The sequence below is a fragment of the Vanacampus margaritifer genome, chromosome 1 (genome assembly GCF_051991255.1).
Source record: "Vanacampus margaritifer isolate UIUO_Vmar chromosome 1, RoL_Vmar_1.0, whole genome shotgun sequence".
Taxonomy (NCBI): Eukaryota; Metazoa; Chordata; class Actinopteri; order Syngnathiformes; family Syngnathidae; genus Vanacampus; species Vanacampus margaritifer.
The window spans coordinates 4045632-4115427 of record NC_135432.1 but is presented as its reverse complement, the minus strand read 5'-3'; the positions used below and the strand labels follow the sequence as shown (position 1 = coordinate 4115427).

The window sequence follows — 69796 nt, the reverse complement described above, 5'->3', positions numbered from 1 at the left end:
CGATTGAAAGGATTGTGGACATGAAACTAGACATTGAAGGTTCGTGTGGTCCAGAAAATCCATCCCTAAATCCCATCATTAATCTGGTGTCCTTCTCAGCCGCAAGTAGTAGAATGAAGTTTGTCATTACATTCGCAGGCTTCTGTTTGTGTTGCGGGAGTGACAACGTAGAGATCTTCCACCCGCTCTTCAAAGGAGGTCTCTGCTTGAAATGCAAAGTAAGAAGGCTCACCCAATCTAGTTGCCAAATAATGGGCAGAGAAACTTTGTGTTTGTGTAGGGGCTGTTGTGATGTGCAGTAGATAATCCGTAGTTGAAATAGTCAGATATCAACTCTTGGTTGACACAGAAGTTCAGAACTATTTCATACCACACAAAAAGTCAGTCCTTCCGTCGTTTTTTCTTCATGATGCTTTTTTTGATTTATACTCCGGATTGATTTATAGTCCAAAAATACGTTATATGTTAACAAGCATTACATTCACAATGACGACTACATGCAATTTTTAGTCATCAATTAAAGGGATACTTCATTCATTGAGCCATTTTCAACAATAAGAAGATAACATTTTGTCTACAATTAATGTGAAAACTTTTTTTCATGAACAATTAATACCTTTAAAAACTATTTTTTCCACTTGGTGTCGACTGATGACGACATCACTTGTGCTGAGGAAACAGGTAACGACCAATCATGGCTCAGTTTGCTGACCAAACCCAGAAAACAGGTGAGCCGTGATTGGTCGTTACCTACTTCCTCAGCACAGGTGATGTCATCTTCAGTCGACATCAAGTGGAAAAAATGTGTTTTTAAAGTTATTAAAAGTACATGGAAAAATAATGAAGTTATCAGATTAATTATCGACAAAGTATTAACCTGTACTGCTGAAAATGGCGCAATGAGTCAAGTCTAATGCGGGATGAAAAAACATGACAATCTGCCTTCATTCTCCGTCACAATCCCACAATCCTTTGCTGCAGGAAAACTTCACAGAGACCTTGTATCGCTACGACGATGACGGCTATCAGTCTTACTGCACCATCTGCTGCTATGGTCTGGAGGTCATCCTCTGCGAGAATGGCGGCTGTTGCAGGTCCGTTTTCTCGTCGTCCCTCCCCGCATTTTAAGCCCACTCACCGGCAACTATTTTGTCTCTTGTTGAAGATCCTACTGCAACGACTGCCTCAACATCTTGGTGGGCCGCGGGACCTTTGACTCGCTCAAGCATCTGGACCCGTGGATCTGCTACATGTGTCAGGACCACAGAGCCCATCGCGCCCTCCTTCCCAGAGAGGACTGGAGCATTCGCGTTCAGCAGTTTTTTGCCAACAACAGCGCTATGGAGTTTGTGAGTGACATCCTTCGTAGCCCTTTTTGTTAGCCAGTTTGCAGGGCATAATTTGCACTTGCCTAAAACTTTCTCTAAGTCATCTGTGTCCTTAAAGTATCTCCTCATGCACACACACGGCTGACTACTACTATTAAGGTGTATATAGGATGTTGATGATGTATCTCTGTGTATTAGAGCATTTTTACAAGTACAGATACTGGTATCGGTGCATCCCTAAATATGATGTAATTGTGCTACATTCCAAGTGTATAGAATATTTTATATAGTGTAAATATGCTACATTAATAGGAAAGTCAAAAATGTCTTTACAAATTACAATGATATGTTCTATGCAGCCCTACTACTCTAATATATATATATGTGTGTGTATTTGTGTGTATATGTCTATATATGAGTGCACACGTTTATATCCATTTCAGGGGGCGGCCATTTTGCCATTTGTTTGCGACTGAAAAGGACATCACAGCTGTTCATGGATCAGGTAGACCAATCATGGCTCAGCGTGCAAATATCTCATGACCAAACTCAGAAAACAGGTGTGGCGGAATTGGTCGATAGCTGAGCCCTGAGCAACTGTGATGTCATTCTCGGTGGACAGGAAGTGGCAAAATGGCCGCCCCCCTAGGTTGGATAAAAACGTGTGGGTTTTGCTGCTTAATTCATAGATACGGCTATTCCAAAAATGAAATATTAATCATTAATACCGTGTTTAGACTATTGATGGCGCATACAACATATTATTCTAAAGAAAATTTTGGGGTTGACTTACCACTTAGTCATACCATTATGATTACATACAAATAGAATATAAATATACGATTAAATATGCTTAGCTCATTTGCTCCCAAAAACGTACAAAAACATTCTATTGTAAATATTGCCATGGTCCCAAAAACGTATTTATGCGTTTTTTTATTTTTTTTTATGCTAGAGTATGCAGGAGGCTTTGATGCAGCCTCTGAACTCAAAAGAACGCTTAAAACAATGGTAGTTATTAACTAAAACGGCCAGCAGTTGGCAGCAGAGTACAAGAGATCAACAAGGGCCATGTTGCAAAAAGGCTCTTAAAACCAGTGTTTTAAACAGATTTGTGAATAATGATGAAACTTAGCTATATTCTAATGCTAATTGCTGCAAAACAAAAACAAATAGAAATATACTTTTTTTCCTGATAAAAGAAAATAATTATTTTGTTTTTTGCATGTTTTTACAGCAATAGAACACAATATTCTGTGGGCCTTGCAAAATCAGTCAAAATCCAGTAAAACAGCGAAGGGGGTTGCTTCACTGAAAATGGCTGGGAGTGAATGAGTTAAGAAATCAAGAATTCTGAAAAGTGCAGTATTTAAAACATTTTTCCATTTTGTTGCTATCTGTCATCTTCCCCTATAGGAACCCCACCGCGTTTACCCGTCCATCCCCACTAACCTTCGAAGACCCATTCGAGTTCTCTCCCTTTTTGACGGCATTGCAACAGGTCAGCACACGCACACGCGTTTCAATATAAATCATCACCAAGGTGATAGCAGATGTCAATATGATCCAGTATCTCATGCAAATATGTTTTGGCCTAATTATCAGAGGTGAATATGCCGTAATATGAAATGCACTTTCACTTTTGCTATTTATGTTAATGCTCAGTGTGCAAACAGATATAGGACCAAATGTGAATGTATTACAGTAACAGCCGCTGAATTGCGAGTTGCCCACTAGCTTAACGTGGTCCCGTCCTGTTGCAGGATACCAAGTGTTGAAGGACCTCGGCTTTAAGATCCACACGTACATTGCCTCGGAGATTTGCGAAGATTCCATCGCCGTCGCGCTCGTCAACCACGACGGGAAGATCATCCATGTTGGTGACACCCGCTGCATCACCAAAGAACTTGTACGAGCAAGACCACGCACACACACACACATGTAACACACATGAACACACACAGGCCCTACCTTTAGGCTACAGACAAATTGAAAGATGCAAGGACTACTCGGAAATTAATTGACTGTCATTTATTTAAAAAAAGAAAGAAAACGTGAAAACAGTAGCATAGTTAATGGGATTGTATTTACTTTGTACAATAAAAGTAAATACAGGAAATTGTGTATGAAATGAACACCAGCAACAAACTACTACACCATAATATGCATAATTCATACTCCTCTTCATATATTGTGTACTATGTAAATAAGAGTAGTCAATTGTAGTGTTTTATCCGCCATTTTTAAATTTAGTGTCAGTTTTAGTCCAGTTTCAATCATGCTTGTAGTTAGTCAACCTCATCCCGTTTTTATTTAGTCCATTTTTAGTCGACTATAAATTTAACATTTTAGACTTTATTTTAGTCCAAGAAAAATAATTTCATTCATCTAGTTGTAATCAACAAAAACTGTCAACATTTTAATCATTTTACCCCTGTATTTTTTTGTGTGCCCGCGGATTATGTTGAACATTTCGGTTCTAAAACTATTTCACTTCAAATTTCCTCTCATCTTTTTTGATGAAAAGCAACTTCACACACAATTACAGTATATCAACAAGTGGCTACTATGGCTCCATGCTATGAGCTAGTAAGTTAGCTTAGCATTAGTTAGCGGTTAACATTATTGTTGGAACGTTATGGCCATTGGGTTAATGTTACGTCATAACTATAATTTACTTCTTCTTTTTTTTAACCTTCACCGTGAATCCATCTTCTGTCTGCCCCATGTGTTTGTGCATGTTGCACTTGCTAGCTGCAGATTTGAAAGGGGGCGTGTCACTGTGTGTCACATGACAGTGTCACAGTGACAGATTAGCAGAGACAAAATTTTTACAAAATCAAATAATTTTTGTCTCGTTTATGGTTCATAAACTAAAATGTCCACAGATTTTAGTCCAGTTTTTATTAAGTGAAGTACATTTTAGTCTCGTCTTCAGGAGTTGACGAAAATGCATACTACTTTAGTCTCAATTATTGTTTATTAACGAAGGGTTTTGTCTAGTCTAGTCTAGTTTTAGTCCAGTTATAAATGTGCATTGTCAAAATCAAATTTGTCGAAATTAACACTGGTCCACTGCAACTACACATAGCTAAACGATGCTACACATGAATAAAGCCATGTAATTGGATCCAATTATATCCAAATCTATGTTTTGTTTTTTTTTAGGTGAAGAAATGGGGTCCTTTTGACCTGCTGATTGGTGGAAGTCCCTGTAATGACCTCTCCATCGTTAACCCTATCAGAAAAGGACTCTATGGTTTGTGATTTATCGGCCACAGTTATTGTTTCTTTTGGAGACGAACAAGATCTCTAGCATTTGGACTGCGTACTCTTCCTTCCTCAGAGGGTTCGGGCAGGCTCTTCTTCGACTTCTACCGCATCCTGCAGCTGCTCAAGCCCAAAGAAGAAGACCAGCGGCCATTCTTCTGGCTCTTTGAGAACGTCGTGTTCATGAACACGCACGACAAAGTCAACATCTGCCGCTTCCTCGAGGTTTCTCTTCCCGCCCCGTCAGCCGTTCTCCCGCCGGGTGTTGGCTCACTGCCACTCTCTTGATTGACAGTGCAACCCGGTTCTGGTGGACGCCGTCAAAGTGAGCCCAGCCCACAGAGCGCGTTACTTCTGGGGGAACATCCCGGGGATGAGCAGGTGACTCGCGTGACTCACATACTCGGGTTGAGGAAACATATTGATCATCTTGTTTTCCCGAAAAGTTCATCTTTAGTCTTGTGATATAATCAACTTAAAATAATAATAATAAAAAAAAAAACATTATTCTTATTTCTTTTCAAAAACAATTAAACTTAAATCTCATTTTACAAGTTTATCTCGAAAAGTACAACTTTATTTTGTAGAATTACAACTTTTGTCTTGAAAATTACAACTTAATTTCTTAGTGCTTTTTTTTAAAATATAAAATTTATAAAAGCTTTATTCCCGATTGATTCAAACACTTTTCAAAAAAAAAAAGAGAGACCAATGTACCGGTAGAAATATATTCAAACAATATATTGACAGCCTATAATATTACAACTTTTTGGGGGGAAAATATTTCTAAAATATTTTATTTTTGGAAGAAAATGCATTCTATTCTGATACTTGTGACTTTCTGTCGAAGCAATCCAATAATAATCACATGATATTACCACTTCTTGAAAAAAATACAACTGTCATGATTTATTTTATTTTTTTTACTTTGAAACAAATACATCTTAATTTTGTATTTACCCAATATTTCCTTTAAAAATTTAACTTTTATCTAATATTGACATTTTTTTTTAAAAGATAGATACAACATAATGTAATATTGCTTATTGATATAACTTTTTCTCAAAAAATAAAAATATTGGTCTTTTTTTGGGCGGGGGAAAATTTGTAAAGCGCTTTTTATACAAGGATTGTAACTAAAGTGCTTTATAGAGGGGGCCTAAAATCGAACCCTTGGGTACAGCCCATGTGCAGCAGGTATCCAAACTTACCTTAAAAGTCCTGTCTGTGAGGTAAGATGGGAATCATTTGTGAACAGCATTTGAGAGTGTTTTAAATGACTCATGACTTCCCTCAAGAAAACTATGACTCAAGCTCAACTCATTTTCTTGAAAAATACAACTTTATTTTTGTAATATTATGATTTTCTTTCCACAAATCCCCCCCCCCCCTGCAGTCAGGTTATTACAACTTTTTCTTGTAATATTGTTTAAATAGAATTTGTATGCTATGATTTTTAAAAAATAATCAGATTTTTGGATGGAAAAATACTTAAACAAACAAACTTATTTAAGAACCTTGCTCTCGGACTGCATTTTTTAAAAGTACGGTTGGGATGAGCGTGTGCGCAAGCGTGTCCACTGGAAGAGCATCATAACATTTATACGTGTCATTTAATCTTTAGTCATTGCATTTGAGTGATGTTTTGTCTCTCAGGCCCATTGCAGCCTCCCAGAGTGACAAGTTGAGTCTGCAGGAATGTTTGGAGATCGACAGGGAAGCCAGGGTCAGTGACTTCACACACCGCGTTGCTTTACTACCACACGGGTGACTTTTTTGTTCCAATGTCTAATAAGTCACAGATAGTGAAAAGTTTAGAGAAAACTTTGTATAGGGGTGGCACTTGTCAGAGGAGGTAGAAAGTCACCTATGTTGTGCACCTAGTCTTAAATATGGTAAGTCTCATGTCTTCACCTTACAGTTTCAAACAAGTTCCAGATTACTGTGGCAAAAATCAAGCAAGTCGAGTCCCCAATAAATTGCAATCAAGTCGAGTTAAGTCATAACCCTGGTTTAACATGTGGATTTGACTGCTTAATTCATACTCCACAAATGCAATATTAATCAGAATGCCGTGCTTTATGGAGGACGAAAACTGACAAAATTAAAAATAAATAAATGACTAATAGGTTCAGCCCAACCCAAGACACGCTTAGGACCGCCCCCTCATTTGGATAACATTTCGACCTGACAGAGCGTCTGCAGCATGAAATAAATAAATGTTTTATTTCTTTGACATTTAATTCTATTTATATATTTATTTTTGTATAGGGTTTTATATATATATACTGTGTATATATATATATATATATATATACTGTGTATATATATATATATATATATATATATATATATATATATATATATATATATACAGTATATATATAAATCCCTATACAAAAATAAATATATAAATAGAATTAAATGTCAAAGAAATAAAACATTTATTTATTTCATGCTGCATATATATATATACATACAGTTGTTTTTAATTTCCATTTATATTTATTTTTTGTATTTTTTAAATTATATTTTTATATCTGTTTTTATTTTCACTTTGATTTATTTATTTATAGTTATTTACTTACTATTAATTTTGGCTGTTTTGGTCCTCCATTGTGTTTAGAGTAGTGGTGGAGTATATAACATACTGGTTTATTGTTAAAAAGATATTTGGGTTGACTTTGACCCTTTGAGTCCTACAATCTTGCCCAGTCACAAGTTCATATTTGCATATTCACCACTTGGTACTTGCATTAGTCAGCTGTACTAACATACAGTATTAACAATTCAAATGTTCCCGCTCTATTACTTAATCTTCTCATTGAAACGCATATATAATATTTGATTAGCTATCGGTCAGCAGCAGCCAAACTGAAGTTAACGTAGCTGTTGTTTTTGGGGTCCCTTCCAGTTCACCAAAGTAAGGACCATCACCACAAACCCAAACTCACTGAAGCAGGGCAAAAATGTCCGATTTCCAGTTCTCCACCAAGGCAAAGAAGACAACCTCTGGATCACCGAACTTGAAAAGTATGAACTTTGTGTGTGCGATTATGTGTGGTTATGTATGTATTTATTTATTTCGCTGACATTGTGACTATGTGACCTTTTGTCAGGATCTTTGGCTTCCCCAAACATTACACGGATGTGAGGAACATGAACCGGCAGCAGAGGCAGAAGGTGCTGGGCAAGGCGTGGTGCGTTCCCGTCATCCGACACCTCTTCGCCCCACTCAAGGACTACTTTGCCTGCGAGGAGCTCACCTCCTTCAGCACGCCCAGCCCAGCCACCGCCGCCGCCTACGTCCCTCCACCGTTGCAGCAGCTGAGCTAGGAAGATAATGTTTCTTAAAAAAAAAAGAACCATGTTGGTTCAAGTTTTTAAAGTATTCTTTACTGCAGTTTTGTCAATATGAACTTTGAAATAGACCTAAAACGACTAAAGTCGACTGCCAACAACTACCCCCCTTATGTCCCTAAACATTCTACAAAACCCCAATATCACACAGTGAAATGTAAAAGAAATGTCAATGTGTAACTTTTTAAATTGGGATATTTTGTGTGTGCAGAAGTCATTTTCATATGTCCAAAAAAATATTCGTATTCCTGTTTTGAACATGTTCGTATCCTCCCAACCCCACCCCAATTGTGTTTAACAATCCTGTAAATATGGGTCTGCTGGGTGATCTGTTCCCTAACAGACTCAAAAAAATGGAACAGCTTGAAATAATAATATTAATAATAATAATGCACATTCTGTATGCAAAAAGGGCGGCTGATAACTTTGGAGCAAAATTATTTTTTAAGATATGGAAATTATTAGTATTAAGTGTTAAAGGTGATGCTGCAGATCTGATTAATTACCTCTCAATGATAAGGATGCAAGAAATTAGAATACTATGTTAATGTTACAAAACGTGTCTATTTTATTCCGTTTATTATTTACAACTACAATACAACTTTAACAAGGTTAACAAAGGGAAGTGCTACATTTCACTATATGAAACGGAATTTATTTTAACAAATGTCTAGTCTGTATATTTGTATGCTGAACAAGTAGCAAAAATAAAAAGAGGAAAAAAGACATGAATCACGTTTTACACAAGCGCATATTTGTGTGTTTGGCCCACTTATCTGAATATATGACTGTCACTGGATAGCCGATAGCCCATACACGCCCGTGCAAGCCGTTGAGGTCACAGGGCGGCCATCTTGCTCCTCCCATCTCGCGAGCAGACTATTATTTAAACTATACGGTATACGTACAGATTAGACATACACAGTTTGTAGGCAGTTTGCAGGCCGGGGGGCGGAGTGTGGGGTTTGTGGCGGGATGGTCACTATTTTTTAACAAGTAAAAATAAATTAATTAACAAGTGGACGGTATGCACTGCTTTGAAGACCCCCTTTTTCGTTTATTGCTCAGTTCCTTAGACCCCATTATAAGATTTGGCAGAGGCATCTTTTGTTGAATTACAGTTATAATTATTTAATAAAAAATATTCAAGTTTTCTCCTCTAAACATCATTAAGCATGTAATGTATACTGTACATGTATTTATAGCAAGCTGTAACATATCTGAAGTCCTCCTGTTTATTTTTAACAAATGTAAAACATCATAAATCATGCTGTTTCTATTAAGTACTGTTTCAAATGTTCTCCCATTTCGATACTGTAAATGTATAGGATCCTATGCTGATTAACGTTTCTTGAGAGGAGAGATACGGCTTCGTGGCTTCAAAAGTCTTGGCCTATCGACTATCCAGTCGAACATTCAGAGCAGTGGTTTGGCCTCTCCGCGGCACTAGATGGCGGTAATGTGCAATCGCGCCGAGTCGCCCGTTGTCATTAACACTAAAAGAAGAAGACGGAGAAGAAAGTAGAAATAAAGGAGGAAGAGAAAAAACTCACCTCGATTTTTCCCCCCACTGCCGGTGGATTTGAGTTGGACTGAACCGCTTGTAACATAACAACAGAACTTTGGACATCGAGGTGGGTTCTTCATCGGTTATTGATCCGCTGTCAACCGCCGTTAAAGCCGACAGCGGCCGGCTTGAGACAGCAAAAAAAAAACACCGCGTCTGTTTCACTTCCCTGTTTTATTAAAAAAACAAAACAAAAATGACAACTCGCGACGCACGCACGTATTCAACGAATAATGCTTAGTTTTGGTGGAGAGGAATTCCGACCGTGTGAGTTCATTGCGGACAGAAAATGAAGTCCGCGTTACGTTTTCGGGCGGGGGAACGTCGTCTGTCTCGAAGGGGCTTAGCATAGCCGAGCTAACCGGCGAGCAACGCGGCCCTGTTCTCTCGCGTCAATCGAAATCGGTTACTACTTTGGCACATAGCCAAATGTGCAGCTATAAGTATAACCAGCAGTGAAACAGTCAACCCGCTAGTTAATAGTAGTTATTATGAATCATCTTATTGTACTGGGCATTTGTTGGAGAACGGGCCCTTAAACTGGACCTGAGTGTGGTAATTGTGGGAATTAAAAGATTATATGTTTTCCTCCATCAAAACAAAACACTTCAACCATCCTATTTTGTAATTTTGTATTGCGTGTATATGGGTGTTTTTTTTGTTGTTGTTGTTGTTTTTAAGAAAGGGAGTGTTATTGTAAATTAGGGCTGGGCGGTATGGTCTTAAAATATGCAGTTGTGCATTCACGTTTAGATACGGTGACAGTGAAATACTGGCAATTCTTGACTTTACAAAGCCCATCTCGTTTTCTTTATGTCTAATGATTGTGCTATTATTATGAGATACCGTGTACTCAGGTAGGTGGCAAAATTAATTAACGGTAAATTAATCAACTATTTAGATAATCGATTGATTTAGACGTGTGTTTTTTTTTTGGGCTTGAAAAAATTCCAAATCTCAGATTTCAGCCAAAAAATTCCAAATCTCAGATTTCAGCCTCTTAGAAGTGAGTGTTCTCTAATCACTGCAATTCTTTGTAAAAACAGGTTTTATTAAAATAAGACATTTGCAAACGTGCTTTTACTTAAGAGCAATGATCAACATTGTTCCACATTTTCTGACATATTACAGACCAGACCAGTAACTAAATAATGATCAACTTTGGGGGGAAATTATAGACGGTTTAATCTATTACCAAAATAACAAATGTGTGCAGTTAGTCTGCCACTGTCCTGTTCTGCTGAGATGACTAATATAAATTTTTTTGGAGGTAACTACTTCATGTGCAGTTAAAACAACCCATTTGTATTATTTCACCGATATTGTTCAATGTTTTTTTTTCCAATAAAACAAGATTGGAACACTGAAGGTATATCTTGCTTGTAATGAAAAAAATCAGTATCGGCAGGTCAGGCTTTTTAAAAGATCGGGGATCGGCCAGAAAATTGTGATCGGTGCACCCCTCATGCAAAATAAACAATAATAATTGGTTGATAAACTGTAATAGAAAAAAATGATTTTGCAATAACTCTTAATGCAAAATACATTTAAATGTAATGAATTCATGGACTAATCAACAGAATATCCAATCTATTCTAATAATAATTTTACTAGCAGTGTCTGTCACAAGTGGCAACCATCTTTGTGGAATTTCCTAAAAACGTGTATTGAACACTTCAAACATCTCGAAAATCGTTGATAACAAATACATTCACAAAAACAATTGTTTAGTTAACCTGCTATATTGCCCACAGTCCTCACGGCAAACGTGCCATTTGTGCTATTAAATTGGGGCAAATCATGCCACTTGAACCATCACAGAATTTTTTTTTTGTATTCAAAATAATTTCTAAGACAAATTTAAAATGTGATCATTTTCATCTGATCGGTAAAAATTATGTGATCAGCAAACGTCAGTGGAGGACAAACAGTGTTGTGAATTGTATTTTTGGAATCATTATTTTGAATGCTACTTTGCTTTCTCCTGGCCGTCTAGGAATCTGCTTACGGACAAACAATGGCTGTGAACGTCTACTCCACCTCGGTGACCAGCGAAAACTTGAGTCGCCACGACATGCTCGAGTGGATCAACGACTCTCTGCAGATGACCCTCACCAAGATCGAGATGTTGTGTTCGGGTGAGACTCGTTTTAAGCATTTGGAACGTTTGTCATACTGATAGCGGGTATGTACCACACATCTCATTCATACTCGTCCAGCATTTTCCAACTGGATTACAGTGGAGCCTCAATCGTATTGTGATACTACTGATATTCTGATCTTTCGTTTGAGATGAGATGTATCGACGTTGGTTTGCTTCATTGAATAGTCATTTTCAACTTTCAATTAATATCTGATCCTCTGGTATGGATACATTGACTCCTTATTGCTGCTAAACAAAAAAAAGTTTAACTCGTGTTTAACTTATGTTTTAGAGGTCATATGAGAGATTACATTTCATGAAAATTTTTGTAAAAGTCACGTGATCCAGTAGATCAATTTAAAGGTTAGAAAATAAATAAATAAGTTACTAAAATATGCACCAATCTCCTAAATGATTTGGAATCCTTGTTGAATTCGCTTCCCTACCCACTTCTTTTTCAGTCAGTAATTTGAGTATACCCACTGCACCCCTGATGCACACCTCTCCGCCATGGCCTACCCTCCTCTGCCTCTAATTGACTGGTGCCCCCTGCCTACGCTGATTAGATTGGCTAACTTTTGGCATGAGGACTGATGAGCCAATCGGAGGCAGAGTAGGGCGGGTCATGTCGAGGAAAACAATCCTTCAAACGCTCCCCCGAGCCACAATGGTGACCCAGAAATTTAGCTCAGGTGAACTGATGTGTCCTGTACACGGGCTACTTGATTGCGACGTGGGTTCGATTCCCAGGGTGGACGCTGCTGGTTACACACTAATGCTCTAGTTATGGTTTATAGTAGCTATAGGCTGGTACTTGAGTTTTAAGTACCGGTAAATTAAAACACAAGAATGGGGACAAATCGTTTAAGATTCAGCACAAAACAATACTGAGGTCTAAACAGACTGCTTTTCACTATTTTTGTTCATTTTTCACTAAATGTTGTACTTTTTTTTTTTTTTTTTTAATTTATATATATAACATATTTGTTTTCCTTATGATAAATACATTTCACATTATTTCAGACTGCTTGTATTACCAAACTGTTAACAAGTCATGATCATTTTATTATTGTGAACAAGTACAAATGACAGATTTTTAATTGTTACATGTTACCGTTTCTAAAGGAGGAAATTTTTCTGGACTACTTAAAAAAAAAAAAACTAGTGAAAATTGAGAGTATACCCACTTCTCCAGGGACCACAACACCACTGGTAAGGAATGACCCACCACTGTGTTTGTGTAGGTGCCGCCTACTGTCAGTTCATGGACATGTTGTTCCCGGGGTCTTTGATTCTGAAGAGAGTGAAATTTGGTGCCAAGCTGGAACACGAGTACATTCACAACTTCAAGCTCCTCCAGATTGCCTTCAAAAAGATGAGCATCGACAAAGTGAGTGACCCTTTCTTTGTTTCGTACGCCGTGGCAGCCAGTGTCATCACCACCGAGTCATCTGTTGGATACAATTTGGGTCAATGCGTCTATTTGAGGTGTGGTCAATATTTGAGGCGAGCCATGCTGTAAAAATACTCTTCTTGCAGATCATCCCAGTGGACAAGCTGGTGAAGGGCAAGTTCCAAGACAACTTTGAGTTTGTGCAGTGGTTCAAGAAATTCTTTGACGCCAACTACTGCGAGAGCGAGTACGACCCGGTGGAGGCCAGAAAGGGCCAAGACGCGGCACCTTCGGCCAGCGTCAACGTGTCTGCTCTTAACAAGCCCCCGAAGAAGGCCATCGGTCGGGGTGGGCGCGCCGCGCCGCTCGTCAAACACATCGGGAGGTTTTGACCCTCTCCCCCGCCGTCCTTCTCATTTCTCCTTGTTCTCTTCAGCTCCTCAGAGGCCGCCGGTGGCCAAAGTCGCCCCGAAGGTGGCGACTGTTACCGCCAGGAAGTCCGCAAGTTCCAGCGCCAGTCAGGAGGAGATTCAATCAGAGGTATAAGAAAAAAAAAATCAAAATCTTCTGTGTTGCCAATATGTGACTGATTGTGTGTGTTGGTGTGCAGCTGCAGGAATTAAGGTGCACCATTCAAGACATAGAGAGGGAGAGAGACTTTTACTTCGGTAAGCTGCGGAACATTGAGCTTATTTGCCAGGAGAATGAAGGGCAGGGCGATCCCGCACTGCAGAGGATTGTGGAAATCCTCTACGCCGTAGATGTAAGTTTTTTCATACAGTGCCTTGTGAGTTTAGACACCTTGAACTTTTTGACCTTTTATCACATTTCTGGCAGCCTTCAAACATAAAGATATGATTTTTATTTATTTTTTGGTGACGCGGCAACACCAAGTGGGACAATTGTGAAGTGAAATAAAATTTACTTTAAGTTACTTTTTTTAAATTTTTTTTAGAACCAGCTTTTGCTGTAATTTTTACCATTTAGACCTTTTTTTGGCGAGCAGCAAGTTGTGTAAAAAGTACTAAAATATGGCGCAGTTGGACATGCATGTAAAAGTTTAGAGAGGGTCAAATTAGGACGGTTATTCATTCTTGACTCTTTGGCTTTCTCCAGGAGGGTTTTGAGATCCCGGATGCCCAAGAACCGGAGGAGTTTTAGCACCAGTAGACCACAAGCTGTATTATTTTTTCCCCTCTCCCCCCCAAACGTCGACGCGTGACTGATCCTCGACGTCCTCGCTCGAGTCCTGTGCGAGCGGACCTCCGCCGCTGCCGCCTGACTCCAACTCTTCTGTTAACAAAATCTTCTTCCTCCACGCCAGGAAGTATCTGTTTCAATCGCAATTGAGTGTAAGAAAATTCTGTACGCGTGTGTTCTTGTATGTGCTGTACTTTTTGTTTTTTACACAATATACTCTAAATGATGTACTCGAAAGACTTCAGTTTACCAACCAGATTTTCATTCAATGACGCAGCCACCGTGTGCCTCTCTCTCTGTCCTTCTCTCTCTCTCGCTCTCTCTCTCTCTTTCTCTCTCTCTCTCTCTCTCTCTCTGTCTCTCTCATACTCTAACTCCCATTTTGACATTCCCATCTGGTCCAAATATTCCAAAAGAAGTTCACCAATTCACACTACTGTATGTTGGCGATTATATGATTGAATTTTTACTCACAGGCAAATTCATGTTTTCTCTTGCATGCGCTGATCCCTGTTGATGTGGGACCAAATGTCAGTTTGCGCTTGACTCACTCAAAAGAGTTACAAACTTACAGAGCGATGTCATTTGTCACAAGGAGTCCAACCAGGTTCAATTTTGTTGTTCTTGTACTGCGTGTGTGTGTGCGTGTGTAAAGGTATTTGTTTCATATGAGATCATCCTACGGGCGCCCGGTCGAGGACTGTCTTTGGCGTTTGGGTGCTGAAAAGGCGTAGAAGTTTGAACGCGTCGATCAGACGGTCCTGCCAAACCCTCGAGACATGCAGCAGTCTCATGTTTTGACGGCCTTTAACTGAGTGAATGTTGCACACAATCAGACGGTGCCTGCGTGTTTTATTGCCTTCTCGTTAATAAATAGACTGTTTGCGTATCAGTTTTTCCCATCATTTCATGATGTTGTTTTTTAAGTGGGGATTCTGCAACGTTAATGCGCATAACAATCTTAACTTGATACATTGCGTGAATGATACCTGGTGGTGGTAAAGTAACCCCTTTCCTATTCACGGTTCACAATTTCCGTCCCCCTTTTCTGTGGAATCAGTCCTTTATGGTTCCTTCTGTAATATCCAAAGATACCACAAGATGGCGCCAAAGCCGTGGCAAATGCAGGACATGGTAATTGGTGTCAAATCTAGTATGTATCTACACCCAAAGCACCCCTGGAAGGACACGGTTGACCGCCTTTTGAAGGTTGACAAAAGCACACGACCGGTTGGATGAACTCTCATGCACCTTCAAGAGCATGGACCTTCCGAAATCTGTTTCCCGACAGACCCTCCTCTCCAGAACACCTGAATTGACCTTACCAGGGATGCTAAGGAGTTATACCCCTGAAGCTGGAACACACCCTCCTGTCCTCCTTTCCAAGATACATTTTAATATGTTTATTTTATATTTTTACTCATTGAAAAATTGATTTGGGGTAAAAAATGTGCACAAGTGCCATGCAGACCAATTAGGATACAATGTTGTTGTTTTTTTTGGGGGGGGGGGTGGGGGTAAAGAGAAACAAATAGGAGGAGCAGGGCAGGACAAATTATCCATTTTTTTCTTATGTTTGGGATATAGCTTCCCTCCTTTAAAAAAAAAAACAATTACTTTTGAATTGGTGGGCTAAATTCAATGATGCATTCATCTTTTTGAACGTGTAGGAATATTTTTGCTCTGTAAATGTAATTATTGTTAAACTGCATGTGCACAAGTAATATGCTTACCAAAAACAGCACAGGACCGGGCAAATTTGGGATATTTTTGCTCTTCTATGGGGTAAAGGTCCCTTAAAATGTGGGTTTGTTTTCAATTTATATGAGTAAGATTTAAAATAAAAAATGAGAACCTAAATAAATGTTATATGCTTTTAATAAGCCGTTAATTCGAAGACTGAAAAACTCATAGGTTGGATGGAAATAAATTTTCCATTAATTTTATCTGGAGAGAACTAACATGAACACGTTTAATAGCTAGCTATTTTTACGACCCGAGATAGTCACATTGGATTTTGGCAAAAATCCACACATTACCAGTAAATGCTAGTAGAAGAGCGCCATAAAAAATGTCTTATCACGGTATCATGCGGAAACATGAAAAGAAACTTGAGATTTGTAAAGTCTGAGCCTTCAGATGCGCCATTGAACGCTCCACGCGTGTTGCTTGGCTTCTGACCGCTGAGAATTGTGTAAAGTCGGTGCTTCACCAAACGCACCACACCCCTGATTGGCTGCTGACCGGGGGTAAACGGAGGTCAATGCCACTCATTGTGCTTGTCAAAAGGAGGGGGGGAAAGTAGACTTTGCCACTGCCAAGGCTCACCCAAGGACTCGGTCACCACTCCTCCTCCCCTTGGCCCACAAGGAACCATAGGCCCATTTGGAATTTTTGTGCGTCTTTTAAAAACAAAGAGAACCAACTTGGTGACAAAAAGACGGAACTTCGTCGTCGTCGGCGGCGCGTAAACACGTCCCCGCTATTTTAGCTGGTTAGCTTAGCGCGACCTCGTCCTCCACGTAAAATTCTCCAGACGTCTTCGTCTATTTTCTTCAAGCATCACAATATTGAAAGGAACCCCAAATCAGCCCGAAAAAGACCCTTTTTTTGGTTAACCTAATACTCTGAAAGAACACACCAGTGGGAGTCTTGAGTGCAGCTAAACTAGCGCCTGCTCGCTGTAATTCATTGTGCTTGTTAGCATCTGACGCACCAATCGACTATGATTCCCGACAAGGCGCCCGAGGACGACGTCTTTCACGGGGCCGAGGAGATGCGGAAGGGGGCTCACGTCCCCACCTTTGAGAAGTTTAAGGAAATGTACATGCAGTCAATCGAGGACCCCGACAGTAAGTGTGACGCTTTCGCCAACCAATCGATCGATTGTGTGAAATGGATTACTCATGTCTTGAAGCACCACTGCAACGAAGCTCTAATTAGATTGAAAGGAGCATTGCACAATACAGATGTTTTAGAAAACGTCTAGATTGACATGATAGAGATTATGATATACTGAAATCTACATTTTAACGACCAAGAAACCATTAGTGAAGCAGCAGAAAAAAGCCTTTCCAAAAATCTAAAATCGATAAATTGCCTAGCCATTGCTTTTGTGACTTGTGTTTGTTGTTAACCCTTCATGCAATGCTAGCATCTGATTGTTCAAGGGGATTTATTATGGTTACATGTGACCGTATAGTTACATATTACCACCCCCTCGGCATGTGTAAGAATTGTCTTGTCCGCCCACAGAGTTCTGGGGGGACATGGCTAAGGACTTCTTCTGGAAGACCAAACACACAGGTCGCTTCTTGGACTACAACTTTGACGTGACCAAAGGAGAGATCTTCATCAAGTGCATGGAGGGAGCATCCACCAACGTCTGCTACAATGTCCTCGACCGCAACGTTCATGACCGGAAGCTGGGAGACAAAGTGGCCTTCTACTGGTCAGTATGATACTCACAGCCTGGCGAGTAAAATCTGTTCTACACACGAACAGTCATTAAGTATTAAAAAGTTGCATATTTAAGTGTAATAGTAGGGAACCTGATAATTAGACTTCCCACACATCTTAATAAATGCTCTCTGACTTCTTTTGTCAAAATCCACAACGTATAAAGAAATGCATCCCACCGTACGTAAGCACTAAGTTGTCACACACTACTTGAAGTCACTGTTTGTGGGGACGGTGGGCAGCGAGATTGTTATGTCTCGTGATTGCTGAGTATGTTTTTTTAAAAAAAAATATTACAATGACGATGGAGCTAAGCTCTTGTTACAAAGCAAGGAGTACTCGGTGATGTCGAACATGACGCCAAATAAGCCTAAACACAGATTTTCCTTTTCCCAAAAATTATACCCAATACAATATCAAGAAATTGCAATAAATATAGTTGTATGCTCAGCTCTTGTGTGGACCACCCCCCCCCCCCCCGCCCCCCCAGAGCTTCAAGTCTACTTATGTCTTTCTGTAGTTTGTAAATGAAGACACTCATCTCAGTTATTATTTACAGAGTACTTTAAGAAACTATACAGCTGATGGATGGATTTTTGTGTGTGCCATTTGTTTGCCAAGCAGCAGAACCTGAGAACATTTTGAAAATGACAAATTATGGTTCTTGTTTTCATATAAACAGTGGAAAAGCTTAGCCTTTGGAAAAAAAAAACATGTACTGTACATTTACATACTGTTGCAAGAAAAGGCATGTGAACCCTTTGGAGTGATCGTATTTCTGTAAAAAAAAAAGAAAAAAAAAAGTCATAGTATAGTCTGATCTTGTAAGTTATAATTAACGCGGACATATTCCTTAAAGCATAACTCAACACTTAATCAACTTTTTTTTGCTGATAAACTGTATAAACAGGTGTCTATAAATGCTGTCTACATGTCCTGGTCATTATTTTTTTACATTTTAGTACATGTTTGTTTAAAGATTTGGGGGCAAAAACCGTGTTTGGTGCCATCACCTGAAAAATTCTTAAATAATTACTGATAACCATTCGATGTATGTTTTCCATGAAAAAACAAGGCAACAAACAAAACAAACATATTTTAAAAATATTGAAATTTTAATATTTTATTTATATTTTATATGTGTCCCCTGTAAAGTTGGAGGGAAAATGAGCCTCAGACAAATTTTCACTTATCGACAAGACATTTTGTGGACATGTTTTTCATTTTATGACATGATACTGTAGTAGATAAGCAAATCTTCCCTACTCTTCCGGTCTGCTATCTTCTTTTCAGAAAGTTATACAGCCACAATATGGAATTCCAGAGGCCAAGGTCCTTCAATTGGGAGACAAGTCTAGGTGGAGTAATTGTGTTAAGGCACTGCTAAAACCAATGAACAACATTCTGACATATGTATTCTTACACACAAGATGTTTCAGCACAGTAGTTGTCGCCACGGACTGGTTTCACAACATTCAAGACATATTTTGACACATTCTGGATGTGTCTTTGTAATTGGTGGGTGTTCAGTGCTTGTTTCTATTCAACAAGCTAGTCTAATGTTGAAATTGTTGTTGTCGTTGTTGTTATTATTATACCCTATTCCCCTTTTCAAAGAAACTCTCCAAAGATTTTGTTTTTTTTTTTGTCTAATTTTTGCTGTCTTATGGGCTTACTTTTTTCCCCCCATAATCGAGAGGAGCATTTTGACAGAGGCACAGGCGGATGCACCTGATTGTCCTAATAACGTTTCTTTCACTTGCTGATCAATAAAATATTTTGTGTCCGGGAAGGGAGCCTCTTGGAGATTCAAGTGACCTTCTCAAGAGTTTCGGTAGCATTCTGTCCGACAAGCAGAGTTTAAAATCTGTGTGGCAGATGTGCTAACCACTCATCCAACTTTCTGCCTCTTGACTAAACCTACTACTACTACAAAAAAGTACACATTAGATCAAAGTTCATCCACCCGTGGGCAGTATTTTATTTTGAAATGGCTCGGTCAGAACCAACAAAAGAAATGTGAAAAGTTGCCACATCTTTTTGACGAACTAATAATTTTGGTTTGTTTTCTTTTGTGTGCGTTTTTGCAGGGAAGGCAACGAGCCCGGTGATGAGCTGACGGTGACATACAGAGAGCTACTAAACAGTGTCTGTCGCTTTGCTAACGTCCTCAAGTCACAGGGTACTTTTGTAGCTTCCACTTTTAACGAGCCCATCTGCAGCAAGTGAGTATAATGGTCATTTAAGTGTACATTTGTGTGCGGCAGGTGTGAAGAAAGGGGACCGCGTAGCCATTTACATGCCCATGGTGGTGGAGCTGGTGGTGGCCATGTTAGCCTGCGCTCGCATCGGCGCCGTTCACTCCATCGTGGTACGTCGGGAGCGGGAAGCGCAGGTGTGAGCGTGCGGATGGGAAATGAAGTTGAAACGCCCTCTGTCAGTTTGCAGGTTTCTCTGCGGAGTCGCTGTGTGACAGGATTGTGGACTCGCAGTGTTCATTGCTCATCACCGCAGGTGAGTTCACATGCCTTATTGTCAAGGCCAGATTAATACATGGCATAAAATAGAACAGAGTAAGCAAAGAAGCAAGAATAGGTATCACTTGAGAATATATTACAACAGCCGCTAATGAATGGATATAAATAAATAAATACCATTCAGGTCTCCAGACTGCTCTTGAAATAAAATAAGTAATGCCCTTTATTTTGCTTTGATTCATTTGCCAATAATGTGTGCCCTGCGATTGGCTGACAACCAGTTCAGGGTGTACCCCGCCTTCTGCCCGAAGCCAGTTGGGATAGGATCCAACACCCCCATGACCCTTGTGAAGAATAAGCCGTCACAAAAATGGATGGACGGATAATTTGCCAATGTGTACTAGTTACCACCAAGAACATAAGTAGCCCATGTTTTTTTTCTTTAAATAGCTCACCAGTGTTGGGACACTGTGCTTTAGAGTTAATTCAAACAGAAAAATAATCTTCACGTTTGTTTATTATTGAGACGTAACATGATACAGATTTCTTCTGTGCTAATTATTACATTTCTATATAAAGAAAAAATATTGTGTTAAATGGTGGAAAATGCAGCTTTTATTTACCCAAATATATATAAGATAGCTTATTAATTCATTCATTTTAGAGGTGTAGTTTTTATACCGTGATGCCGCGATATTTTTGCTCATGGCTACTGTAACTATCTGAATATAATATCACTCCATGCCTAGTCCTGACTAGGAAAGGCTAATAGGAGCTGTCGTTTGTTGCGCAAAAGTAATATAATCATTTTTAAAGTGTAAAGATGCAATTTTAATGACCACTTAGAATTTTGTTTAAATGTTGTATTTCCTAATTATTACAATACATACCGTATCTTCAGTCTGCGCACATAGCAATGTATTGAAACAAGACTACGTTTTTTCTAAATGCATTAGAAATGAGCCTTCCAGTTTCTCGTGGTCCCTTTTCAAAATTAATTGCCCACCCCTTATTTAGGGTCTACTGTGCTATTGGTAAAAAAATAATAAATAAATGTTAGACTGTGGAGCCATACTATGACTGTACTGTAGAGTTGTAAGCATAGGAAAGCCTGTTTATAACACTTTTAAAATTTAACTTGGAGGCTTTTTTTTGCTTTAGACGTACCCTCCCTTGTACCCTTAAAAAAAAAGACTATATAATTTAATTATTATTTTGTGTCATTTTTTTTCTCCCCTCTCATGTTTTTTCGTAATTCACATCCTCCTTCAGATGGCTTCTACCGAGGGGATAAGCTGATCAACCTGAAACTTTTAGCAGATGAAGCTCTGCAGAAATGCACAGACAAGTACTTCACACACATGCACATTTATGATGTCCGTTATTGTTTTGTCGTCTTCTTTTTTTTTTTTTTTTTTACCTTATGTGTATTTTTTTTCTGTGTACGTTCAGAGGATTCTCACTTGAGAGGTGCATTGTATTGAAACATTTATCCAAAGAAGCACAGGAGTCTTCCTTTAGCTCTCCTCCCGCCAAACGACCTTGTCCTGACCTCCAGGTGAGCTTCTTTTTCACACGTCTATTACTTTGATAAACAGCCAACTAGGGGTGCCAAGATTAGTCGACTAGTCACGACGACGTCGACGATCAAAACCGTCGACAATTAATAGCCTACGAGTCGTTTATTTATGTATTTATTTATTTGGTGCTCTGTTTTTGTCGAAAACTGCCTCGTCTTGCACTTCTCCCGGGGCTGTATGTGCGGTAGTGGTTATCCGGATAATCCGCAATGGAAAGAAAAGCATTATGGGTAGACAAGTGAAGTGTCATGGCTAACCCGTGTTAGCAACAGAACCTGAAACTTCAATACAAGTGAAAAAAGTACGATATTCATTTTAGTTGTGTTCAGCACAGTGTATTTTCCTAATTTTACTCATCTGATTTCACTACCTTCTCGGCCTACATTAAAAAAAAAAGAAGGCTTAGTCCCCAAGAAGAGTGATATATTATAAATAGTTGATAGTATTCGTGCTACTCTGTATATTTTTTGTTTCAATTTTAAAATACACTAAAGATTTACAACAACAAATTTTAAAGCCACAGTATCACCATCAATTTAGAAACATGTCAGAGATTATGGTACAAGGCAACTGCAAAATATAATCAAAGTTCAATGTACTATAATCTTAATTGTCTTTATTAATAAATTGTACATACTTTTAAAGAATCCAAAATGTAAACTAATGACAGGGATGTGATTTTTCCGCTAATTCGCGGAATTCCGCTTTTTTTATCTCCCCGCCCCAATTTTTTTTTTATTTTTTATTTTTTTATTTATTTATTTATTTTTAGTAGTTCATTGTGTATGCACATGACTCCGACAGATAACATCTTCTGCTATAACAAAGACATTTGTGGTATGCTCTAATATGAGTTACTTTTCATTTGGTCATGATACAATTATTTGTTCATGAAATTTGAACTCTTCAACATTATTTATGCGTTAACTTAGTAATCACATTAGTTAGATATGATGATATTCTCAGTGATAGTTTTTAAAAGCAAAGACAGTCCAATGTTTTTGAATGTGACTGATTTTGAGTTGACTAAAACTGCCATTTTACATGGGATAGTTCAATATACATTGAAAATTTATGCTGTTGTTTTGTCTATTTCTTTGTCATGTGAGTGCATTGAAAGTACTTAAAAACACGGAAAACCCATGAGCTCCGGACCTAGCTGGGTGCCGGCGGCCCCCAGACCCCCGGCTAAATTTTCAGATAATTTCACTTTGGTCAAATCACATCCCTGTAATGATGGTTTTAAAAAGAGCAACCGCTTATTGGTGCAAAATGCGGCTATTTACATATCGTGGCTGTCCTGTGAAAAACACTTATGTCCATTTTTGACATTTTTACGTTTAAAAAAAAAAAAAATTAGTCAACTAGCAAAATAATCCTTTGTGGCAGCACTACCGACAACCCTATTGGTTTTGGGAATTCAACCGGTCGGGAGTATGTTTCACCTAAGAAACATACTCCCGACCGGTTGAATTCCCAAAACCCCATATTGAAGGATGAACCCAATTTTATATTTCAGGTGTAACCAGTATTTTTCTCCTGCACAAGTAAAAAGCTAATGTTGCTAACAGGAGGGGGAGTCACTATCTGTAATTTAATAAGGTTTTGCCAGCTAAGTTAACAATGCTAGTTACGTTCTCCTGGTTCCAGTGTTTATTCAGTTGCTATGTATTGATTCTGTTGTCATAAATGTATAAAAATAAGTTCTGACTGTTAATACGAAAAGGTGCTAGTCACTGTAATTTTTTATTTTTCCCGCACTCTTTTTATCTCTAGTTTTGTGCCACTTGAGATTTGGATTTTGACTTTTACGACCTGACAGGCTTTGGACTTCTTTAGACATCTCCCACGTGGTGATATTGTTGTTTTCACTTTGATTTTGAAAAAAAACCCCCATCCCCCTCATGGTCATCCCGCGCTTGCTGTTTTCTCCTCCCTCCAGCAGGCGACAGAAACGGGCAGAGTAAGAAAAACTCGTCCTGTTCCACAGGTATTTGTCATCCTTCCAGCCAAAACCCTGCCACACATTGTTTTTGCTTCCCCTCCACCAGAGTTGACTCACACAAAAAAAAAACACTGCTGAGGGTAAAAACAATCAAGCTTGTGATTTTCATGCATACCTTTTGTATGTCACACTTTGCATTTACATAGAGATAAAATTACAATGAAAATATATATTTTTTGTTGCATATATATGTCCTTTTTGGGGGCCTCAACATGCATGAAAACTCACCAGTTGTTGCAAGTATCCTGGTGAAATGTCTGTATTTTAGGGGTCCCCAACATGACTTCTCAAGTCATTCAGTAGCACTACTTGAAAAGTTAGACACAGACACGAAATTTCATCATTAAACTTGCAGCATTAGTACTCAGCATAGACTCATACAACACATACAAGAAGAAGAAAAAAACAAGTAGCACTGACTTGTCATAATTGGATGCAAAAAAATACATAAAAAAATGATTTGTTGTTTTTACCCTGCCGAAGCAGTATGCTTTATTGTGTGGTCGATACGTGAAAACATCTGAGAACATGAAATTGTCTCTGCTCCTTATGTTTGTAAGACATGAAAAAAAAAACTTTTTTTTTTTTTTATTGAGACCTAAAATATGCAACAGTTTACATAAGAAAATTTATTTATTGCTTGTTCATTGGAGTCAATTGGCCACCCTTGATTCAAAGAAAAGGTTGTCTGTGTTCTCAGATGTTTGTTGACTTTTGGAATAAACTAACACTTTTTTTCTCTTTATGTTGTCAGTTAACGCACTCACTCTCTTCACACAGCCCAAATAGTTTTCATCAGCATGAAGAAAATGGTTAGAAACTTACTTTAGCTTTTATTTCCATCCTATTAAATGAAGTTCAAGCTGGTGTGATGATAACAATCACGTTGCACATTTCTATTTATTGGCTGTCTCACTTATCTTATTATTTATGGTTATAATTTCAAATATTAATCGTTCGGTTGTGTTTTTCATGCTGTGAATGGCAATCAACTACCCTCGATAATGCCAAAGTGAATAATAACATTACAGGGTTTTTCCTGGCTCGGAATGAGGCAGAGGTCGTATCATCCTGACTATGATGGGCGACTACCGATATCAGGTATTGGTGCCAATACCAGTCTTATTTTAAGGTATTGGTACTCGCGGCAGTAACCTGTACCGTTATCGGCCACCCTCCTACAGCCATTTTACAAGCAGGGACTAGAAATGAGAAATTATACGAATACAAACAAATTTTGCCTTTTTTTTTTTTTACTACAGTCATTACAAATTCATCGACTAGTACATATCATATTAAATTGTAAATATAGTTCAGCGTTGTAAAACATTTTATGTTTATTGCATATAGTGTGTTTTTATGACTTTGGTGATGGTTGGAGCACGCCACCTCTTCCTCACAACCAGGAAATAGGCGTCTGCAACAGTTTCTCCCTGATCTGTTTCTTCTTCGGTACATTAAAGAAAAAGTTACTTCAGGTCTTTCCGGTGCTCTGCGTTTGATATAGCGCCTCCATAATGGTGCAACACTGCAACTGCAGTTAAAATGCGTTGCTGCCGAACTCAAATCAACACAGCTGAAGCGCTGTGTTGCGCAATATCAGTGGCTTAGGCAGGAGGTGGTGAGCAAATTAGGTGGGAGTAGCCGCCTCTGAATTTTGTACACAGGAAAAACCCTGGACAAAAATATTCATTACTGATATAAAAAGATTGGTCAACGCACTGAAGCCTGAACAAATCAAGAACTCTAACTTGCCTGAGAATGACCTGTTAGCTCCTTTTAGCTGTAACATTATTTGTCTCTCTGACTTACTGTGTCCTCATTTACTTTTTTATTTTTTACTTAACTGTTGATTGAGATTAAACGATGAGATTCATCACAATGTCTCTATTATTGATATATTATTTTCACATGTATGCTAGACATAGATGTTGATTATTCCCCCCCAACAACATCCTTGTTTTTCTTTAGCTCATACTGATGAGCTGTTTCCTGCGGGTTTTGAGGCTTATTTGTCTGACTAACGTTCTCTCTTTACTTTTTGTTTTGAGGTTTGGATGGTAGACCCTATAACCAAGTAGGTTTCGTTGTTCAATATTTGTAACATTGGAATCCTCATAACCCTTGCAAGGTGCCGTGGAACCCGAAAGTGGACAAGTGTTGGCATGCTCTAATGGCTGACGCGTCAGACGAGTGTGAACCCGAGTGGTGTGCGTCTGAAGATCCTCTTTTTATCCTCTACACCAGCGGTTCCACTGGCAAGCCCAAGGTATAGTGAGCCATGTGAAATTGCTTGGAAACACTAAGGGTGGGAATGGAGTAACTCGCGTGAACGATAAGCGGCTAAACGATAATTGAAATGTTGGAAGTAAATAAGGTACGATACATTAGGAGATCTATGAAAGGTCTTTAAAAAAAAAAAAAGCGCATTTTTGTATGTTTTAGATGATGACAACTAGGGATAGATATTTGGCATTTTTACGAATCTAAAGTCTGATAAAGATGGTGTCTCACTGAGTGGTGAATGCTTGCGAGCGTAGTGAATATTAGGGTTTTCATCAGGATTTGTAAGATGCTCACAGACAGTTTTTACTTGTCACAAAGAAATTGCGAACCTTTTCAGACAATTTTTCACTATGTGCGAAGATATTTTGAAACTTTTACAAACCCCGACGAAAACCCCAAATTGGCTACATATGCATGCATTTGTCGCTCAGTGAGATACAGCGAACTTTTCATTTATGGATGTGTTTAAATTTCCACTTTATAAAAATGATGCTGACACTGGGAACTCCCTACACTTTATTTTTAAAAACAAAACTAAGAAATTATATTGAAAACTTTATTTACAGTAGAAAATGTTAGAGAATTATTTACTTGCTTAGTTTTTAATTTAGCTCATCACATGCTGATGACCCTGGAAGCTCCCTGCAATTTATTTGTATTTTTAAATAAAGCTATCAATTCTTTCTATGTTTTAAATTAAAAGAAAATGTTTATTTTATTTTTTTATTTTGATGCTTATATTTTCTCTTTTACTGCAAATGAATATGTTTGAAATATCAGTTATCATCTCCTTGACTACTAATAATCGGTATCAGTATCGGCGTTGGAAAAAAACATATCAGTCGATCACTAATCACAACCGTGGCTCAATCCACACCCCTAGTAAATAAACAAAACAAACTTCTGGAAATGTATTTGTCCTCTCTTGTGCAGGGCGTCCTTCACACTGTCAGCGGCTACATGCTCTACACCGCCGCCACCTTCAAGCTGGTGTTTGACCACAGGCCCGACGACGTTTTCTGGTGCACGGCTGACATTGGCTGGATCACCGGACACTCGTACATCACGTATGGGCCGCTGGCTAACGGCGCCACCAGCGTTTTGGTGAGCACAGCATGAGGGCTGCGGTCATGCTGCACTCGGGGGCACAGCTACTTTTCCACGATCTGAACACGAGTCGTTGACTCTGTTTTTGAATGCGTTTGTGTTTCAGTTTGAGGGTCTTCCCACATACCCGGACGTCAGCCGCATGTGGGAGATTGTAGACAAATACCACGTGAGCAAGTTCTACACGGCGCCCACCGCCATCAGGCTGCTGATGAAATACGGCAGCGAGCCGGTGCACAAGTGAGCAACTTTAATGCCCCTTCTGTCAAAATCGACATCATCTTGTCGCTACGTCAGTTTCACATTTGTGTGTGCGCACACTGTGCGCAGGTACAAGCGAGACTCTCTGAAGGTCTTGGGCACGGTCGGAGAGCCCATCAACCCTGAGGCCTGGCATTGGTACTTCAAGGTGGTGGGAGACAGCCGATGTGCCATTGTCGACACGTTCTGGCAGACAGAGACGGTGAGTTTGTTCTGGATTTACAGTGTATATGACTGGACTGTCAATGACTCTTACTTGCCGTTGGGAGAACTGAAGCCACCAGCGGTCATCTTACATTACCACTCACTAAGGCCGCCTAACTTAGATGCATTGATTTCTCTGTGCCGTTTTCACGTCATTTTCTGCCTCTGATATGGTGCTGAATTATTTTATAGAATTGTTACATTGAAAGTGTCTTGACCGCTCGCTGTCATATTTTTGTCTGTGTGTGTTTCTGTCCCCTTTCATTTTTTTATTTTAAAGAGTGAAATAAATGTTTGAATTTAATTAAATTGTAAAAATTGAAAATGGATCACAGCCACCATAAAAAGGGTGAACAACAAGACAGAGGATATGGGATCCTCCTCATTGCTAGTGTAGCGATCACTTCATATCAGGCGAGTCAATTACTGAATCAATTAGTTGAGTAGATGTAGCTTGTTTGTGTAGTTATTAAATGAAGGCCAAAGACGTGAACGGGCACTTTGTACATCAGCAGATGTTAACTTTTTGAAGCATGCTAGCTTCAGAAAAGTTACCGCATGCAAAATGTGGGGGAAATAATCCTTTTTGTTTGTTTGTGCTGCTACGGTTTACTGTGATAGATATTACACAGTTGACTATAATAACTAACTAACACCATAATGACTTTTTACAGCATAAATGACGGCGGTGTCAGCCCATTTTAGCAGATGCTAAGTTGTTAACGTACCTACCTAAATAACACCGCTAAGACTTGTATGAAACTGCTAACTTCGTTGGCATTTTGGCCACACATAAAGGGGAAATAGTTCAGAGAAATAGTCATGTGACCTCCGGATCTGTATTGACAGTGCAGTCATATAAATAAATCTGTGCTTGGCGCCCTCTGCTGGACATATCCATAACAGTGCTTTGTGTCTTCCAGGGCGGACACGTGATGACGCCTCTGCCGGCAGCCACACCCATGAAGCCAGGATCTGCTGTAAGTCAGAAATTACATGTGGAAAGCCACGTTCACACTGCCGGAAAATATGCGGCACTATAGCATGTAAATAAATAAAATTGGCCGACTGTAATATCTTCTCAATTTAGTGTTCTGCATACCTGCTTCTGATTGGGACCCATTTGGGTGAGTTTGCCAAAGTGCTGGTGTTGAACACTAAGAAACTTGTCTTTTTTCCAGACGTTTCCATTCTTTGGAGTCGTGCCAGCCATCTTGAACGAGTCGGGTGAGGAGTTGGAGGGTTCGAGTGAAGGTTACCTGGTAGGACGCACCGCCATTCACATTACTGCTAAGCTCGGCAGCGGAAGGAAACGCTTTCATGTCTGGCTCGTCAATTCAAACAGGTGTTCAAGCAGCCGTGGCCTGGCGTGATGAGGACGGTGTTCGGGAACCATGCCAGGTTTGAAAGCACCTACTTCAAGAAGTTCCCGGGATACTACGTGACGGGAGATGGTGAGAAGATGCAGCGGCAAGGCGGCTATGCAGTGCATTGCTGTTATCGTGGTGTGAATGTTTTGTTTTGTTTTCTCCCATTTGCAGGCTGCCGTAGAGACAAGGACGGATACTACTGGATCACTGGGAGGATAGATGACATGCTCAACGTCTCAGGTGAGATTACCGTGTGTGCGCCTTAGGCTGGGTACACACATAAAGACAATGAGGTGGTTTTTCAAATCAACTTCCATTTGGTCCCGATCTTGCCCTTTCTGACGACAGCTGCCAAACGCCCGTCTATCTTATGACTTAGAAGATTGTCCAATAAGGGTTATCCTTACGAGTGTGGTGTGTTAAGAGTGGATTTGTCCCAATAATTGGGTCCACAACGAGTCGGGACCACCAGGTTAGAATTGTAGGTTGTTTTTTTTTTTTTGCAACAGTAAAGTTGTATTTTTACCCCAAAAAGTCAGTTTTAGTGTTATGGGAATTAAATTGTATTTTTTTTTCTCACAAGGTTGAAGAACTCTTAGAGGTTAAAGAATATTTTTTTTAAACTTAATTTAACTAGAATAAATGTCCTTATCCAATAGAAACGTTATATTTTTATTCAAATAGTAATCTTATGCTTGTATTTTTTTTTTCTTTCTTTCTTTCTTTTTTCCCCCCACCCAAGACAAAACAAAATTACAAGGTTAGATGTCTTTGAGGGAAAACATATTACATAATATTTACTGCTTGCTGCCAGGTGTTAGCATTGCAAATGAGAATTTTATCTCAATTGCCTTTCCTGGTGAATTATTATTATTATTATTTTTTTAAGCAAATGACATTTCAAAGCAAAATTTCAGCAAAGGGGAAAACATCAAACATCCTATTTTTATTTGGGTGGCAGAGATGATTTTATTTGTAGGCCACTTTGCTCCGTCCTTGCCTGGCAGTAGTTTGATGCGTCTTTGCAGGTCACTTGCTGAGCACAGCGGAGGTGGAGTCGGCTTTGGTGGGGCATGAGGCCGTTGCCGAGGCCGCCGTGGTGGGTCGGCCTCATCCCGTCAAAGGAGAAAGTCTCTACTGCTTTGTGACGCTACGTGACGGTGTCACTTTGAATCGCATGCTGGAGGCCCAGCTCAAAAAACAAGGTGGCTTCAGTAAAATGTTTGTCTCAAATAGTGTTCTCAAATTTGTTCAAATCTGTGTTAGCGTGCACAAAACTGTATTTTGCAGAATTATCTTAGTTGCAAGTTAATTGTGTAAAATCTGAATATTTTAAGGTAAATAATAGTTCATTTTTGGGGGGCAAAATTGGCAGAATTGTGAGACATTTTTTTGGGTATTGTGTTTATTGGTCAACAGTGCGTGAAAAGATCGGGGCCATCGCTACACCCGACTTCATTCAGGATGCTCCAGCGCTCCCGAAGACCAGATCAGGTACAAACCGGGTTGCAAAATGGAAAATGTTTTCTTAGGTATTGATGGGAATAAAAATGAAAAAAATTATGAGCATCCCCAAAAACCTGTTAGAAATCATAAAGTTTCATTTGGAAGACCTAGCGTTAATATTTTGTCATTAAAAGTTTGAAAAATATTACTTTCGGTTTAGAATAATAATTTTTCTTAGAAACAATGTTTACATTTTGTATATTAATAATTCAAATACTCATTTCAATAAAATTAAATCATTTTCAAAAGGAAATTAAGTTTGCTATTTCTTGACAGTTATTGATCATATGTATAAAAATGACCTCTAACCTTCTACCAAGCGTCAGTACCTGAAAGTTTCCCAATAGAGCAGACTTTTTTTGTTGCCGCTTTTGAAACGGTGACTTTTGGAAAAACGCAATATAACTTGAATTTGGTTAACTGGGCCATGCCAGATTTGTGTCTCGTCGTGCTTATCCCAAAAGCGTATTCTCTTCCTAGGCAAGATTATGCGGCGTGTGCTGCGCAAGATCGCCGGCGGCGAGCGGGACATGGGCGATATCTCCACGCTGGCCGACTCGTCGGTGGTGGAGCAGCTTTTCCAGAACAGATGCTGCGCGGCCGTGTGACAACATCCTAGCGGGCCGGATCCGTTGACTGACTCATGACAACTGCCAACAAATGACAATAATAGAAGAACGGGGTGTGCTTTTGCGAGGCTTTATTCATGTTTATTTTCGATACTTTCTGACTCACACATAATTAGTACTTATTCAAATGAATCGCTGTCCTCAAATAAGATCACTTTAATTTGTGTTGTAAATGTTTTTCCTTAAGTTGCTTTGTTATGTCTGCGCTTTGTATTTTTTGTTGTTGTTGTCTTTGATTTGTTTTTAAATGAAGACAAACGTTTTTGATTAAAACATGAAGAAGATGTTTATGCTCTGGTCAACTTTGTCTTCAAACTGCGAGTTGACATACCCTCAGATAGGAAACTGCGTTTTTCGGTTCCAGGACAGCTAATTGGAGATGGTTTGATCAATGCAGAGTAGTTTCACCCGGAGTTGCCACCACACTAAAAGCACTGCGGCTTGTTGGATGTGGTGGGGGGGGGGTGTCTGGTGGGCCTGCCGTGCTGCGTTGGGCTGGGGGTGCGAGTCGTGTTGGGGCGGGGGGCACTCTGGGCTCCTCTGTTTGCTGTGGGGCCTGGGGGGTTGTGCTTGCCCTGTCCTGGCCGGGGTCTTTAGTGGAGGTTTTTCATGCATGCCAGATCCACCACACCAGCATCTACCCAAATTCAAACACAATCTGATTCTTCCTCTGGTCGCTGAATCGGTGGAGGCTGATGTCTGTGGATCTCACTCTGCTTCATCTATCCTTCCTTCCTTTAGTCTTTCCTTTGGTCTCTTGAGATCGCTCTAATTTGTTGGAATTTATATGCTTTTGGGGTTGGTGAAAGATTCTGGTTTGTAACCCTGTGTTGTGTAGTAGGTGCTGGATTTCTCCTGACAACTTCAAGACTTGAGATTCTGAAGTATTCAGTTTAGGTGAAGGGGTATGGAATTTTTAATGTTTCAGGTAAATTAATGAGCACAAACTCACAAAAAAAAAAGAATGCAATGATGATGACATGCTGAACCGGTAAGAATAAGATAAGAATTTGAACATGTCTTTAGAAAAAAAGTGCAACACCGCAGCAGCTTCCCAAAGAGGGAGGCGGCGTGGGAGAGCATCGCTGCTCGGGACAATGCGTAAATTTAAATTTAGTCCTTTGCAATCACAATATTGTGGAACTCGTCCTTGATTATTGACAGGTTTAAGTCCGGGGATTACCACAAAGATGGGTAATAGTCGTTTCAGGGCGAGGCACACTTTTCCGACTGCCCTGCATAAAGTCGCTTTGCCGGCATCTCCAAGATTATATAAAAAAAACTGCCATTTGCGCCCCAAAAAAAACAAAAACGGAGCGCAACACACAAAAATATGCTGTGATGTGAGCGCATGACTACGGCTGGTAATGTTGCAAATGTAAGGATGGATTAAGTTGTGTATTTAGATGATGGACTGTGATGTGAAACGTACCGCTCAAAAAGATAACTGTCCGGAAATGCCACCATATCTTTGCGCGGTCTGTTTATCTCACGACTAATCTTAAATCCCCCGCGCAATAATGCGGCACCTTCATCAATAGGGTCGTTTTCAAAAGGACATCATGTTCGTGATGAAAGTGGACGTTACGCTAGAGACTATAAGTGTATTTACGCAAAAACTCACCGTAGCGGACTTTATGAATGAGGAAATGAAATGTCGTGTATGACTGAAAGGAGGCGGGGACAGAGAAAAACTCAAGGTTCATTGTGATAAACCTACTACCGACCAGGTTTGATTCATGGACTCTGTCACTACGGTAACTGAAAGAGATCTTAAATTGCCTCTTTTTATGAAACAGGCTGGAGTTACCTCTTTTCCTCTGGTTTCAGTTTCCTCCCTTTTTGAAACAGAAAACGCAGTTTCCCACATTTCAGGGTTTATTGACTCGGGATCCTCACTAAACCTGCTTTGTGAAATAGACCCCAGGTGTTTGCAAAGTGCCTCTCCGTCTTCTGTTAATTACTCCATGTCATTCCTGTCGTGAGAATGACACTTGACTTAAGTGTAGCTTATGTAACTTGACTTTTCAACATACTGTATGTTTATGCTGCAGGCTGAACCAACTCTGAGGTGAAATCAACATTCATAAGCATGGCAAATGTTTGCCCCTCAGTGGGATACGGGCTCACCAAACTTGTCGTCATCGCATTTTCATCAGTTCATGGAACAAAGTTCGGTTAGGATTGCACCAGCTTGAATTGGTGTGGAAAAGCAAACTATTGAAGCTCCAATTAGGAGGCACAAATTGTATCATTATTTTGGAATGTGAACGAGTTATGGGTACTGTTGGATGGAGGATTCTTACTATTTGCGTGTTCATGCCGTTGATTAATAAAACATACATTGAGATCTGTGAAAAAATATATTTCTTTAAGGATTTATTACACAAATTTGTGGACAGACAAGATTGGAGTCTTCAGCCTCCATCTCCTTTCTCATCTGTGTCGTTTCTCACCCCGCCCGTCGGTAATATCCTTCGTCCTGGAGAAGTCCCTCCCAGAATCACATGATATCTCAATACAGTTGACCAACTGCCCCCCTCTTTTTCCCCAAGATGGAAAACAGGTAATCAGATAAGAGTAGCCTTAGAGATACAGGCAGACTGAGTGGCGCCGTAGTATAAACAAAGGGTCTAATTAACACATTCGCTTTCCCCCACCATATACTCTGTAGGAGAGAACAAAGAGAACCAACCCCCTCACATCATTTGAATTCTCACGCAAAACTATACTGAGTAAATCAAAGCAATTTTGTCAAATTCTAAATAGATATAACAAAATCAAAACAGTTATAATTAAATTGAAACACAATATTTACTTCAGTACTTCTTGTGCATAAGTGACATGAACGGGTTTCGCCTCATTAGCGCATGTGTGTCCTTCACAGTAAAGCTTTTTGCTGTTTAAGGCACATATTTCACGCTGTAAAAAAAAAAATCTCACGGCACACCATTTAGCAAAATCGGACCTCAGAAGTGAATAAACAGGTTAATTGTGTAGCTTTAGTCATCTAGCGGATGAGCATTTGATTGCCCTGCCTGTTAATATACAGTCGTGATCAAAAGTTGACATACACTTGTAAAGAACATAATGCCGTGGCTCTTCCGAGCTTCCAGTTATTTCTATAACTCAGATTTTTCTCTGATAGAGTACTTGGAATGGGTACTTTTTGTCACCAAAAAAAATCATGATATATTTTTTTCTTTTTATGACTTTATTCGGGGTTAACAGAAAAAGTGAGCAAATCTGCTGGGTCCAAAATATACATACAGCAATGCTAACTCTTTGACTGCCAGACGTTTTCAGAAAAGGGATGCCGTGGGTGCCAGCCGATTTAAGCATTTTTGATTGATCTTTCAAGGTCCACAGAAAATTATGTGTTTGGACTATGGAAACACACATACTACCAAATGAAAGATTGGACTCTCATCTTTCATCAGAAAAAAAAGAAAAAAAAAGTTTGTTTCTACCTTATTCCGTTTTTCAGTAATCAACAATAGAAAATGGTTAGTTTCACCTCTGTTTTGAAACAAACGTCTTTTAACGTCTTTGGCACTCCTCCCTAGGATTTTACTAAACGTTATTTAACGTTTTTGGCAGTCAAAGAGGTTTACTATTTGGTTACATGTCTCTTGGCCACGCTCACTTCAATGAGGCGCTTTTGTGGTAGCCTTCCACAAGATTCTGGTAAGCTTCTGGTTGAACCTTTGACCGCTCCTCTTGACAGAATTGGTGCAGTTCAGCTACATTTGTTGACTTGCTGACAGGGACTTTCTTTAGCATTGTCCACATGTTCTTAACAATTGCAATATTGTCAATGCCTACTAAATAATTGATATCTCAGCTCCTGAAGCAGATGGAAACATAATTCCAAAAACATTTCAGAGCAACAAACAACTGTGTCACATCTGCAGGTGCGTTTTTTTGGACGCAGTTGTCATGTTGCCTGAATGTCAGCCTATGTTAGTGATATGTTAGTCCATGAAAAGGCATATTTTTTTTCATTTAATAAATGTATGTGAAATCAACATCTTTTTTTATTGTGTTTTTTTTTCTTAGTCTTCAATTTCGCTTTTCGGTTTCCTTTTCTATTTATTGTGTACAGGCCAGTAACTGACATTTTCCTTATTGCCGCCAAGTGCAACAGTAAGCTCTATTGTATACTTGAGCAACTCATTGACAATTGTAACAGCTCCAATGCATTGAATTCATAACATATGCTTTGAAATTATTTTATGCAGCCCACTAGTCGGTGCTTGCAGCCCAAGGTCGGCATGCGAACGGTATGGCTGCAGGGTTAAAGAACCACTTATAGTGGTATCTCGGAGTTTGAACATAGTTCGTTCCTGCAAAGTGTTCAAAGTCTGAATTGTTCAACCTCTGAAATTTTCCCCCCTATAGGAAATAATGTAAATGCAATTAATCCGTTCCCAAGCTCCAAAAACAGAAAATTCCTATTTTAATTTTTATTTGTTTTTTACATTTATACCATGTACAATATTTAAACAATAAAAAATACCTTACTTTTGTTGTTGTGGTGTGACGGCATCAGTGGATGATAAACGCTATGTTAATGCTAGCTTTAGTTCAGTGCTGAGTTTGTGTATTTTACATTGGGCATATTGTTAGACTACTAAGCGGTCCTTGCGTGCGTTGTTTAACGTCAGGCACGTTGTTGAACAGCTGGGGGGGGGGGGGGGGGGGGGGGTCCTCGTGCCAGTATTTACACAAGTAGTTCCAACGGCGCGATAATCTCCTTCCTAATTACACTGTGATTTGTAGCACTGTGTTTTTTTGTTGCTGCCACTGGCACTGTTGTCTTTCTTTGGGCTAATGGCAAAGAAAATTTGTCGTGGAAAAATCAAAATGCACTCGCGAGTATGGAGCACCTCCGGGAGTATTCACGATCTGACTATAAATGAGCAGTGTAGCGTCTCAACAACCGCAACGTGAGCATTCGGCATTGCTCGGGTTCACTCGGCTTCACTCGGCTACCCGTTTTCAACGTGCGTTTGGCTTAGCTTGGGTGTTCAAACTCCGAAAATGAGTTCAAACTCCGAGGCATTTTTTACTCAGATTTTTTGGGGGTTGAAGTCCGATTTGTATGAGTTCTACTGTATTAAGACATTTCAGGTATGAACTTATGGCCACCCTTATGAGTCATGGTTTCACCCTGGCCACCCCAAAAATTTCTGGCTACCCTCCTGGTTCTCAATGGGGTTTAATAAGTCAGGACTTTGGGAAGGGCATTCTAAAACCTTCTAGCTTGATTTAGCCTTTCCATTACCACTTTTGATGTGTGTTTGGGTCATTTTGCTGTTAGAACACCCAACAGTGCCCAAAACCCAAAGGTTTGAGATGATGATTTAAAAAAAAAAGAAAAAGGAAGTTAATCCTCTTCCTTTATTATCCCATTTACTCACATTCTGTTTAAAGCACCAGTTATATGGGTGCTAGCTTGCATTATCTACCTGATCATGGCAGTGATAAACAGTGCCAAGCGCAAACAATTGCTTGCACCGTTGGTCTTGGGACCCGCAGCTGCTTTGAAATGGCTCCAAGCAACTTTGCTCACTTGTTCAAGTCAATGATTTGCGTTTTCAGAACCGTTTTCAGAACCGTTTTGACACCGTTGAGCTCCTTTGACTGTCCATTGTAGCGTTGGTGGGCATTGGTATCCAATGAGAACTATTTCAATGGCCTCAGAGAAGTTGCAGGCACTCAAAACGACACACAAGAAGTTAAAAAGGAAATGGTATGAAGCTCATTTCATTGACAAACTTTCTAAATCACCAAAATTGCCAATTCATGTTGTTGTATGTATTTTGTTGGCCCGGCAGATTTGCTCACTTTTTCTGTTAACCCCGAATAAAGTCATAAAAGAACAAATTTCATGATTCTTTTTTTGTGACACGAAAGTATCCGTTCCAATTACTATATCAGAGAAAAATCGGAGTTATAGAAATAACTGGAAGCTTGTGAGAGGCATGACATTATGTTCTTTTGATCACGACTGTACGTGGTTGGCATAGATAAATTAACAATTTTTTTTTTATTGAAAATAAATACATCGGAAACTGCCACACTCACTATTTTGAACGAAAGAAAGTTGGTCTGGCCACTCGGCTGTTGATTTAATAAGGGCAGCAGCACTTGAGCCCTGTCTCACTTCTGAGTAGGTTGTGATCGAACATAACAAAACATCAACAGCGCAAATTAAAGAGATGAGTGATTTTCAGAACATTTATTGTACAGATCTCCAAATTAAAATTCAACACGCCTATGGCGCAAACAAATACAAATGACTGACTCACTATACTAATAAACATTTGACCTTTTATAGTTTGCCTCGCTGCTGATGCATGAGATAACGAGATCATTAGTTTTACGGTTTTCTGACGTTTGCTCTTGATGGGTTATTATGTTCTCTTGCGACACTTGCTCATTTACCTTATAATTTTCTCTTCATGGTTTGTTACTCTCAGGGGATTGCAAAGAGGGGGCTTTTTTGAGAAAGAAAAACCTTAAGAACACCAATTTATTTTGTATTTTTTAAAGAGTGCAGGCAGCTCGTCAAAGTCCGTCATCAGACGAGCCTGAGCCATGATTGGTCGTTAGAGTCAAGTGCGCATTAACAAACTAATCTGGATTGCTTTAAATATCTTCTGACTGTATGCACAGCTCTGATTGTTGCCATTCTTGATTGCCAACAAGTCTGAAATGACTCGAGCGCCGGCAGGACTTAAAAGGAAACATGATCATCATTTGCTTGTGTTGTCTTTGGACACATTTATTAGCTCATTAAAAAAAAAAAGAACAGGAACACAGGAAAGACAAAACCCAAAATGATTCATTATGATTCACTCTGTAATTAGTCATTTGCTGAAACGTCAAACATAACATTCTATTACGTCTACATTTTTGAAGGATGGGTGTGTTCTGGTGTCGAGGCGGCGAACACAAAGGCTTCATTCAGGGTGTGGGACAATTTTGATTACGACAATGAGAGGATATTTTTGTGGCGTGCCACCTTTTCTATGAAACATCTCATAATTTTTTACTATCAACTCCTTCTAAAAATATTTGAATTGCATGGTTAGGTTACATTCCAGAGCTGCACCAATCTGACATATAAAAGGCTTGCTTTTCATTTGATCTGCATCATCCTTAGCATCAAGCATCGTGACTGCAGAGGTAACATTTACACATCATTTTCATCCTTTTTCAAAGTTTTCATTTGAATTTCAGCGTAACTCTGATACTAAGTCTTTTTTCTGTCATTTTGCAGATGGCATTTGCACTTCGCTCGTTGTTCCTCTTTTGCAGAATCAGTGGACTGTTGACTGGAGTCGTAAGTCAAATCTTGACTGCTGATTTAAAATGAATGTTGGCTATTGTGTGTTACATTGCCTTTTTTTTTTTTCATTTTTTATCACAGTCTTGTTTCAAAGACTTTCTTGCCGGGAGATTCTTAAAATATATATATATTTTTTTATCACATTGGGCTTGCTGTAGTCTTGCTACCACGTAAAATTGCCAGTGTTAGATTAACACGGAGTGTGTTAACACAAGAAAAGTGTTTTAATGCGTCCATCTCAATGAGTGTAAATCTGACGCTTTTCAAAGTGTTACTTTATCACACTGAACAAGTGTTACTCTAACACAATATTGTGTTAAAAATCTGAAAGTGCTCTACACTAGTGTCAGTGTTAAAATTGAACTCTGCCAATCTACACTTAACTCTGGTTAATGGTAGTTAATTTATACAGCGCTTTTCCACCTTACAAAGCACTCAAACCATTTTACATTTTGATGATGGAGTTAGGCACTCTGGGTACTTTTTTTTTTTCTTGGTGTGTGTGGGGGGGGGGGGTGTATGTGTTTGTAATAAAAACCAAACCCTAAGCTAATGGAGATCCTTTTTTTTTAAAATTTTATTTTATTTTTATTTTTCAAAAAATATATATATATTTAGCTTTTTTTTTAAAAAAAAATCTGGAGAGCTCAGTATTGTTCATTCGGTAATTTTATCGATTTGACATGTCATCATCATTGCTCTCCTTTTTTTTTTTTGTATGTGGGTGATTATGTGTTGTGCGTGCATGTGTGCGTGCGAGTGTGTGTGTATTCATTATCATTAGGTAGCTAATGGAGAGCCTAATAAATGTTATCAAATGAAATTTGTGCCAATTTTAACAACATGCTTTTCTTCTTCACAGTGGTCAAGGACAAACAATCGTGAGAAAGGTTGTTAGCTATGTCTCAATGATACTTTCCCCCAATATAAATAAATAAAGCACCTGATCTCAGATCTCATTTTGTTGCTCACACAAACAACTGTGTTGCAGACACTGGCTGCCCTGAAGGCTGGACTCAGTTGGGAAGTCGCTGTTTCGTCTTCCTTGACGAGCGCAGGGAGTTTGCAGATGCAGAGGTATGGAAAACTTTCACACAGAAGTTGTGCTATAATGCTAAAGCAGTTTTCTGCCTATACAAGCAGTGGTCCAACCATGAGTCTAAAAATGATGGCAAGAGCTGAATCAAGTTTTCTATTGTACATTCATGATGTGTACAGGATGAAAGCCAGTACACAATAAACATTAAATGACCAAAAAGGGAGAAAAAAATACAAATTAAAATGAGAAATTAGGGGCGCTCTTGAACTTGAATGTCAGTTTTTATATGCTGCATGAATGCTTTGTGATTATTTTTTTATTGGGTGGTTGTCATTTCCTCTTGCAGAGCATCTGCAACATTCTTGGTGGGAATCTGGCCTCAGTCCACAGTGCTTTGGAATACGCCATCATTCTCCAATTGGTTCGGGCATCCTCTGATTCTACTAGAGATGTGTGGCTTGGACTCCACGAGGCAATAGAGGTGAAACACGTCCTAATTTGTAAAACTACTGACAACAATTATTTCAGGATGAATTACGTCCCACGAATCATTAACAGCAAAAAAATCGGAGTAAAAAATGCCTCGGAGTTTGAACTCATTTTCGGAGTTCAAACTAAATTAATTCATTAACTCTTTGACTGCCAGACGCTTTCAGAAAAGGGATGCCGTGGGTGCCAGCCGATTTAAGCATTTTGACTGATCTTTTGACTGATCTTTCAAGGTCCACAGAAAATTATGTGTTTGGACTATGGAAACACACATACTACCAAATGAAAGATTGGACTCTCATCTTTCATCAGAAAAAAAAAGTTGTTTCTACCTTATTCCGTTTTTGAGTAATCAACAATAGAAAATGGCTAGTTTCACCTCTGTTTTGAAACAAACGTCTTTTAACGTCTTTGGCATTCCTCCATAGGATTTTACTAAACGTTATTTAACGTTTTTGGCAGTCAAAGAGTTAAAATTAAATTCTAATAATAAAATAATAATAAAAAAGTATTCCGCGGAGCGAGAGAGAGAGCGTGCACGCGCCTTACGTCACACTCGGAGAAACCTTAAGTTTCGGTCCCGAAACCCTCATCATTATTTGACTCTACAGGAAAATAGGGGCAACAGCCATTGTGCCCCAATAGTGCCTCCTGTCCATTATAAAATTTGTAAAACATGTGTGGTTGAAAAATATGGTTATTTTAACACTCCAATTTGCGTTCAGCTCCTTTAATATGAAAAGAAAAATGCACTGAGCCTTCACCACCATCTTACGAATGCAATTATGCCATCTAGTGGCAGAAAAATGACCAACACAAATCAATATCACACTTTTTTTTAAAATTATAACTCCATTTGATGAATTATGAAATTACTGTATCAATGACTAAATTATGCAGCCCTATTTCTATTATTTTAACATTGTTTCCACTTTTATGTTAACAAGAGTATGAAAACTTAATATTTTAAATATTTTATATTGCACATTTCGAACAGATATAAAATTTTTGTTTAATCGTGAGTTAGCTATTGAAGTCATGCGATTAATTACAATGAAAAACATGACACCCCTAATTATAATTAAATCAACTCCTTCTTTGGTACACTTGGCCAACCGTCCTTTCAAAACCAAAGCTCAACACTGCCCTCTAGGGTAATGTGCTAAATTACATCTTCTAATTAACTAAATGTGCCTAAGTGTCATTAATCAAATACAATATCATACAAAAGAAAATAGTTTATACTACACCAGGGGTGGGCAAACTTTTTGACTTGCGGGCCACAATGGGTTTGAAATTTTGACAGATGGGCCGGACCAGGAGCATTTGGACCTCATAGCACAGTAAAAACACACAGATAAATGTACAACCCGATTTACTTATAGTGTGCACTAAGGACTGCGTTTTTCAAATGTGCAAAATCCACATATTTAAAACAGCTTTTCCAATAGCTTCATTTTTATTGTTTTAGCTCAACTTTTGCTGTGTTTTTATGCTTTGTAAAGTGAACTTGGGTGTTCTGAAAGGTGCTGTTTTTAAATGAAATGTATTATTATTATTATTATGATTATTATAAAATAGCCCTAATCCAGGTAGCACGTTTGCCTCAATGAATATGCAAGATGCGGCATTTACACACTATTTGGCAAAGTGGGAGGAGAAATGTAAATAGATTATAATAGCACATACACTGTGATCTGTCAAACCTGGTGACTGCATCTATTATTAATAGATTTCAATTCAAGGCGTAAAGTTAAAGATTTTTTTTCCATTGGCCCACCCATTTTTAACCCGGGCCCACAGTACGTGTGACACATGCGGCTGCATGATAGCCGCTGCTGCCTGTCACGCGCTGAGGACAAAGCGCGTACATCCAATCCGTCTCTGACCACTTTTCCATCTCCGTGGGGGACCCATAGCACACGGTGTTTGTGCAGCAGCTCAAAAAGAAGCCAAAAGCCAACGAGGAAACGCTCATAGAAGCACGCCCCAGGGGGATGTCTTCACCAATATCAACAGTCTCCTGCATGCGCGCATGTTGACTGATAGACTGAACTCTTTGTCCCTGCTTTCTTTCAAAAAAGCATTGACCGATTCTCTGGACTATCAGGACATTATTGCTGTGTTCAACACAAAACCCTGCCGTCTCCTGCTGTAAATGTCCAAATCCAGGAAGAACTGTATTTTATGAATCAGTTATCTTGAGTTAAGCTTACTGCCATTGCCATCAAAACGTTGTTATGAATGTGCCCTGCGTATCTTTCTGTCCCCTTTCTGTGTGTAAAAGAGCTTATCAGTGAGACCCCAACCCAGAGATCATATTTTCCGGGTGTGTAGAAGTTACACAGCAAGTCATCCACTGCTCGTACTCCGTCAATCACAGCAGTCCTTTACTTTACGTGAGACCGCACCAGCGATTTTATTTTCTGCGCCCTCGTAATTAAAGAAGCGAAATAACGCCATAAAAAGTGTGTTAAGAGCGGCAACTTAATCGCTGTCCTTGGTACCCGCGGTAAAGCACTATTAGCGACGTGAAGGGATTTTTTTTTTTTTTGCATATTTTCTCTGGCCCACCCATTTTTCCTCAGGCCCACCCACAATAAAAATTTTGGCGCCGCGGCTGGTGCCACCTATTGGTGAAACGCGGGCATTGCAGGGACAAAATAAAATTAATAAGATAAGATCCACTGATTGTCACACCCATCTAAGTGGGGCGAAATTTGTTCTCCGCATTTGACCCATCCCCTGAGGGAGCGGTGAGCAGCAGCAGCGCCGCGCTCGGGAATCATGTGGTGATCTAACCTCCCAATTCCAACCCTTAATGCTGAGTGTCAAGCAGAGCGGCAATGTGTCCCATTTTTATAGTCTTTGGTATGACCCGGCCGGGAATTGAACCCATGACCTCCCAGTCTCAGGGCGGACACTCTTACCACTCGCCCACTGAGCTGAAAAAAAAAAAAAAAATTAAAAATAAATAAATAAATAAATAAATAAAAAATAATTAAAAAAAATAAGTAAATAAAATAAAATAATAATAATAATAATAATAATAATAATAATAATAATAATAATAATAATAATAATTCTAGCCTTATTGGATAAATTTGGCAGGCCGGATTAAAACGCATAACGGGCCGTATTTGGCCCGCGGGCCAGGGTTTGCCCATGTCTGTACTACACAATTGCATTTTCCTTTTGGTGAGACTAATTTGTTCCTTTGTCTTCCAGGATGACGCCTTTGTTTGGACAGATGGCTCACGTTTTGATTTCAGCGCCTTTAACAATAACAACAGCGGCGGGGATTGCTTTGAGCTTGAACGCAGCGGTAAATATATCGTGACTTTAAAAAGGATCCAGGCTACTTGCATATTTAATCCAAACATAATAATCTTGGGTTGATGGACTGACGAGTACAAAACTTGTTGACGTCACACTGTTTTGTTTTTTCTTCTAGATAATCTCTGGGACAATGACAATTGCAGTGACACAAACACATTTGTTTGTGCCAGACGTGCAGACCAATGCAGCCACTAATCAACCCTCCGACCATCATAAAATCGATAAGAATTCCTTCTCGCGTATCCTGATGACTCCTCTAAGATCAGCCATGTCTTGATTGTTTGATTTATTAGAAGATTGTTACTCATTCAACCCAGATATATTTATTCGTATTTGTTTATTGCTGTCAGTCAAATAGTTTGACAAAGTAGGATAACACATGTCTATCACACAATAAAGCATTTTTTGCAAAAGGATATCTCATTCAATTCATTTCAGTGTATACTGTGCGTGTATATCAGGATCTCATCTCAAATCACTTCCTCACTGTGTTTATATCTTGAATTATTCTGTTATGTATCTTGTGCCATCTACTTAAAGAGCATTTAATAGTTCGGCCTGTCACCTTACATTGCTGGCATAGATAGATATGATGACATTATTTGTAGTAAAATATCTGGATTTGAATTTAGCCTATGGCGGCTACTGACAAGTATCGCAGTTTATAAGGGACAGTCCCAATTCCCCCAAATTTTTACATGCAGGTTTTGCCAGTCCCATTGTTTTGTCTCACTTTTAACGCAAATCCCAACCCAGTGTCCCATACTTTTTTATGTCTTTTTTTTTTTTGTCGAATCAGCAAGCCCATGTGCATGTCAAATCACACAGTTGTCATAGTGATGTTGAGTTAAAAAGATGGCGTCTGGCACGTTGAAAAGGTGCTCTCTTCACGGGTAACAACAACCTGATCAACTCTTTTTTTTTTTCTGGAGAGCTCGGGGGCAGCACCTATAGAATTAACCCACTGGCATGCATTGAATCCGAATATTAACCCTTTGTGCCGATTGGAGGTGAATCTCCTCGATCCTGTTGGCAGCAACTTGGTTCCTGACTATAAAAACACAATCATTAGTTACAAATTGCCAAACACAGAAACATCAATGTAAGTTATCGCGATGTGGTGGCTCTCGCTAACAGGCATAATTAAGTAACCAGAATTAGTTTAAAATATTCTATATACGTAGACCATGTTTCTAGTGTAGATTGAAATTGTTTATGTGGTAAGTCAGTTGTTGTTAGGTCACCTAGCAAACACAAGTTTGGAGATAAAGGTATCCTACAGTCCAAGATAGCGGAAAGTTTTTCTAAGACTTTAGTCCAGAAATACATAACCGGAGTACATAACCATAAAGCATGAACATAAGTGTCTGTAGTGTTTTGTAAGCATTGGAGACAAATGTCGGAGTCTGAGAGTCCCATTTTCTTCATCATATATTGAGTAATGTATGTTCTGTGAATAATTTTATATTGGATAAATTGTAAATTTGTGTGTTTTGTCATTTTAAATAAGTTTTCACGAACTTGAATCCAAAAGTCAGATTCCGGAGCTATAGACAAGTCTGTCTCCCATTTCGAGATGGGTAAAGACATTTTATCAGTATATGAAAGTAACTTATATATTTTTGAGAGTCTTTTTGTTGTTGTCGGAGAAAGCTTGTTAATATCTTTAGCTAAAACAGGCGGTTGGAGCGTACCCCGAAGTGTTGGAATTTGTTTCTTTATCATACTTTTAACTTGCAGATAATGTAAAAAATTTCCGTTTTTTATTTTGTTTTTTTGGAGCAAGGATGTATATGATATAAACATATTATCTGAGAAGAGATGGTGGAGATGTGTAATTCTTTTCTGCTCCCACACACCTAAAAAAAACGATTGGTTGTTAAGTTGAAAGTCGGGGTTATGCCATAGGGGAGAAAGCCCACAGGGCTCCACTTGGGCTTTTGTAATTTCTAGTGCCTTCCACCAGGTAGTCAGGGTGGCGGAAATCATTGGGTTTTTAAAACAATTATGTCGCTTAATCAATGTTGTAATAAAGAGAAAATCTAGAAGTCTGAGGTTATTACAATCCTTCTGTTCTAGTTCCAAGCAACAGTTAGTATCTGTTGGGCTGTGCCCATAGAACGATATATTGTAGCTGGTTAGCTATATAGTAGTGCATAAAATTTGGTGTCTCTAGACCACCTTTGGAGTTACTTTTCTGAAGAGTAGATAGACTAATCTTTGCTTTTTTTTTATTCCAGTAAAATTTTGTAACGGCTGAGTCCAACAACTGGAACCATTTAGCCGTAGGTTTAAATGGAATCATTGAGAAAAAATAGTTTATTTTGGGTAAAACTTTCATTTTAATGGTGGCTATTCGTCCTATTAGAGAAATAGGAAGATTATTCCAGCGCTCCAAGTCACTATAAATGTTATCCAGAAGTGGAGAAAAGTTTAAATGAATTAAATCAGTTAATTTAGGTGAGATTTTTATGCCTAAGTATTTTAAATTACCTATAGGAAATGAGTAGTGTGGGTCCTGGCTTGCAGGGTTCCATGAATTTTCTGTAATAGGTAGAAGTGTTGATTTTGTCCAGTTAATAGAATAATCTGATAACTGTGAGTATTTAGTTATTAAGTTAAATACTTCCCCTAACGAAATAGCAGTCTTTTCTAAATAAAGTAAAATATCATCGGCATATAGATTAATTTTATGTTCTGTTATCCCAGAGTGAATTCCTAGAATCCTTCTTTCCTGGCGTATGGCTAATGCAAGCTGCTCAATAAATATTGAAAATAATAAAGGGGACAATGGGCATCCCTGTCTTGTGCCTCTCTGTAGATTAAAATTCTGAGATATAATCCCATTAGTAGTAACTGTAGCTTTAGGAGAATCATATAATACTGACACCCAGTGAATAAATGACTTCCCAAAGCCAAATTCATTTAAAACAGCAAAGAGGAAGGACCAGTTAACTTTGTCGAAAGCTTTTTCTGCATCCAATGATATAATAACTGCCTTTTTATCATGCCGCTGTGACATGCTAATAAGGTTAAAGAGTCTCCTAATATTATTAGTAGAGTGACGATCTTTAATAAAGCCTGTTTGGTCGCTATGAATGATTGTCGAGATTCCTGTTTCTAGTCTAGATGTAAAAGCCTTAGTGATAATTTTAATATCAGTGTTAATTAGTGAAATCGGACGGTAACTTGATGGAAGGGTGGGGTCTTTTTCTGGCTTTAATACAAGTTCAATTGCTGCTGTATTCATGTGTGGGCGTATGTAACCATTAGTTTTGATTTCTGTTACTACTCTTAAGAATAGTGGAGCAAGCATTAACCAGAAGTCCTTAAAAAATATAACCGGATAACCATCCGAGCCAGGTGCTTTGACATTAGGCATACTATCTAGAGCACTGTACAACTCGTTTATAGTAAGTAAACCTGATCAACTCTATGTGAAGGAGGGTCTGAGCATTAATCCCTTCTAGTTGACACTGAAAAACTCGTTCTTGCACTTTATGCTCATTATGATGGGTTGGGTGTGTGTTGATGCGAAAGAATGATAACAATTGCCTTTGGAGACCACTTACTGTACATCTCATTTGCAAGCCACATTTTTTAGATGACTCTATATGTTAACCACATCATTGCTTACATTCTAGAGCTAGTACAAGCTGATATATAAGCATTGTTCTTTGTGTCTCAGCGTCAAGCATCGCACCTGCAAAGGTAACACTGCACACGGTGACATCCTGATTTTCCAACTAAACTACACATGTGCCTTTTGCAAGCTTTTTTGTTTGAATAGGAATGTAACTCACTTTTTGGTTATTGTGCAGATGGCTCTTTTCTTATTGCTCCTTCTTTGCGTGATCAGTCAACTGTTGACTGGAATTGTGAGTCAAAACCTCAGCTGCCGATTTAAACACACGTTTACTATTGTGTTGGATTTTCCTGTCTTTGTTTGTGTTCATTTTCTACGTCTGATTTGAACATCATGCTTTTCTTCTTCACAGTGGTCTATCCCTATCAGTCATGGGAAAGGTTGGTAGCTGTGTGTTAATGATACCTAAAACAAGAGAAAAACAATTCCTCACTTTCTTCCTCTTTTGGCATTTGATACCGGATTGAATCAACAGATCTCGTTGTCTTCCCAACATCGATTGTCTTGCAGGCCTTTGCTGTCCTAAAGGTTGGACTCAGGTGGACTGTCGCTGTTTTATCTTCCAGGATGAGGAAAGGGAATTTGCGGATGCAGAAGTATGAAAGGCTTTCACACAGTAGTGTTGCATTGACTGTTTTCTCATTTCTATGACTGTGTTGTTTCTTGTTGTAGAGCGTCTGCAACATTCTTGGTGGGAATTTGGCCTCAGTCCAAAGTGCTCTGGAAAATGCCGTAATTGTCCAATTGAATGCGGCGGGCACTACCGACAGTAGCATTGACATTTGGATTGGACTCCATGAGACAATAGAGGTGAAACACTTTCCTGTTCTTAAAGCAACGGACAAGTGTAAAATATGCAGGGGTGGGCATAGTCATTGCCTGGAATTGATGATTGATGGAAGTGCCCACCTTTTGGCGTGTGCTTCAGCACTATCAGCGAATGCTTGATAATGCAAAGCTTTGAAAAAAAAACAGGATTACTTCTGTCGATCGCGGCGAGTACACACGGTCCTTCTCAATCCGTGAATTTTTGTGAGGCTTCGCATTATCAAGCATTCGCTGCAAGTGCTGAAACACACGCCAAAAGGTGGGCACTTCCATCAATCCTCCATTCCAGTCAATGACTATGCCCACCTCTGAAAATATGTTACATAAAAAACCTATAACAATATTGGCACTCCGTGGTTCATTGTAGTTATGAGAAGGGTCGGATTTAAGAAATTTGGGGGTTTCAAGCTTCGAAATTGCGCCATCATGTGGACGAACGGCCTTAAACGGTAAGAAACTTGTGAGGATACATTGAAAGTGGCTTTCGTGTAGGGGGGGGGGGCAAAATTAAATTAAAATGAAACATAAAAATAAAGAAAACTAAAACTACAAAAAAAAAAAAACACTTTGAAAACACATAAAACTAACGATTTTTTCGAGACTAGTTGCAGCAGCACACATGACACTGGACATTAATCCTGTCTAGATGTCACAAGAGCATCAACCTGTTTTTCAGTATCAGATGGTGTTAGGAGATTTTAAACTTCAAATCTCAACAATCATACTGCATGATCAACATGGTCTGTTATGTGGTGACAAACATATAAGCCAGCATTTTCCTTTTTGCTGTGACTCACTGAAGCGTGTGCACTTGCCTTCCAGGAGGGTACCCTCTTCTGGACTGATGGCTCACCAGTCGATTTCACTAACTTCAATAATGACGATAATAACGATTCTGGAGATTGTGTTGCGATCGAAAACGATGGTAAACTGCATATTTCTTACAACTTAACACTTCAGTCATTAGGAGGGAAATGATGCACATTGTCTAGTAGAGGATTTTCATTCTCATCATGCCGTTTTGTTTTTCCTTCTAGATGTTCTCTGGGACAAAGACTCGTGTAGTGATGACAACAAATATGTTTGTGCCAGAGAAGCTGTCCAGTGTAGCCACTGAGCCGCCCTCCAAAACATCATACGATCGATGACTCCTTCGGTATTGTGATGATTCGACCAAGATTGAAGATTATTAGTGCTTGTTTTCACCTCTTGAATCCAGTTGTCTTTATTCTCATTCATTAATTTCCTTCGCTTAAACAAATTTGACAAATTTTAAATAGGGATATTCAATACCGTTTTTTTTTTCAGACCGATACCAATACTCAACTGTTGGGTCGTCACAGATACTGATACCAGATACCGATACCACGAGTACATAAAGATTCCCTCCCAAAAAAAGACATATCATTTTAAAGGCAGACCTCTAAATCCCAATATATTACTTTTCCTTAAAGTTGCATGACATCATTTTGGAACTCTCACAGCACATCCCTGTCTCATTCCGAAACAAACACGCACAACACACTATAAGGCTTATTATTCAGTGGTATTGTCAAGTGCTAATGTAAAAATGTGAGGATTTTGTCTGCTCCGCTTTATCTTTGAGGCAAATACAGCACTCTCTACTCCACTATTGTACAGCGCTCAGCATAAATGAGTACACCCCCATTGAAAAATAACACTTTGAACAATATGTCAATAAACACAAAAACTATTTCCAAAATGATGGCAAGACTAAATTTATATAACATCTGTTTGACTTATAACATGAAAATAAGGTTAATAATATGATTTAGAGAACATTTTCAGTTTTATTCAAATAAGGGTGTTGCAAAAAAGAAAAAAAGAAAGAAAAGAAGTCTCTGGAGCAAAGCTCAAAAAGCCCAAATTTTAGACTACAAACGTTTACAGGTCAGTCCCATAATTCATTACACAGGTGTCAAGCAGACAGTTGATTATAAATGGGTGTTACTTAAAGAAAACACGTTCCTACTTGTTTTTGTATCCATTGAGATATTGTTTAAAAATATATTGTTGTCTTTGAGCACTGTACATTATGTTGAAGGTTACATATTTCAAACCCTTCCCGCTCAGTGAAAAGCCCCAAAATGATTATTTAATGCTTAAAGTGAAAGAATATTCCTTTGCGGGGTGACTTCTTAAGACAAAACTTTAAAAGAGAAATCACTCTTGGCCAGTTTGGAAAATACATTAATGCATGACAAGCCTAAAAACAGGCTGGCTGCAACTCACAGGAGAAACAAGTGATGCTACAAATTTATGAACATTGTTTAAACTGTCCAAGAGCGCATGAATTAATTTAAAATTAGCTTAAAAATGTAGCCAGGGTAGTGACGTACATGTCCCAGCTTGTTCTAAAAACAAGGGGGGGGGGGGGCAAGGAGGCGGTGTAATACTTTTTCAAGATAGCATAAGAATGCTGTGAGTCCGCTGAAATAACACACTAGCAAGAGGAACTGCAACCATTTGTCTGTAAACTTTTGTTCGTGTCCAGAATATTCTGTAAAATAAATCCTTCGAAGGACCTGTTCACCGATCTCCAGTCTGTATTCAATGAATCAACATTCTCTCAACCCGAACAACAACAAACACGCGGAAAGACAAAGAGTGTCTATTCCAACAACACCTACCTCACTACTTTTGCGTCCCCAACAGGCGTCCATCTTGTTGCTGCTACTGCAAGCTGTAAGTCGCCGTAGACGCACGCAGTGAAAAATATTTGTCATTTTTGGTAACTTGGCAATAAATGTTTGCTTTCCTCCTCATTCTTTTCAGCCCCACTGGGATAACTTGGCTTAATTTTATGGGGCCTTCTAGTAACGTGAGGCCTTAGGCAACTGCCTAGGTTTGCCTAATGGTAAGTCCGCCTGACTTCACAAAAGCTTAAGATTCGGTCCCAAACACTCGATCATTCTTTCACTCAACAGGAAAATAGAGGCAACAGCCATTGTGCCACAGTAGTGCTCTCTGTCCATAAATATGAAAAATATGGTTATTTTAACATTCCAATTTGCCTCAATATTGCGACATGCGTCTTTAATAAACTAAACCGTGACTTGTCATCGTGAGTGCGTGGCTTATCAAGCTCACTGACTGAACCCACATAACTTCCACCAATTTGGGTTTTCCCTCCCACACCATACATGATGAATAACGTAATAGTAATTTGTGATGAATATTCAGCGACAAGAAAATATAGCTTCGGGTCTCGAGCTTCACAAAGGGCTTAAGCAAGATTTGTAAACAACATATATGCTAACGTACATACTGTTGCCTGCCAATTTTCATAGCCCGAGTTCAAACGTGTCAAGTTTTTCCCACTGTAAGGGAGCGTGACAGACAGAGCCATTTTACTGTCATTGTTTATGACGTTTCAACTCCATTAACAAGTGACAACAACAGAAAGATCAATTAACCTCCCAACTCAGGATTGGACCAACTCCCTATTGTCATGTTGCCACCTCTTTCACGCCATTAATTAAATGATTGTCAAGTTACACCCAAATCGCTTTGTGTATGGTGTATAATTGTCCTGTGCTGTCTGTAGCGTGCAATGTCGTCTGTCACTTAAGATGAGCTCGCATAAAACAAACAACCACTGATGGTCATGATAAGATTTGCATTGCTGTCTCTTCTATATATGTTGCTGTGGTGGCTCGGCGTTTGCTACTGTTGTCAAAGCAAACTTCAAACTGATTTTTTCATAATTTTTTAATATTTTTTTTTAATAAAAAATAAAAAAGGAGAGCAATGATGACATGTCAAATCGAATGAACAATACTGAGCTCTAAAGAAAAAAAAAAGTCAAAGCAAACTTAATTTTCTTGGACTCCAGTCTACGATGACAGAAATAAAGTGAACGTTTCCTTGTGGCACCACCCTTTGAATGAAACGACTCATCTTCATTCTAGACTTGTTTTTTAATTAGTGCAGTTACATAATTACAGGATTAAGAAAGTTGACATTCCAAAGGTGCCATAAGCTTGTATAAAAAAGACGTCAACTGTGAACAGCGTCTGCAACGTTCTTGGTGGCAACCTGGTTTCAGTCCAAAGTGCTTTAGAAAACGCCGTACTTTTCGAATTGGCTCGGGAAGGCGCTGACACCACTGACGATGTTTGGCTTGGACTGCATGAGGCAATAGAGGTGAAACACTTCCGAAGTCTCACATTTGTCTCAAAAATATTCACGCAAATATATTGGTGATTTTCACAGGTGTTTTTGAGATCCTCAAATATGTCCGCAATTTTCACATTTGTTTGTTTATGTTGTGTATGTATTTATCATGACTTACCATTTGTAAATATTCAATTCTGCCTGTGAGTTGTTGAACAGGGCAATTATAAATATTAATAACCGTTATTTGTTTCCCTCGACCTTATTTTGCCTTGACCCGAAAGACTGTCTTCTTCTATTGCTATCTCGGGGACATAGAAGAAGAAAAATTAACATGAAAAGAAGAACGTCTTCGTGTCAAGGCAACGTAAACTCCAGGCAAAAAAAATTGTATATTTAGTTTCCTGATTTGTTTTAAGCAAACACATAATAGAAGATCAGATAAAGGCGCGTTTTCAGTTTTTCAATTTCCAATTTTTAATTAATGATTGCTCGTTTAGGTTCAGTGGTGACAGCAACACTGCCTCCTAGTGGGCGGAGGAGGGATGGCCTTTTCACAAGTGCATGTTTAGAACTGCCCTGGTTGTGAATATATTGAAATATGCCAATAACTTGTTGTGTTATATATATATATATATATATATATATATATATATATATATATATATATCTGTATATTTATTTATTATTTATTATTGTAGGTTTATCCGTGCTTTCTTTAAAAAAATCTTTGTGGTTTACAATAATTTTTTGATTTTTGCCCAAATTTCCCAACACATTTCAATAGCTGTCAGTTACACACAGATTTTCCCTATTCGCGGGCTGACACATACTGTATTTTGTCCATATTTAAAATGGAAATGTGTGGTCCATCATTTCAGTTGCCCATCCCTGTATTATGTTGTGGCAAACATAAAATAAAAGCATGTGTTTCCCTTGTGCATGTGCCTCATGTAAATGTGTTCTTTTGACTTCCAGCCTGGAACCTTGTTTTGGACTGATGGCTCAATCGTTGATTTCACTGCCTTCAGCACCTTGGACGATCCTGGCGTTTGCGTTGAGTTTGAATCCGAAGGTAATTGTCTAATAACTTTAAGTGCAAATGTCAGCTTGTTGTCAATTGACTACACTTATTTTTGGAGACTTAATAATGGAGGAAATGACAGATTATGGTTAGTAGAGGATTTTCATTCTTGTCACACTGTTTTCTTTCTTCTAGATGGCCTCTGGGACAACGAACCCTGCGCTCTCGACCAGAGATTCATTTGTGCCACTGATGCTGATCATGAATGTGACCATTGAGACGCCCTCCAACCCTCATAAAAATCGACAACATTATCGACATTCATTATGAAGTCTTCAATTTCTTACAACAGATAAGTTCATTCTGATTTAATGATTAAGTCAAATTTGACAAAGCAGGGAAGGAAATCATGCAATAAAACATTGTGGTATCATCATTGCATTTGATTCATTCCTCTTCAAAGACAAATGTTTCCCAACTTTTATTTTTATCTAAAGAGCTGCCTTGAGATAGGACCCCTTCTTTAGCTCGATGGCATCCCTTATCGCTGGTGCCCACCAAAATGTTCGGGGCTCGCTGCCATGACAAGGACTTTTACGGCCACAGCTCCAGTTAGCGGCCTCAATAATGGATAAATATCAAGAGCTGGAATTGCTCTTAAAATAGCAATCCGCTAATCGTGCTGACGCCAGCAGACAAATTCCGGTTGGATTCGTAATTTTAATTGACGGGGAAAAAATAAATCTAATAAAATTTGACCTAAATAGTAAATAGAGAAGACTTATATAGAGCTTTATCTGCACCATACGGCATCCAAATAATTTTACAAAGCCTGACATTCAATGATGATGTTCTTGTAAAGTTAAAACATTCGTAATGTTGGCCCAATTACTCAAATGTCCAAAATCAAAACATATAAATTTGTAATTTCACAAGCAATCGTCTGGTGAGCAACACAAACACATATGACATGGATTAACATCCTATAACTCAACAATGCATTCTGGCAACAATATATATGCAAAACAAGTAGCTATAACACGCCCGGAACTCATACGAGCAAAGTATTGCCATGTGCCATTTGGAACAATATATTTACAGTTGAGCCCGGCTATTTAGGGCTGACCTGCAAACAGCAAAAATCTGTGTATAACTGACGGCAATTGTTTTTAAGTTAGAAACCATGATTTTACCGGTCCAGCCCACTTGGTAATATATTTTCCTCCACTTGGCCCCTGAGCTAATATGAGTTTGACACCCCGGGCTTACCTGTTTGAGAGTCTTGCGTTGCAATGTGGCCAACAGTACAATCTGGGTTGTTTTTTTTTTAAACTTATTTCACACTTTGGTGTTGTAAAATAGTGGTCAATAAAATAGTCCTCGCAAAAAAACATCCCTACCCTGCGCCTGCTGACACACCTTGTGCTGGCTGATGACTTTTTTCTTCATCCTTAAAACAGATAAAACAATGAAGGTCCTTGGTTTTGTTGATCACACTGCGCAGTAAAAATATCCTTCAACCATTATGCGATTGTAACTTAAGTGAATATTACATTTTGATGCATCTCTACATGTTTTCAATTGTTAACGTATAAGCCCAAAGGTAAATAACTCTTTGAGGTGAGTTTTTTTAAGGATGTGATTGGTAGATTTATTGTGGTGTGTGTTTGTTGATTTTGTGCGCATAAGTCGCTGGCAAATGTGCGTATGTTAAAGTGCACTTGTATATATGATTAGGGTTATACCTTTTCTTTTGTTGAAATACATGATCTTATTATTTTATTAACATAAAACGAATAAGGGGTAGGAATAGATACGTTTTTAATTTCCTCCTACCCCTTTTGAACATATAAACTCTTTTCTTTCTTCCTATTCTTGTTTTCTTTTTTACTTCAATTGGTATTTTAGACTTGTAATGTGTTTTCTTTGCGTTTATATGTTCGATAAGGAACCAGAATCACAAAACATAAAAGGTCAGATTTGAATAGGCTGAAATGGACTTTATGTGACAAGATAAAAAGTAGAAGCTGGCTCTTGTAGCCAAAAAGCCATATTAATGCACCACACATACACTGCCTGAAAGTTACATTTGTTATAGGCCTATATAGAATATTATATGTCCTTTAAATAAACACTCTATCATCCTACAAGATAAAAAAAACCTTTAATCTGGACAAAGATGGTGACTTGGTGGAAGAACACCTCGTACTGTACTGATTAAACATACATTGGTGTATGCAAAGAACTTAGTGGGTGACATTTTTAGCTTTTATATTAAAGAATGCTAAAAATAAAATGTTTCAAACTGTATATACAGTACTGTATAATCATCCACAGATCTTGCCTAGGGTGCCAAAGTGGCTCGGGCGGCCCTGCATTTTAAATTAGAGTGACAGTGTGTCTTTAGCGCCATCTTGTGTGTGTGTGTGTGTGTGTGTTAGTTGATAAGGGGTGGGGTTTGGGTAAAAAAATAATCAATACTGGACTGATAGACCCGGGAAGTGTGAAGTGCAACACGCATGAACCCTCACCTGTTCTCGCAAATGATACTGATTGAAATTGGGAGCAGGTGAACCGGAGCAGAGGGAAATGATATCCCCACGCTCCGATCCAGCTGCCTCCCAGGCATGTCAGTGAGTGTATGTGGTGCATAAAAATAAAATTAAAAATCCTATTATTATTAGCGACCATGCACCAGTCTCCCGTCCCCTACTAGTTGATTTTACCTTTAATCCACCACCGACATGGCGTTTTAACATCTCACTGCTAAACGACGCAGAGTTTGACAAAATTATAAGAAGAGAGTGGGCAGACTTTTTGGAAATAAATGACTCTCCCGACTTATCTCCATCTCTTCTCTGGGAAGCTGGGAAAGCAGTAATTTGAGGTAAAATTATATCATATTCATCTTATAAAAATAAACAGGATACAAAATTAGAAAAAGACTTGGAAGATAAAATTAAACAACTGACGGATGAGTACGCAATAAACCCAAATAACCAAATATGGACTGACTTACAAAATACAAAAATACAGTTAGACGATATGCTAACTAAAAAGACAGAGTTTATAATACAACAATTGAGATACAACAACTTTGAATATAATAACAAATCCGGTAAATTTCTTGCAAACCAACTTCAACGCAATCGGGAAAAAATCTCTTATAACGGCTATTAAAGGGACAACTAGTTAATGCACACAATCACCAGAAGAAATTAATCAAATTTTTAATTATTTAATTAATCAAACTATTATTGCAACCGATACTCAGAAACTAACAAGCCTAATCCTGAGCATATTGAGGCATTCCTCAGCAGCTTAAATATACCTCAGTTAACTACTGAATATAAAGATATGTTAGATGCACCACTTACTATAAACGAGTTGTACAGTCCATGGCTTTCTTAGTCTTCACAAAATTCAAAGATTTGTACCACAAATCAACCAATGATTGCAACAGGGTTTTGTTTTGAAAAATCGACATTTGTGTATAAAATATGTCCTTAATATCAGCAACACATTAATGACAAAATTAAAATGTTTATTTTCACCAAAGATCCCAAACTTAATTGAGTCCACCGTCAAAGATGGCAACTGAATTTGTTTGGAACTAAGGCAGTTTTGCATCTCCAATTAGTTGGCACTTTTCAACCTCGCAGACTAGCTCTTGTCCTTCCTAGCCATGGAGGTGACATTCAACGTCTCTCGAGCCAGCGTCTGTAGGTAGACAGGGATCGGATCGCCAAGGTCCCCACCTTTTGGCCGGCACCCATTTTTCTACGCACTCAAACTGTTGTAAACTCCCACAGATGGTGACCCAGATTACCTAAAATCAATTATTTCTTAATTATTGAATAATAACTTCACACCAATTAAGTATAATTAGGCAATTTCAGGTGGCATGATACCTGATGATCTGTCTCAAAGCACACCATTATGTCAACTAATTGGCTTTGTTGTGTTCTGTGGCCTGCGATTGGCTGGCAACCAGTTCAGGGTGTACCCCGCCTACTGCCCGAAGCCAGCTGGAATAGGCTCCAGCACCCCCGCGACCCTTGTGAGGAAAAGCGGTCAAGAAAATGGATGGATGGATGGGTGTTCTGTGGCTGTTCTGCACCAGCTGACACACCCTGTGCTGGCTGATGACTCTTTTCTTCATCCTTAAAACAGATAAAATACAAAAATACAGTTAGACGATATGCTAACTAAAAAGACAGAGTTTATAATACAACAATTGAGATACAACAACTTTGAATATAATAACAAATCCGGTAAATTTCTTGCAAACCAACTTCAACGCAATCGGGAAAAATCTCTTATAACGGCTATTAAAGGGACAACTGGTGAATGCACACAATCACCAGAAGAAATGAATCACATTTTTATAACTATTATCGTAACCTATACTTAGAAATTAACAAGCCTAACCCTGAGCATATTGAGGCATTCCTCAGTAGCTTAAATATACCTCAGTTAACTACTGAATATAAAGACATGTTAGATGCGCCACTTACTATAAACGAGTTGTACAGTGCTCTAGATAGTATGCCTAATGGCAAAGCACCTGGCGCAGATGGTTATCCGGCTATATTTTTTAAGCACTTCTGGTTAATGCTTGCTCCACTATTCTTAAGAGTAGTAACAGAAATCAAAACTAATGGTTACATACGCCCACACATGAATACAGCAGCAATTGAACTTGTATTAAAGCCAGAAAAAGACCCCACCCTTCCATCAAGTTACCGTCCGATTTCACTAATTAACACTGATATTAAAATTATCACTAAGGCTTTCACATCCAGACTAGAAACAGGAATCTCGACAATCATTCATAGCGACCAAACAGGCTTTATTAAAGATCATCACTCTACTAATAATATTAGGAGGCTCTTTAACCTTATTAGCATGTCACAGCGGCATGATAAAAAGGCAGTTATTATATTATTGGATGCAGAAAAAGCTTTCGACAAAGTTAACTGGTTCTTCCTCTTTGCTGTTTTAAATTAATTTGGCTTTTGGAAGTAATTTATTCACTGGGTGTCAGTATTATATGATTCTCCTAAAGCTACAGTTATTACAGTTACTAATGGGATCACGGGGGATCATGGGATTTTACTCTACAGAGAGGCACAAGACAGGGATGCCCACTGTCCCCTTTATTATTTGCAATATTTATTGAGCCACTTGCATTAGCCATACGCCAGGAAAGAAGGATTCTAGGAATTCACTCTGGGGTAAATTAATCTATATGCCGATGATATTTTACTTTATTTAGAAAAGACTGCTATTTCGTTAGGGGAAATATTTAACTTAATAACTAAATTCTCACAGTTATCAGATTATTCTATTAACTGGACAAAATCAACACTTCTACCTATTACAGAAAATTCATGGAACCCTGCAAGCCAGGACCCACACTACTCATTTCCTATAGGTAATTTAAAATACTTAGGCATAAAAATCTCACCTAAATTAACTGATTTAATTCATTTAAACTTTACTGCACTTCTGGATAGCATTAATAGTGACTTGGAGCGCTGGAATAATCTTCCTATTTCTCTAATAGGACGAATAGCCACCATTAAAATGAAAGTTTTACTCAAAATAAACTATTTTTTCTCAATGATTCCATTTAAACCTACGGCTAAATGGTTCCAGTTGTTGGACTCAGCCGTTACAAAATTTTACTGGAATAAAAAAAAAGCAAAGATTAGTCTATCTACTCTTCAGAAAAGTAAATCCAAAGGTGGTCTAGAGGGACCAAATTTTATGCACTACTATATAGCTAACCAGCTACAATATATCGTTCTATGGGCACAACCCAACAGAGACACTAACTGTTGGCTGGAACTAGAACAGAAGGATTGTAACAACCTCAGACTTCTAGATTTACTCTTTATTACAACATCGATTAAGCGACTTAATTGTTTTAAAAACCCAATGATTTCCGCCACCCTGACTGCCTGGTGGAAGGCACTAGAAATTACAAAAGCCCAAGTGGAGCCCTGTGGGCTTTCTTCCCTATGGCATAACCCCGACTTTCAACTTAACAACCAATCGTTTCATTTAGGTGTGTGGGAGCAGAAAAGAATTACACATCTCCACCATCTCTTCTCAGATAATATGTTTATATCATATACATCCTTGCTCCAAAAATACAAAATAAAAAACAGAATTTTTTTACATTATCTGCAAGTTAAAAGTATGATAAAGAAACAAATTCCAACACTTCGGGGCACGCTCCAACCGCCTGTTTTAGCTAAAGATATTAACAAGCTTTCTCCGACAACAACAAAAAAACTCTCAAAAATATATAAGTTACTTTCATATATGTTTGGGGGCCTGGGGGTGGTTGGGGCTGGGTTGGGGTGGATGGGGGGCGTGGGGGGAGCAGGGGCTGTGGACTGGTGGGGTGCCTGCCGGGCCTGCAGTGCCCCGTCCTGCTGCGTTGGGTTGGGGGCGCGGGTCGTGTTGGGGTGAGGGGCGCTCCTGCTCCTGGGTTTGCTCTCCGGCCGGTGGCCCCTGTTGCGCTTGCTCTGTCCTGGCAGGGGTCTTTGGTGGAGATTTTCATGCATGCCGGATCCACCACACCAGCATCTATCGAAACTCAGACACAATCTGCTTCTTCCTTCGGTCGTTGAATCGGTGGAGGCTGGTGTCTGTGGATCGCACTCTGCTTCGTCTGTCCTTCCTTCCTTTCCTCGGTCTTTCCTTTGGTCTTCTGAGGTCTCCCTGATTTGTTGGAGTTTGGATGTTTCTGGGGTTGGTGGGGGACTCTGGTTGGTGGCCCGGTGGGTGGTGTCTGGTCGGTGCTGGATTTCACTTTCCTTTCTTTTCTTTGGTCCTTCCTCGGGTCTCCTGATGGCCTCACGACTCTGGCTGGAAGTGTTCGGTTTAGGTGAACGGTATGGGATTTTTTAATAGGTTTTAGGTGAGCTAATGAATGCACACTCATACGCACTCACACACGCACCTTATCACACATTTTTATGCTTGCAAACCGTTTTTATAGTCGCAGATCTTTTTTTTTTAACATGTTCAAAATTTGATGGTGACAAGAAAAACTGAGCATAAAAATGGTTTTTGGAAGGTCTGCCTGGTGGGGCAATCAGGGGCCCATGCCGATATTCGGGGCCCGAAAGATACACTCCATAACTTAAATGATGATGATAATGGTGATCAATTTCCAATAAGGACATAATTATATATAAATAGTAGTTATAGTTTCAGCTATGCTATATATTGTGAAATAAAACAGCAAAAAAAAAAGAAGCATATTTGTTTTGTTTTGTTTTTTGACTACCGTACTGTCTATGATAAAACAATACATGTTGAAAATGGTGCAGGTGCATCGGTGGGAAAGGAAGAATACTCAAACATATTGTCATGCTCAGAGAAAATCAATTTATTGAAAAGATAAGCTACTCACCAACATGAGTTTAGTTAATTGCAATCAATTACAAGTGAATGACCTTGTAATGAACACTGAAGGATAACATCACAGAGAGTATCTCAACAGTAGCTTATTAAATTATGAAAGAAGATCTCATGGTAAGATGACTGACTAATGACAATCTTTTTTGTCCACAGGTCTGATGCAAACAAATGGGTTTTCATCGGTGCACTCATCATCATCCCACAACTCGTCTGCAAGAGAACACACAAACAAGTCTTAGGTCGGCCACTTTCTCAGAAAATATCATGCCTGTACACGACTTCAAATTTTGTTTTTGTATGAAATAAACGTAAACGTATACAATATGAAAAGACATTTTGTGACAGGCTATTCTCCTTCCGAATAATTGTTAAGCATACAAACCATCTGCCTCAATCTCTACACAGTCTTCTTCGACCCCTACACCGCCGTTGTCAGGCTGGGTTGCACCAAAATTTCTGAAATTCACATATTCGCCATCGGTCCATACAAAATCGTTTTCCTGTAAGACAAAGTTACATTGATCACAACTAAATTCTGAGCACATGTGGCGTACATGAGGCAAATGTTTGATAAATAATTGTGTGTATCCGACATCAGTTTCGATTTTTGCTGTAAATATTTAACTCCTAGTGCTGCTGGCGGACACGTTTCAGTGCACTCCTCCCATGAGCTCCTAAAACTGCTATGATGAAAACACTTCCTTCCTTTAAGTTGCTGACAAGATCGAGTGTGGAGGTGTGTCATTTTCTATGTGTCAATCACAACTTTTGCACTGTTTCACCAGAATTGCATCGTGGAGTCCAATCCAGGTGTCGACGACAGAACCAGCCCCCTCCCGAATCAGCTCAACAACCAGCGCATGTTCCTTGCGACTGTTGATCGAGACCAGATTCCCGCCAAGAATGTTGCAGACGCTCTGATGGGGGGGAAAATATGACAAGCAAGTAACCATCATTCAAACATTGTCAGTTTATGGGCTAATGAATGGAGTCAGGCATTCTAATAGCGGTCAACTCTTAACACAACTACTGTGTGAAAGTCTTCCATACCTCTGCATCTAAAAAGGTCCTGGGATAAGGTTCGTAGATGTAGCAGTACTTGTCCAAATGAGTCCAGCCTTTAGGACAGTTTTTGTCTGTAACATAATTGTTTGAACATCAAATGATTCTGTAGATGTTAAATATGAGCAGTAATTCCTCACAGCTTCGTACCGCCTGATTGCTGGGGACACTGTCAAGACAAATGACAAGAAGAGCACAATGTTCGGTTCAGAGAGCAAAACAGAAAAATGACCAAGTAGAGCCGGCTCGTCATATTTGGACTTACAGCTTGGGTCAGCGCAACGATCCCACAAAGGACGAACAAAAGGTGAAGACGAGCCATCTGTGCAATGATAGAATTAGAATGACACATTATTATTGTTTTCTATTAGTTTGTATTTGTTTGGTTAAAAATCGGATTTATACGGAAGCGTATTGCATTCACTTGAAAAAAAAAAAAGTCCTGTTTTTCTGACAAATTTTTTGGGGGGAGCGTTGTTTTTTTGAATACTTTTTTTTCCCTGTTTTTTTAAATATTTTTTTTTCTGTTTTTTTTTTAAATTATTTTTCTCTGTTTTTATGACACATTTTTTGGGGTTGCTTTGTTTTTTTTGAGTATTTTTTTCCTTTCTGTTTTTCTGAATTTTTTTTTCAGTTTTACTGATTTTTTTTTCTGTCAAAAAAAATATTCAGAAAAACAGGCTGAAAAAAAATTATTCAGACAAACAGGAGAAAAAATTATTCAGAAAAACAGGGAAAAAAAAACAGGAAAAAAAATTATTTAAAAAAACAGGGAATTTAAAAAAACAAAAAAACAATGCTCCCCCCAAAAAATTAGTCAGAAAAACAGGACTTTTTTTTTCAAGTGAATGCAATATGCTTCCGTAGATTTACACCTGGCCATGTGTAAGAATAAAAAATATATCAATGTGACTGGGGTGGGGGGCAGCATATAAAGTTGAGTAAGCTTACCTTTGCAGTCTTGATACTTGATGCTGCGGATTGCCACCAGAGAACATTTTATACTTTAGGATGACAGTCTTGGAATGTCGAATGTCACATAACACGCCAGACAAGTTCAGTATGTTTTAGTCAGCCCATCATTTTTCAGACTATTAACATTTTAGCTCAATCAAGTGGCCAAAGTAATATCCATTTTTACATCACTTCTCCTGTTCAGTGTGATGAGGAGCTGGCGTCGATCCCAGCTAACATCAGGAAAAATGTAGGCTTAACTCTGGATTGGTCGCCAGTTAATCTCAAGGCACATACAAAGACGGAAAACCAAACCGAGGGGAAAAAAACATTTACACAGTCACTGAGTGGAAACTGACACCACGCTGACTGAACAGAAGCCGGGACTTGTTGGTCAGATCAGTTTGGTTGGTTTATTGAACATATAAACATAGAAAGACATAAAACACATTACAAGTGACAAATATAAGTTGAAGTAAAAATAAAAATAAAAAAAACAAGAATAGGAAGAAATAAAAGAGTTTACATGTTCAAAAGGGAGTAGGAAGAAGTTAAAAATGTATCTAGTCCTTTCCCTTATGTTTTGACTTATTTCAATAGATACAATAATAGGTAAATATATTTCAATGAAAGAAAATGTATAAACCTTTTCGTGTATACAACTGCATGTTGACATGTACGTACATTTGCCGGTAGCATATGTACATGTAATTCATAGGCACACACCATAATTATTCATCCTCATATTCACGTATACAATTTTCATTACACTCATGCTGATACATCGAAAGAAATGACACAAAGTCTGATTTAAATAATTTTCTTGAACTTTACTTTTAAACATGTTTTTAAACTCAGCAAGTGACTTGAATCTTTTCAGGTCAGTACCAAAATTATTCCATAAATTGACACCTCTTACAGAAACACACCTTTGCTTAATATTTGTTCTTTTTTGTAGACACTTGTACCCCTTATGTTATAAGGACTCTCTCTAATTTCAAATAGCTTCTGAGTACTGTGGCAGAGTAGATTGTTGTATGCTTAATACATTATTTGTGCTCTTTTAAACTCAACTAAGTCATAAAATTGAATTGTATTTAATTTAATAAATAGTGAATGCGTTGGTTCTGCATATTTTGATCGATTAATTATTCTTATGGCTCTTTTTTGCAGTTTGAAAACCGGGTTTCAACCACAACATTGTCAGTGACAAATATGACAGATGAACTAAAATGCCATTATGATATTTGAACTCATGGCCGTGTTTGGGATGGTCGTCTCAGTATTTCAATATGTGCATTGAAATATTTGGCTTGTGTTCAACTTCACACCCAAACATTAACTAATTAAACAAAAAATTTCAACAATCTTTGTGAAACGTCATGGAACAAAGTGCACCACTGGAAGTAAATTCTTTAACGTCATTCTGTAATTAGTTTGACAGCACAGGTGAGGGTTCAAATGTAACGGCTTCCCTAATTACCATTACGATCCACCTCAAAACTTGCCTGAACAAAGTAACCAACAGCATTTTGTGGGGCACTTTTAGATGTAGAATCCAAATATCTCATTAGTTGTGCTCTTTTTTTTTTGTATTTTGACATTTATTTCCAAGGTTCCAGAAAACCTTCAAATTGGATTTTTGTACAGTTCTAAGACATATTAAAGCAGTGTAGGTGTAGAAGGAGGCTACCATCGGGAATTTCATGAGTTTTGTGCTAAATTGCTAAGCTTTCCAACATTAAGGATAAAAAAAAAAAAAAAAAACTAATGTTAGTCTCTGTATTTCCATTTGGAAGAAAAATGTATGTTAAAATTGCCGTTGTCACTGATATGTAATAAGAATAAATTTCCCCAAACTGCTCTGAATTCAATTCCACTCCCTGCAATGCAAATTCTAATTCAATTCAAATTCATCCATTGAATTGAATTGAGTTCTAAAATTCCGAATTTTGCCCAGCCCTGATTGGAACCATGTATTAGTGGCAGTATTGCTGGGTATAAGGAAAGAGCACAAGACAGCATTTTCTGATCATTTTACACCTTCTACACACTTTAAACTTATTGAGAGTACAAATCCCTACGATGCAGGTTGGCGTGGGCTCGCTTCCCCGCCTGGAAGTGTGAGTGTGGAAAAAAAAAAACTTCCTCGGAAGTTAGCCTGCTTCTCTTTTTAATTGTGTTGTGGAATGTTGTATCTATTATGTCACATGACAAGTCAGACTAGTTCAGTGCGTTGAAGTTGCTCATCCCTTATCAGACAAAAACTCCTCACATTTTCTTAATCAACTAGCCAAAATAATATCCATCCATCCATTTTCTATCATGTATTCCTTTCAGCGTCATGGGGAACTGGAGTCTATCCTTGAAAGCAGACTCAACGCTGGACTGGTCGCCAGTCAGTTGCAACCCCCAGTTCACCCCCCTTTGAGTTTTTCAACATTTTGGCATGAGCACAAACATAAATATATTTCATTGAGAATTTATGTTAAAGTTAAACACAAAGCATAGCACACAATCATGAAGTGAAACAAAGTGTTTTTATTTCAAATTGGTTTTTAAATTAAAAAAAAGTAGGTTGTGCAAAAGTATTCAGCTGCCAAATTCTCGGAACACGCCCCCCTTTGGCAGGAAAGTAGCGGTGCAGCGTTAATGGAGTACAACAGCAAAAAGGGCTAATACTAGCGTTTATCTGTCAACTTCCCGCCGAAGAGCATTGACAGTCACTTTGATGAAAAGGACACGATATACATGCGCAAGGTGGACAGGTTGATGAAGCGTCAGGAGTGCTTTTTTTTTCAACTCGGCGACGGTGCTATGACGCTACGTGGAATTGCCCCCTCTCTTAAACCGGTGAGTGATTTCAAATCTGATCATACAAAGGCTTTCCAAGTTTGTACAATCCAAATTTATTTTCCCTTTATGTGTGGCAAAAATGCCATCAAAGTAAACAGTTTCACGCAAGTCTTACAGTGTTATTAAGGTACATTGGCAATTTAGCAGCTGCTAATTTAGCAGCTGCTAATTTAGCAGCTGCTAATTTAGCCGCGGCCGCCGTCATTTATGCCATAAAAAGTATTTTTTATGGTGTTGGTCAGTTATTAAATTCAACTCTGTAATATCTATTAAATTGTAGCAGCACAAATGATCGAAACAGATTATTTCCCCCACATTTTGCGTGTGGTAACATCTGCTGATTCAGCCACCTTGTACCAAGTGCTCCATTGGCTACCTGTTGGTTCCTCTTTTGGTAAACTGGAGCATGCCAGATCCTTTTTTTTGGCCTCTTCTCGTTGTGGCAGCTGGTCCACAACAGCTGTCAATCATTGTTAAAGTATGGCGTTTGCCATTTACTCGAAGTGGCAGACGCCTTTTCTATGCTGCCAAAATGACTGCGCTACCGCCCACTTTGGGATGAGTGACTACCATTTGAAATGATGTGTTTCTTTGTTTTCCCGTGTTCATGATGTTGATTATCAAAACAGACAATGAGATCGGGGAATTCAGGCTTTTCCTTAAGGATTTATTGTCATAAGCTTATAGACAGAGCAGAATGCAGCCAAGCGGCGCCATGTTCCTTCCCATCTGTAACGCTCCTCCCAGAGCTAGTCACTAATATTCTTTAGTCCTTCTAAAAGTCCCTCCTCTCTCTTTGCTCTCCTCTCAAACAGTCACTTGATACCTCAATACAAATCACCAAATGCTCCTCCTCCTTCTCCTTCCCCCAAGCAGTCACAAGATGGAACACAGAAGATCAGATAAAGATTGACGTTGTTTTCAGAGCCAGACCTGCTGGCGCTGGTTGTAAAACACAAAGGGATCTAATTAACACATTTGCTTCACCCCCACAAAATGGTTCAGGAATTGTGTGAACAGAGAAAGCCACCCCCTCATCATTTGAATTCTCACACAGAACTATACTGAGTAAATCAAAGCAATTATGTCCAATTCTAAATAGTTATAACTAAATCAAAACAGTTATAATTAAATTGAAACAGAAGATTCACTTCACATTATATGGACAACAAATGTTAAAATTGGTGCTCTTGTGGTGAAGGAATAACACTCAAACATATTGTCATGCTCATAAAAGTTCAATTTATTGAAAAGATAGTTACCCATCAAAAAAAGCTAAAATGATGTCAATCATTGCCAAGTGTACGACCCTGAATTGAACATCGAAGAATACCCATAGCGAGGATCTCAAAGATAATGCGATTAAGGAAGGATAATATTACTGAAGATATGATGGTAAAATAATTAATGGCAGTCATCTTTTTTGTTCACAGGTCTGATGCAAACAAATGGGTTTTCGTCGGTGCACTCATCATCATCCCACAACTCGTCTGCAAGAGAACACACAAACAAGTGTTAGGTCGGCCACTTTCTCAGAAAATATCATGCCTGTACACTACTTTAAATTTTGTTTTTGTATTAAATAAACGTAAACATATAGAATATGAAAGGATATTTTGTGACAGGCTATTCTCCTTCCGAATAATTGTTAAGCATACAAACCATCTTCCTCAATCTCTACACAGTCTTCTTCGACCCCTACACCGCCGTTGTCAGGCTGGGTTGCACCAAAATTTCTGAAATTCACAATTTCACCGTCGGTCCATACAAAATCGTCTTCCTGTAAGACAACGTCACAATTGAATCATGAGTCAATCTCAAGACTGAGCGAGCAACGTGAAGCACACAATACAAAATGTTTCCAAATGTAGTCGCCTTCCTGTAAGATACTAAACTAAAGACTGGGCCAGCATGAGGAAAATGTTTGCTATTAACTAAGCGTTATTATGATGTTTGGACAAATTGACATCAGTTTCAAACTTTGCTGAAAATGTGTAGCATGTGTCAACCTCTAAGTGGCGCTAGAGGCACTAGTTTCTCCACCCATGATGTCCTAAACCTGCTATGACGAATACACAACTCTACAATGCCGTCTTATGTTGCTGACAAGATTGAATCTGGAGCACACATTCATTTTCACTTCTAGTAAACACAAGTCACTTGAGCCAATCAGAACTTTTGCACTAGTCAATATTTCACCTCAATTGCATCGTGGAGTCCAATCCAGGTGTCGACGACAGAACCAGCTCCCTCCCGAATCAGCTCAACAACCAGCGCATGTTCCTTGCGACTGTTGATCGAGACCAGATTCCCGCCAAGAATGTTGCAGACACTCTGATGGGGGAGGGGGGGGGGGATATGATAAGCTAATGACCATCATTTAAAGTGTCAGTTTATTGGCTAATGAATGTAGTAGATGCTAACAGGCATTCTACTGTGTTAAAGTCTTCCATACCTCTGCATCTGAAAAGGTCCTAGGGTAATGTTCGAAGACGTAACAGTATTTGTCCAACTGAGTCCAGCCGTCAGGGCAGTTTCCCTCTGCAATACAATTGTTGTGCGTCACATGATTCTGTTGTCATTTTAAATAGGATTAGGATTTAATCACAGCTACTTACCCTTTTTTTGGCTGGTGGACCTCTGTGAAGGTGACAAAGGGCACAAATCTCAAAACTCAAAAGTATTGTCACAGTCGTGTTTAGTCACATTTTGGACTTACAGCTTGGGTCAGCGCAACGATCCCACAAACGACAATCAACAGGTGAAGACGAGCCATCTGTTCAATTATAGAACGACGAATGTATTCTTGGATTTGTGTGATTAAAAATCAGGTGTAAGATTTAAAAAAATATGTGATTGTGGGAAAGAAAATAATCTTACCTTTGCAGTCAGTCTTGACACTTGAGGCTGAGAATGTCAACCATCAATCGTTTTATAGGTTGGCTGACTGTCTTGGAATGCCGTATACTATGTCACATGACTTGTCAGACAAGTTGGGCATGTCAGATCAGTAAGTTAACTCATCAATGATACAAGGAACCATATTTGACGAATCTACTGGGGGAAATAATACCCATCACAATCGTTTTTCCTCTTCTTGGTCATTTGGGAGCTGCGGGACCAAAACCACACCCTAAAAACGGATTGGTCAACACGGAATTAACAACAACAAAAAAAGATTACATTTGACCAATCTAGTTGGTAGTTATGTGTCCGACAGATCCTTTGGTTAAAACAACCACTCTAGAATGGTAGGTGTTTCCAACCAATATATATTGGTGATTGGACCATCCGATACAAATTGGTCATTCTGACCAAGATCTTGGTTAATCTGTGTTAGAGGCTGACAAAAAGAGTACCACTGATTGTCACACCCATCTCTCTCATCTTTCATTGGTTGTTTGGCTAACCAATAAAATTGGTATGCCCCTAACCACTCGGAATGGTCAATGTCTGACCAATCTATTGGTTAATCAAGCCAATATGAGTTTAACCAATTGGATTTTTTATTTTTTTTTAACCAATCCATTTTTAGAGTGCAGCTAGTGTCAGACTTCACATCAGATACATGAACCAGCATTGTGTCAGTGGCTCTTAAAAAAACAACCCGGAACTATATGACTGATGACATTTCTAGATTTGTCATTTGACTCCAGGGCTTCTTCGAACTGGTGTGTTATGCATTTCCTTACGTGCACACAAAAATGTTTGGCTCGCTTCCATTTTCACACCCAAACAATTAGCTAATCAAACAAAAATGGCAGCCATCTTTGAGAAACTTGTCTTGGACCAAAATGAGGCACTAGCAGTGCTAGAATGTAATTATCCTTAGCAGTATGGTGTGACAGTACAGGTGTGCATTCATAGTTGTTGCTGACGACAAGCATGTGACAAATAACCTCAGCTAGCCTACACCGCTCATCAAGAACTCAAATCACTATCATCCAGGACTGGAAATCTTGCATATAGGGCAGACGCGGTCCAGCCGTTAAATTTATATATACAGTATATATATTTTTTTTAATTTAATTTAATTTATTTATTTTTATTTATTTTTCTATGATTTTAATTAATGACCCATTAATCGCTGTGTGCAGAACTGTATCAGCTCACAGTTTTGGGCAAGTTACTCAAGAGTAATATACTACACTTATTTTCATGCTTTATGGTCATGCACTCCGGTTATGTATTTCTGGACTAAAGTCTTAGAAAAACTTTCCGCTATCTTGGACTGTAGGATACCTTTATCTCCAAACTTGTGTTTGCTAGGTGACCTAACAACAACTGACTTACCACATAAACAATTTCAATCTACACTTGTAGCCCTTACTATCGCAAAAAAACCTATTCTTGTTAACTGGAAAAATAAACAAACTCTGAATGTCGACCAATGGTCTAACCTCCTCATAAATCACATTTTAATGGAAAAAATATCTGCCTCAAATAAAAACCAAATATCAAAATTTATAGAAACATGGTC

General features: G+C 38.8%; 7 protein-coding genes across 12 annotated transcripts in view; 5 read left to right on the top strand and 2 right to left on the bottom strand.

The window, feature by feature from the left end:
* LOC144038013 (DNA (cytosine-5)-methyltransferase 3C-like) overlaps positions 1 to 8895 on the top strand; it is a 14663-nt gene extending 5768 nt beyond the window's left edge. For 2 of the 3 annotated variants that reach the window (XM_077550068.1, XM_077550051.1), the window contains 12 exons: positions 1 to 39; positions 139 to 218; positions 982 to 1094; positions 1166 to 1349; positions 2745 to 2829; positions 3092 to 3237; positions 4497 to 4587; positions 4675 to 4823; positions 4894 to 4979; positions 6255 to 6324; positions 7513 to 7631; positions 7718 to 8895. The exon at positions 1 to 39 is cut by the window's left edge and continues 6 nt beyond it. In XM_077550068.1, the coding sequence (XP_077406194.1) occupies positions 1 to 39; positions 139 to 218; positions 982 to 1094; positions 1166 to 1349; positions 2745 to 2829; positions 3092 to 3237; positions 4497 to 4587; positions 4675 to 4823; positions 4894 to 4979; positions 6255 to 6324; positions 7513 to 7631; positions 7718 to 7934 (1379 nt within the window). In that variant the 3' untranslated portion in view covers positions 7935 to 8895. The remainder of the gene's footprint in view (positions 40 to 138; positions 219 to 981; positions 1095 to 1165; positions 1350 to 2744; positions 2830 to 3091; positions 3238 to 4496; positions 4588 to 4674; positions 4824 to 4893; positions 4980 to 6254; positions 6325 to 7512; positions 7632 to 7717) is intronic. The other variant, XM_077550060.1, reaches the window with a different exon arrangement.
* A 510-nt stretch (positions 8896 to 9405) lies between these two features.
* On the top strand, positions 9406 to 15150 carry LOC144053345 (microtubule-associated protein RP/EB family member 1-like). The gene is made up of 7 exons (XM_077567720.1): positions 9406 to 9592; positions 11522 to 11663; positions 12913 to 13058; positions 13208 to 13409; positions 13498 to 13601; positions 13672 to 13824; positions 14178 to 15150. Exons 2-7 carry the CDS (start codon positions 11543 to 11545, stop codon positions 14220 to 14222), a joined length of 771 nt encoding a protein of 256 aa, XP_077423846.1. The 5' UTR covers positions 9406 to 9592; positions 11522 to 11542; the 3' UTR covers positions 14223 to 15150.
* A 1386-nt stretch (positions 15151 to 16536) lies between these two features.
* acss2 (acyl-CoA synthetase short chain family member 2) lies at positions 16537 to 31429 on the top strand. 3 transcript variants are annotated; one of them, XM_077567705.1, is made up of 19 exons: positions 16537 to 17113; positions 17517 to 17712; positions 19811 to 19902; positions 19988 to 20091; positions 20162 to 20234; positions 21470 to 21545; positions 21650 to 21755; positions 23723 to 23767; positions 25914 to 26051; positions 27002 to 27172; positions 27282 to 27415; positions 27506 to 27638; positions 28564 to 28620; positions 28822 to 28902; positions 28986 to 29094; positions 29182 to 29250; positions 30039 to 30215; positions 30430 to 30504; positions 30997 to 31429. In XM_077567705.1, exons 1-19 carry the CDS (start codon positions 16987 to 16989, stop codon positions 31122 to 31124), a joined length of 2091 nt encoding a protein of 696 aa, XP_077423831.1. In that variant the 5' UTR covers positions 16537 to 16986; the 3' UTR covers positions 31125 to 31429. The 3 variants fall into 3 exon arrangements, with proteins under 3 accessions (XP_077423831.1, XP_077423821.1, XP_077423837.1); XM_077567695.1 differs by having other exon boundaries at positions 16538 to 17113; positions 23720 to 23767; XM_077567711.1 differs by lacking the exon at positions 23723 to 23767 and having other exon boundaries at positions 16538 to 17113.
* A 6746-nt stretch (positions 31430 to 38175) lies between these two features.
* On the top strand, positions 38176 to 53440 carry LOC144058467 (ladderlectin-like). 2 transcript variants are annotated; one of them, XM_077576939.1, is made up of 7 exons: positions 38176 to 38339; positions 38434 to 38496; positions 39365 to 39392; positions 39494 to 39579; positions 51876 to 52010; positions 52959 to 53055; positions 53200 to 53440. In XM_077576939.1, the coding sequence occupies exons 2-7, from the start codon at positions 38434 to 38436 to the stop codon at positions 53280 to 53282; spliced, it is 492 nt and encodes a 163-aa protein (XP_077433065.1). In that variant the 5' UTR covers positions 38176 to 38339; the 3' UTR covers positions 53283 to 53440. The 2 variants fall into 2 exon arrangements, with proteins under 2 accessions (XP_077433065.1, XP_077433075.1); XM_077576949.1 differs by lacking the exons at positions 51876 to 52010; positions 52959 to 53055; positions 53200 to 53440 and adding exons at positions 39888 to 40022; positions 43259 to 43355; positions 43485 to 43782.
* Positions 47349 to 48960, top strand: LOC144052217 (struthiocalcin-2-like). Its single transcript, XM_077566108.1, has 5 exons — positions 47349 to 47395; positions 47491 to 47611; positions 47688 to 47825; positions 48666 to 48768; positions 48881 to 48960. Exons 1-5 carry the CDS (start codon positions 47349 to 47351, stop codon positions 48958 to 48960), a joined length of 489 nt encoding a protein of 162 aa, XP_077422234.1.
* A 6967-nt stretch (positions 53441 to 60407) lies between the features above and the next one.
* On the bottom strand, positions 60408 to 61858 carry LOC144058350 (galactose-specific lectin nattectin-like). Its single transcript, XM_077576764.1, has 6 exons — positions 61772 to 61858; positions 61657 to 61675; positions 61495 to 61580; positions 61227 to 61361; positions 60827 to 60944; positions 60408 to 60654 (listed from the first exon to the last, which is right to left on the bottom strand). Exons 1-6 carry the CDS (start codon positions 61856 to 61858, stop codon positions 60572 to 60574), a joined length of 528 nt encoding a protein of 175 aa, XP_077432890.1. The 3' UTR covers positions 60408 to 60571.
* A 4677-nt stretch (positions 61859 to 66535) lies between these two features.
* LOC144054051 (galactose-specific lectin nattectin-like) lies at positions 66536 to 68248 on the bottom strand. The gene is made up of 7 exons (XM_077569109.1): positions 68197 to 68248; positions 68036 to 68092; positions 67935 to 67956; positions 67772 to 67857; positions 67516 to 67650; positions 66979 to 67096; positions 66536 to 66806 (listed from the first exon to the last, which is right to left on the bottom strand). Exons 2-7 carry the CDS (start codon positions 68090 to 68092, stop codon positions 66721 to 66723), a joined length of 504 nt encoding a protein of 167 aa, XP_077425235.1. The 5' UTR covers positions 68197 to 68248; the 3' UTR covers positions 66536 to 66720.
* Between the last annotated feature and the right edge of the window lie 1548 nt (positions 68249 to 69796).

Coding starts and splice junctions, on each gene's coding strand:
- acss2 (XM_077567695.1), top strand. CDS start 16,987: ATGATTCCCGACAAGGCGCCCGAGGACGACGTCTTTCACGGGGCCGAG. Junction 20,235..21,469: donor TTCATTGCTCATCACCGCAG/GTGAGTTCACAT, acceptor ATCCTCCTTCAG/ATGGCTTCTACCGAGGGGAT. Junction 28,621..28,821: donor CCATGAAGCCAGGATCTGCT/GTAAGTCAGAAA, acceptor TCTTTTTTCCAG/ACGTTTCCATTCTTTGGAGT.
- LOC144058467 (XM_077576939.1), top strand. CDS start 38,434: ATGGCATTTGCACTTCGCTCGTTGTTCCTCTTTTGCAGAATCAGTGGA. Junction 39,580..51,875: donor GGGAGTTTGCAGATGCAGAG/GTATGGAAAACT, acceptor TCAACTGTGAAC/AGCGTCTGCAACGTTCTTGG. Junction 52,011..52,958: donor GACTGCATGAGGCAATAGAG/GTGAAACACTTC, acceptor TTTGACTTCCAG/CCTGGAACCTTGTTTTGGAC.
- LOC144058350 (XM_077576764.1), bottom strand. CDS start 61,858: ATGTGTCATTCTAATTCTATCATTGCACAGATGGCTCGTCTTCACCTT. Junction 61,362..61,494: donor GGACCTTTTTAGATGCAGAG/GTATGGAAGACT, acceptor CCCCCCCATCAG/AGCGTCTGCAACATTCTTGG. Junction 60,655..60,826: donor TGTAGAGATTGAGGCAGATG/GTTTGTATGCTT, acceptor GTTCTCTTGCAG/ACGAGTTGTGGGATGATGAT.
- LOC144053345 (XM_077567720.1), top strand. CDS start 11,543: ATGGCTGTGAACGTCTACTCCACCTCGGTGACCAGCGAAAACTTGAGT. Junction 11,664..12,912: donor GATCGAGATGTTGTGTTCGG/GTGAGACTCGTT, acceptor GTGTTTGTGTAG/GTGCCGCCTACTGTCAGTTC. Junction 13,825..14,177: donor AAATCCTCTACGCCGTAGAT/GTAAGTTTTTTC, acceptor GGCTTTCTCCAG/GAGGGTTTTGAGATCCCGGA.
- LOC144052217 (XM_077566108.1), top strand. CDS start 47,349: ATGCTTTTCTTCTTCACAGTGGTCTATCCCTATCAGTCATGGGAAAG. Junction 47,396..47,490: donor CCCTATCAGTCATGGGAAAG/GTTGGTAGCTGT, acceptor TTGAATCAACAG/ATCTCGTTGTCTTCCCAACA. Junction 48,769..48,880: donor TGTTGCGATCGAAAACGATG/GTAAACTGCATA, acceptor TTTTCCTTCTAG/ATGTTCTCTGGGACAAAGAC.
- LOC144054051 (XM_077569109.1), bottom strand. CDS start 68,092: ATGGCTCGTCTTCACCTGTTGATTGTCGTTTGTGGGATCGTTGCGCTG. Junction 67,957..68,035: donor TCGTTGCGCTGACCCAAGCT/GTAAGTCCAAAA, acceptor TCACCTTCACAG/AGGTCCACCAGCCAAAAAAA. Junction 67,097..67,515: donor GACTCCACGATGCAATTGAG/GTGAAATATTGA, acceptor GTTGTCTTACAG/GAAGACGATTTTGTATGGAC.